The sequence below is a fragment of the Adiantum capillus-veneris genome, chromosome 24 (genome assembly GCF_014529385.1).
Source record: "Adiantum capillus-veneris isolate H3 chromosome 24, ASM1452938v2, whole genome shotgun sequence".
Taxonomy (NCBI): domain Eukaryota; kingdom Viridiplantae; phylum Streptophyta; class Polypodiopsida; order Polypodiales; family Pteridaceae; genus Adiantum; species Adiantum capillus-veneris.
The window spans coordinates 11190245-11262333 of NC_140954.1; the positions used below are offsets into that span (position 1 = coordinate 11190245).

General features: G+C 39.5%; 1 pseudogene; it reads left to right on the plus strand.

Moving 5' to 3' along the window:
- The first annotated feature begins 27800 nt into the window (after positions 1–27800).
- Positions 27801–28677, plus strand: LOC147425939 (uncharacterized; annotated as a pseudogene).
- Positions 28678–72089: the final 43412 nt, after the last annotated feature.

Below are 72089 nucleotides of genomic sequence, written 5' to 3' on the forward strand. Positions count from 1 at the left end.
CAATAGCAATATCAACACGTTTTGGGTGTCATTCCTTGAATCTAATAATTTCCCAAGATAATTACAATCTCCATGTTGAATCAAGAGTTTATAAGTTAGTCTACTTATCAACAAAAATATACAAGAAATTTTGATGTAATCTTTTTCTTCAACCCTATCAAAACAGTCACAATGTCAATCTGCAACCTTTAATTCTAGAAAACTCAACTTCAAGTAGCAACAATGTCCAAATAGCTTCAAACTTGCTACAGTATTTGCTTAAGGTGGCTAACAAAGTTTTGCACCAAAACATGTCAAAATGGACCTCTCTTGCTAGTAGAACATAATAAGCACGCTTATTGTCTACTAGGTCAAAAAATGACAATTTGCACTTGTTCTTGTCCACACTCGTCAAGTATGTCCCCAATAAGCTCTGAAGGAGGTTATTCCTATTTTCTATCATTTTGATCTCAATCTCCAATCCCCTTTTGTGTGTGCTGTTTGGTTTAAAAGTTTTGTGAGTCTACTTGACAACTTACAAGTCCAAATTCTACCAAACTTGAATTAAAGCCTCCTTACATTATGCTGATCCAATGAAGTTGAAAAAAGGTCAAAATCGTGTTGTTTAGGCCTCCAAGATATTGAGGATTCTTATTATCTAGGTAGTGATTTTTTGCACTTTTTCCAATATTTCACCTCCCACAATTGCAACAAGGTGTTTAAATATATATCAGAGGTTTGGTCAAGTTCTATTTAGTTTCAAGTGTTTTCACTTTCATTTGTATGTCTGTTAAGAGAGAGGATTGTTTTGGCCTAATTTGATCATTATAATCACTTTTGCCTTCACAAAGTATCAACTTATCACCCAAACAAGATGCTCACTTGAGAAAAGTTCACTTTCAAGCTTGAGCGGAGAGAGAGAGAGAGAGAGAGAGAGAGAGAGAGAGAGAGAGAGAGAGAGAGAGAGAGAGTCCAAGGCTCCCTCTCCCTCCCCGTATGCGGGTGCTATGTGTAGGTAGCCGTTGGCAATGGGTGGCATCATCTTCCATTTTTTGGAAACTTTTTTTGCAGGATGGCAGTAGCGGTAGGTGGAAATGGGGGCTCCTTTGGCCTCACCCTTTTTATTTGGGATAAGGGAGTCCACCTAACTGTACCGCTTGATGCCACTGGTGCTTATAGAGTGGTTCTCCCATGCTCTAACATGCAAGAAAACTCGACAAAGCAATGGTTCACATGCAATGCAAAATTAGGTGGGATAAGTGTTTGATAGATATAGCAAGTGCCAAAACCCCTTTTCTTCTTTTCTTGTCTCTAGTGTGTGGGGTGCCGATGTGTGTGAGCTTGTGTGCCCCCTAGACCGTCTGTGTGTATGCAAGAGAAAGAGAGAGAAGTGTTGAGTTGTGGAAGTGCTCAAAGCACAAAAAATTGGGATGATTGTTTTCTAGTGACTATGCGGAGTGTGTGTGAAAGTGGTGTTTTTATAGTGGAAAGATGTAGTTTTCAAGGTGTTTCTGAGAGGAGTGGGGTGTTGTGAGTACCCTTGGATATAGAGAGGCAATCTAGTAGGGTTTTTTAGTGTGTTCTCATTCCTCTTTCCTTCGTTTTGTTCACTCAATAGCATTTGGTTGCTCTTGATTGAAGGTGAAGATAGGGTTCGACGATGTTGGATGTGCGGATTTTGAAGAGCAAGTGTTGTGAAAGATGTTGTTCTTGGGCTTTTGACTTTTGCTGGGGTTGATGATGAAATAAATTGGTTCAAAGCTTATGGATTGTTTTTTTTGTAAAGAAGATTGTCAAGAGAAGAAGTTATGGTTCAAGCTTTTTTGCTCTTGGTTGGTGGTAAAGCGAAGGAGTGGTACAACGGATTGCATGATGATGAAAAGCTAGATTGGGAGGCTTTAGAAGTGGCCTTGCAAAGAAAGATTGTGGTGGATATGCAGTTGGATGAAGTGAATCATAGGTTGGAAGGTTTAAAGAAAATCTTGGATGGGAATTTTTGAGCATTGGAGTGGGAATTTGAGACTCTTTAGGGACAACTTTTAATGGTAACTGCTAAGGAAAATGATGGTTTTTAAAAGTGAGCAAGTTCATGAATTGCCTGCATGAGGATTTTTGAGATAAAGTGGAAATGGATGGGCCTGTGTCGTATGCAAAAGCAATAAATTTGGAAAGATGCTAAATTAAGAAGGTTTTGGAGAAGAGGCAAGCTAGGAAGGGTTTGCCAAGTGCGGTGGTCCCAAAGCTAGTTGGGAACACCAAAATGAAACATCCATTTTTATCATATTTAATTTTGATGGATATGAGAGATTATTTTTGATGAGAATGTATCTCTCAAGAGTGAGGTATAAAAGACAAAGTTTTGTAATCCTAAAAACACTTCTAATTAATCAATATTTTGCGTCTACAATGCTATGACCGTGTGTGTGTGTGTGTGTGTGTGTGTGTGTGTGTGTGAGAGAGAGAGAGAGAGAGAGAGAGAGAGAGAGAGAGAGAGAGAGAGAGAGAGAGAGAGAGAGAGAGAGAGAGAGAGAGAGAGAGGCCTTATCTCTTCTTTTCACTTGCTAAGGAGAAGCCATTGCAAAGGAAACACCACCAATGAGTTAGCATTGGTGAGGGCTACACACCAATGCCAAACTTGTGAGTTTTCGATTCCGCCATGAGGCGAGCTGTCACGAGCTTCTGAGTGAGCTATCTTGAAAATTGTGTGTCTATTTTGAGATTTCTTCATATTAGTTGAATCTCAAAGAGAAGAGCTACACATTAAAATCATGTAGGTTGATAATTGATGACCTGTATTACAGAGTGTATTTTCATACGCGTTTTCTACACCAAGTGGTTATGAGTGGGATATAGGACCAAAGTCCACAACGTAGTGACCTCTTGGTAAGTAGAGGATTCCCTACAAGTTTTGAGGCGATTCAAGGACAATTGATCTTGATTTTGATAGCACAAGTGTCGTAGGTTTTGTTATAGTCTCACAAGCTCATAGGATGTCTGGAATTAATTTCCTTGAGTAGTGATTGTCTATAAAAGTTTGAGTAGGTGTTTGACAACCATTTGCTTGTTTCCATGTGCGTGTGGGTTGAGCTACATCCTTGGATGACATTTGGTATGTTGGTTTAGTTCTTACTATGCTAGCATATGTCCGTGACATATCCACCAACATTGGCAGCATTGCCGAGGACGAGAGCCCTAGGTAGATGACCTTAGACTAGTCCTGAGAGGTAGAAGTCTCTCTGGTTTGCCATAATATTTTCATCTTATTCTAGTTAAGATTTTGGAGTTGGACTCATGAGATCTTAGAGAACTTCTAGGGAGCATGTGACTTGCTTGGATTTTTTGCCATAGGTAGTATTAGTCGTATTTAAGTGTTGATGGTGTGTGAGTGACTCGTGAGGTGATAAAAGTGTTAGCTAGTCTGTGTGAGTCAGTGAAGCATTTTTCTAATCATAAATGCAACACCCCATATGATGTGTAGGAGTAGTTTTAGGAAGGACATCCTGATTATGATCTAAAGCTATTCATTACATAGTTATGTGATTGTTTGCGTGTAAGATCCCAAAGAAGTTTGATTTTTAGGATAAAAATGCAATAAATAAGATTTTGAGGATATTTGTGCATGACTGAATGATGTTGAGTATATAAGAAAGCATATGCAAAGGATCTGCTGAGGAAATTTACAATTCTACAACTCTAGACTTCATACGCATATGATGTCTTGAGGGCTATCAAAGGGCCAAGTTTGACAAAATTGATTGCACCAGAGTGTTCACAAGGGGTGTTTTACTCTAAGTACACCTTGAGATTAGAGTTTTGACCAACATTTGGTGCTTCAAACACAAAAGGCAAAAAATAATAGGGTGAAATTTAGAAAATTGATTTGTTTGAGCTTCAAGGGGTGTGACAATTCTTGATAAGGCATAAAATCAGTAAGGAAACTCTGAAGACTAGTTTGTACCAATTCAGAGTGCAAAATCATAGATAGACATCATACGCGTATGTATTGTCTCAAGGGCAAATATGAAAGTTCAACAGATTAACTGACCACATAGAAGGGTTTGACTTGTTATTTTGAGCTTATTGGAAAAATTTCATTGCACTGGAGCATTTGTTTTTTAATCAAAGAGGATTTTACAATTTTAGAGATGAAAAAGCTAAAAAGTGGTGATTCTGTACAATGTTGGCTTCTAAAATTTAATGTGAGTGCACATGTGTATGCTGTACACATCAAGAGGCAACTAAGATATATATATTTTTTCCACTTTGGCCAATTGGACTTCCTACGCATATGAAGACTTAGAGGTCATATTTGGGTCAAAACACACATTTGAGTTCACCCTTGTGTTCTAGAGCATTTAAGAAGCAAATAGAAAAAACCTTATTGAATTTGGAGCTTTTTTGGGCTTGCAAAGTGTGAGATCCCCAATCCGCCAACACCAAAAATTGGGATGGGGTCCTTGACAGGTATCTACGCCTAATAAAAATCAGAGTCTCTGAACCAGAAAAGTCCAAGGAATAGACCTTTACCATTGACAAGGGCTTGGGTCTATAGCCCTAGAAGAAGATCTAGTCCTGTCTCCCAGTGAAAACGGGCAACATATTGTAAGTCCAAAAGTCTTTCAGCCCTATAACTTCCACAAGTTGGGCTAAGGTATCCTCAACCAACACTTTCCCCCCCTAACATATGTGAGGGCACAGCTGCTACTGACGGACTCCTCTTCCAAGTGAAGAAGTTTTCTAAACATTTTTAGTGTGCAGGGATGGATAATTACCTCACTAATCAGGTCCACCCGTCCATGATTGACAACTATAGTCAATCCTCACTTACCACCTTGCACTCACACATGATTCTTTTGTTTTCTAATTACTATCACATTGTTTTAACATTTAAAATAATGGTTTCTTTTAACTTTTTGTCACAGTTATTCCTTCAATCAAGTATTAGTGCTCGGCTTCACAAAACCTCACCACCCTCCAAAGGCTCAATCCAATTACATGACCGTCTCAAGTGTTGTCCACAATTTGCACATACATAGGCAGTTGTCCATAAGGACCCACATTCCCTTTACATTCTCTGCATGGAAAAATAGAAATATTTCACAAGAATTGGAGCATAGGAGCACTTTCTCCTCTGTGGGGGCACTAAAACAATGTTAGCATGTAAATGACAAGGAAAACAAGTGCCTCTTTAGCCTTGCACGAATCACACCATTGGAAGGAAGAACTATTACACTACCAAAAACACCTGTGAAAAACCCTTGTAGAGATTTATGAGAAACCCTTCAAGAATGAAACAAATTCAAAATTAGGAGAAACCAAGGATATCATGACAAATATTATCTCATGGAGATGTCCGTAGAGGATCCATAAACAAAAAACAGATGAAAGATGAAAGAGTTATGGCCACTCAAAATTGGGGGTGTACTCTTTCTTGCTAAAACATGAGCTCTCTGAAAAGTGTTCAAGTGTTCTAGCTATTAAAATGGAGCTGACTTATCCCTTTTAATCAAATCCCTTTCTTCTCTCTCCTTAGTCGACAAGGCCTCTTGGGGGTTTCATTTTACTTGGTCCACTTTAGGCCTTTTTTGGCAAAGTTTGGGGCCATGTCAGTGACTTTATGCACATGGGAGGGGGGGGGGGGGGGATTGTGTAGAGGACCAAAAACGTGATAAGGCGCCTAGACGGGCAATGTGTGTAGTTGGAAAAGGCACCCCTCTCTCCCCAAGATCCCATGAGTCCATCAAACCAAGCTCTCCATAAAGTGATACAACTAATGGGGGTTTCCCCTTTACCCTATATACCCCCCAGTCTCCCCTTTTCCCTTCCCATGTGGGATAATTCCCATGCCACATGGCAAATTCCTCCCCAATCCTCCCAACTCCCTCATGCCCAATTAATTTCCAGCTTCTCCCCCAAGCACGAGAACTTCTCAGACAACATTCCCAAAAGCATAACTTGTTGCCCCGATCACCGAATGACACACCGTAACACATGGCTTGGAGACCATCATCCTGGCTACTTCTAGAAATCTTAAATCTCAGCATTTCCGATTCCAATCACCAAGGTGGCCCAATTGCCTTTGTTGCATGCACTTGCAATCACTTTATAAGTTGAGACCGCGCACTGTGGATGCTCATAACTTGTGATGTACAAGTCCGATTCATGGACTATAAATCATGGCTGAATGTACTTGTTAAAAACCATGTCTTGGAGACTTGAACAACCCAAAACATCAGCATCCAAGCCTGGAAAAACCACACCTTTGTACATGAATTTTTACATGGTCACTTCCAAGACTTGCAAAGCTATGTACACATATATACATGAGGTTGGTGGGCAAGATTTTGGCATGATCTAATGAATTTATGTTCATCCAAAAAATGCATGACAATGGGAAATTTGTTTTTGATAGTGATATGATTTAGTGATCGATAGTCCACACACATGCGGTATGTACCATCTTTCTTTTGCACTAAAAGGACTGGAGAACAAAAGGGAGAGGAGCCAGGCCTCACCATCCCTTTGTCTATCAATTCTTATACTTGCCTTATGATCTCCTCTTGTTGAGCTTGGGAAACTGAATAAAAAGGCTTGCTAGGTGGTGAAATTCCTGGTAGGAGCTCAATTCGATGGTCATCATCCCCTTGTTTTGGAGGTAAGTCCATAGGGATATCATTGATGAACACATCTTGGAATCCTTTAACAAAATTAGACAAGTCTCACTCTTCTTGATTCCTACCATTTACATTTGATGAAACATTAGGACCTTTTAAAAACTCTTTGACAAAAATCATGTACGCAAAAACTGAGCTCTTCATTGATTTATCAAAAGTAGGAGGATTTTACAAGTGGTATAGTAGTACGACCAGACTCACTAGCATCTATATACATTCTCTTTCCCCTATAGGTGAAGTAGATTCTCCTTTCAGGGAGTTTTATGTTGGCAACCATGCGGTTGAACCATGGTGCCCCTAGGATAGCATCCTCATGTTGGAGAGGAGAGATAAAAAAGTCTTCTTTGTGGACATAGCTTTGGACATGAAGCCTCAAATTCCCAATCAAGGGAGTAACAGAGTCTTGTTGTCCCTTGAAAGTGGTGTTGCCCATTACAGTATCTCCCATCTCAAAAGCTTGAATGCCCAACTTGGTGGCCAACTCCATTGATATGAAGTTGTGTGTAGAGCCAGGGTCAAACAAGATGAAGGCATCATGCTCCCTTACCTTTCCCCAAGCATAGGAGAGAGGTGATCCTTTGCAATGAGCATCCTCTTTTGGAGCTTTGATAGTGGAATCTCTAAGAGTTTCATTGCCAACATTTATGTTGGGTCAAGAAGGATAACCATGTCCTTGCTCCCCACACTTTAAAAATGTATGGTCCTTGCAAAAAGCTTCAAGCTCTTCACGAGAGAGTTTGTTTTTACCTTTAAAACTCCCTTCTTCTTGGACTGATTGTTGTTGTTGGAATTGCCTTGGGAAGAATTATGGGCATTGGTTTTCCCCTTTGCATCACTTTTGTCTTTGATTTCCATGTGTTTGACATTCCTTCTAGCCCCTTGTTGGAAATTGATGTGCCAAGCAACCATAGTGTGGTGGATTACTTCGGTGGAAGAACCAGACCGTTGGGAGTTTACGTACTCAGCCATCTTTTCATGTAATCCCGCACAAAATTGTTGCTTTTGCTTAGTGAAGTCTATCTCTTGAAAGACGATAGCCTTGAAATCCCAAAGGTTGTCCACATATTTGTAAATAGACTCATGGGAGAGACTCTTCAAACTTCTCCATTCGGTAAGAACTTTGTCCTTTCCATTTCTTGCAAGGAATTGCTTCATGATGAAAACTCATAGAGTTTTCCATGTCTTTGGGGCTTTTTTGTTGCCACAAAGGCTATCCCACAATTGACGAGCCAATTTCTGGAAATGCATAGCGACTATAGCTTGGAGGACTTCGTGAAGCCCTCGTCTCCAAAGGCAACATCAAATTGGTGGATGAAGGCCAATACTCAGTAGCACCAAAGGTGCCATCATAGGTGAGAAAAGAGATACTCTTTCCTCCTTCTTTGAAGTTATTGAGATTTTGTGACCTTCGCCATGAGGGGTAAGATTTGCGATGTCCTCGCCTTTTGTATTCTCTAGGAGAATAGCCATAGCTTTCATCAGAAGAGGAGGAAGGTGAAGAAGAAGGAGAAGAGGGTCACCTATTTATTTCCCTTTTCTTCCTTTGTTTTCTCTCTTCCCTTTTAGAGCGATGAGGAGGCGGACTATAGGTTGACCATTTCCTCTTGGGAGGAGTTGGCAACTGTCTAGACCGCCGTCTTCATGGAGCCACATCTTCAGAGGAACTTAGGGATTCATTACTTTCTCTCTCTTTGGATTCCTCCTCTCGTATGGAAGAGAGTCTTATTTTGGGGTCCTCATCAAGAGGCCTCCTAAGCTCTCTCTCTCTCTCTCTCTCTCTCTCTCTCTCTCTCTCTCTCTCTCTCTCTCTCTCTCTCTCTCTCTCTCTATCTCCTCTTGGAGAGGAAGGGAAACCCCATAAGCGCGAAGTTATTGAGTAACATTGGATTGCAAAGAAGGGTTTCCCATAGCTTGTTGAAACCTAGTAATAACAAGATAATTGACAAACATGGGGGAATCATCATTAGCACCTTCATGTGAAAAATCAAAGTTATCAATGTTCATTCTACTCTCTTGGTTATTGTCAACCATGATAATTAAACTTATGTATAGGATTAATTTGTGCTTTGGTACCCTAAAAAACCTTAATACTCTTCTTTACCTTTGAAAATCGGTTCTCAAGCAGTCACACGCGTGGTTTAGGCACTGTTGATTGCAAAGACTAGTGGAGAGGGTCTAACATTGCTCGGTTGATTATGGTTCCTCTTAAGCTTGCACTTAGCTGAATAATGGTAAAGCCAAAGGCAAGGCCCAAGAGGCTCATTACTAAGACTATAGTTCCCAACAATGTACCTTGAAATAAGTCCTTCTCAACCAAGATAATAGATCCCTGTCCCACTAATACTGTTGCAATAAACACGCCCAACCTTTCAGGGACAACTTAAGGACCTCTCTGCTTAAGCAAGATAAGAGAAGCCAATAGCTCTGATACCAATGTAATGGAAATGGCCTATGAACTTTGAGAATAGCAAAATTAGGAAAACTAAACAGAGTATTTTTGTGAGACTACTTTGATAACATAGAGGGTGAGCTAAATTGATGGTAGCAACATAATCATAGTACTTAATTAACTTGGCATGAACAATACTTTTTCAAGAGAGAGAGTTTAGAGAACTTGACACCAATCGAGGACCGGATTGATACCTTAAGCATTGAAGTATGGCTCTTGGTTGGATTTTCCTTCCATACCCAAGGGTATTCATGTTGGATCGCGACTTCTCTACTATCTTGGAGAGGGATATGGAGCTCTTGCACTTTGCACTTAACACAATGAGAGTGTGTATGTGTATGTGTGGGAGAGTATACTCCCCAAATTAGCCCCCTTCTTGCTTTCGTCAACCCCCTCTTCTAGCACTCTTTGGCACTTGATTGGACCTCCTTAAGATTGGCCAATCACAGTCTTAGTACATATCAAGCAACAAGGGTAGCCATGGGACAAGTGTCCCCCTTTTCCCTTTGAGAGAGAGGACTTGATAAATGCAAAAACAATGAATTAAATCAACTAAATTATCATTGGACCCCTTGGGAGGCTAACGAATAGGCTTATTTGATTTCTTGGTACCAAGCTTTCCTTGTGTGAGGGTGTGTGTGTTCTCTTTGTAGCCCCTAGAATGAGGGCTCTCCCCCCTTTTTGTAGGAATATGCATTGACTTTGTGGAACACCTTACCGTCAAGTACCTTAGTCATGGAGCACCTTAGCACCTTAGTAATTAAGCACTTCAAGCACCTTAGTCAGCAAGAATGACAAGCACCTAAGCTTGGGTAGGTTCCCCCCTCAAGCACAACCCTAGCTTGCCTATGGTATCTCAAATCTATAGTTTCACACAAAAACAAGGAGAAAGTGTCAGAGATATTGTGATTTGAATGAGTAAATATATAGACAGATATCCAAAGTTGGGAATCCAAACCGAGGAGAGGTTATTCTCACTATTTTTAGAGGGACTACTAAATAATACTTGCATGCTATTTGGTATAGCAAAAAATACATGACTTGGGAAACATGCAGCCTTGATGCAATTGACTTGAGTGATAACTGTAAGATATTCAACAAGTAAAGCACCACTAAATATTCACAGAGTGAGAAAACTACATGCACTATGCTAGCACAAGTAGGACCAACTATAGCATCTCCTGCCGATGCTACATAGGACATGCTTAAATGCATGAATGACAATGACAAACATGCAAAGGATGCCAATGAGAGGGCCATGACAAGAACCAACTCAAGGAAAACCTATGGGACAACACAAACCATTGAAATGGTGTTTCAACAAAGGAAAATGGACAAACCATGAGACAAATGAGTGCTACTATAAGCCGAAATATTATGGAAATATCTACTATGTTTGAATGAGACCACAGGAACAACCCATGTATAGATACCCACCAAATGTGTCACCAATGCAAAGATCACCCATCAATAAGGAGAGACCACGACCAACATTAGACTAGAAACCACCACTCCCAAGGAGTAATGCTATACTAGTCAAGTCATGTTACCTGAGGGATAGATGGATGAATACGCTCTAATACATGTTACACCATACCCTGAAACGAGTTTGGTAGAAAAGGGGGTAGAGGAAGAATGTTATAATCAATCAACTCTGATCTTTATAGAGAAAGTGTATCAAGCACCTTTAGATATAGCACCTATTTTATTTATAGAAAACAAGGGAGCTAGACTACCTATGATCAAACCAATGCATAAACCAAAAATCTTGAATTTCCATAACTCCAAAGCAGACGACCATTGGAAAATTGACTCTTTTGAACTAGATAAGAATGCAAGACCCATAGAGGCATATTGTGGAGTGTGTGGTCGCAAGGGTGGACACTTTTGCTGAAGACTATCCTAGGACTCCATTAAAAAAAGGGAAGGCCACCATAAACACAGCTAAAATTGTGCCAAGCAGTTCATCAAAAGGGGAACCCACAATTCCAGTTTGAGTAGTGACGAGGGCACATGTCAAGGGGAATAGACCAAAACATACAAATAGATCAGACATACCTAGTAATTCATCCAAAAACTCCAGAAAAGAATGACACAAATGATACGAACTCGAAAGAAAAAAACTACGAAATGAGTTTGAAAAGAGGATACAAAAGGAGGTAGAGGAAAATATGCAAACTCTGTCATCAAATTTTATGGAACCAAAACTAAAATCGACAGGATTAGTATTGGTCAAAAAAGTATAAAAAACAATCAATGCAGCCTTGGGAGCAAGTTAGATTGAAAGCCGGCCAAACATTGGAAGCCAAATGAAAAAACTATCCAACACTTGACATGGAAGCAACCAAATTAGAAGCGTACAAAAACATAGTGCAAATAATACAATCCATGCTCAAAAAACAAAAACCTCAAGGAGAAATCATAGGAAACTCAGAAGAAATCCTAACAAAACCCATCAGAGAGGACAATGTCACACATCCACCTAAATTGATAGTTCTTGATAGTAAACAGGGGTGGACGGAGTTCCCATAGTTAAGGAAGATTGGCCAAACCACCTATGTGAACAAGTCAAGGAAGCAAAGATGGGATTTTGAATCTAAAATCGGCTCTAATAGAAGAGATATGGCTAGATAGACCACACATGGAATTAGATGAACAGTATTTGTATGGAGATTGGGAATCAGATTATTCGGACTTAACAAAAGCTAGAAATTTGCAGACGTTACCTTCGTATCTAGGTAACAATGAAGAGGAATTATATTTAGCATAATGGGTATGGTGGCTAGCATATTGTGTTTAGCTAGGATACCCACTTATGCTAGTCAACATACATGTTGTTGTGTATGCTAGTTAGCATACTTGCTAGTTATGTTATCTATGCTAGTTGACATAGTATATATGCTAGCTAGCATACTCGGTATGGTGGCTAGTATACCCAATTATGATAATTAGCATATGTGATACTATGTATGCTAGTTTTATCATACATGCTACTGTGCATGCTAGTCATCATACATGCTAATTATGCTATGTATGCTAGTGATCATAGTTTATATGCTAGTTAGCATAGTGGGTATGGTGGCTATCAAATTGTGTATGCTAGCTAGACTACCCAGTATTGCTAGTTAGTATACATGCCACTATGTATGCTAGCTAGTATAGTCTATATGCTAGTTACCATACCGCATTATGCTAGTTATTAGCACACATGATATTGCGTATTCTAGTTAGCATGCATGCTACTCATTCTATGTATGCTTGTTATCATAGTATGTATGCTAGTTAGCGTACCTAGTTATGTTAGTAAGCATACATGTTATGCTATCTAGCATACCTGTTGAGTATGTTGGGTATATTGGGTCTATTGGGTATGCTAATTAGCATACCCAATTATGTTGTTCATAACACTCTATGCTAGTTGGCATACTATGGAAGAGTAATAGCATGTTATGTATGCTAACTAGCATAGTTTGTTTGCTAGTTAGTATAGTGGGTATGGTGGCTAGCATGTGTATGCTAGTTAGAATTCCAAGTACATGGAATTCTATAGATGAAATGCTTATTGGAATACTAAGAATACAAGAAATAAGAATGGTATGATACCTAGAACATTGTATATATTTACATATCCATTATGTTAACTACCACACATTCCATGCGTACTCGTATCTTGATGTATGCTTATTGTAGTATCAACAATCCACCTTTGTTTTCTAACTAACAGTTTGGATATGATAACTAATGTTTGAAAGAAATACACAGGAATCAATGATTTGGTAAGTCTCCTTATAGGGCCCCTTTGAGAGTGAAAATTTTCCCCAGTGTCGTTCTCCATACATGTAGGTCTATGCAAATCAAGGGAAAGAGATCATCTTTGACAACTCACCTCCAAGGCAGGATGCCTAGTGCAAGGAATGAACCCGAGAGAGAGAGAGAGAGAGAGAGAGAGAGAGAGAGAGAGAGAGAGAGAGAGAGAGAGAGAGAGAGAGAGAGAGAGAGAGAGAGAGGTACTCCAATATCCCACATCGTCTTTAGCTACTCAAAAACACGGTCAAACCCCAAATGGGAGGAAATGAATAATATTCTTTATGGACATTTAAATTCAAACTGCACTTGCCTTTTGATTTTCAATACATGCTAACAAGCACAAGTAGCTAGCAATGTCTTGGACCACATAGTGTCACATTAACATGCATATACCCACTTGCACTTTGCCCTAGGAGATCAAGAGTGCATACTCCCACCAATGTATCTTGCTCTACACTTTGTCCAAGACCCATAGGGATATCTACTTATTAGTGATGTCAGCCCCAAGTGGGGTCCCTAGGTTGCAAAAGACCTTTCCTTTAGAGACAACTTCTCCTAACCATTCAAATGGATCAAACAAGTTACTCTCTCATAGCGAGATCAATCTAGATTTCTTAATATTGCGCTTTGAACCTAAGGTAGTTGAAAGTGTTTAAACAATCTCTACAGCCTTTCTTAGTATCTGGGAACTAGCTTTCAAGAACAATAAGGAGTCATCGATAAATAGCTTGGCCAGGGGTTGTTTGTTGCCAAGTAAGGACAATCCTTGAATCTTTTAACATTAGAAGCATATCACAAGCATGTGACCCTCAACATAGTGAATTACAAAGTGGGTCACTTGGATTATAAAGCTAGGATATGTTTGTACAAGAATGAAACTATTTTACATAAGCGGCTTGAAGCTTCTTGAAAAACCTTATACGATGTAAAGTCATTACTTCTCTTTGAAGAGCTATATAATGTAATTAAAAATTTAATAATCATGTTTTTTTACTGATGTAGAGCCAAGGAGTACTTAAATTTGTGCTAGAAGATAAAGATGCTCAAGACAAGCAATCCGGTCTTTTGGGCCCCAATCAGGAGACTTAGTTATTGTGTGTCTTTAAGGATGCTCGAGGGAGCCATTTATAATTATGCAAGTATAGCACCTGGTTCTAGCAAAAAGATTATTTTGAATTCCATTTTTTCCACATTCTTTACATACAAAAGGGCACCTTATAAAGGGAGTACTTACATATTAAATAGAGATAGGGTGTGTTTTATTAATGAATTTCAAAAAATGGGTTTTTAAAGTAGGCCTTGAATGCACAAGATATAGAAGAATCACATATAGTTGAACCACCACACCCCCCCACCCCCAAACCGAAATATGGATGTAGTCTTTTATTTTAGAGATTTTTCAACGTTCTTGGAGGCCAAATCAACTTTGTATGTATTGCAATCTCACAATTTTTTGTGAAAACTTGACTCTTTTTAATGAAAATTGGCATCTTTATTCTCTTTATTTGTTGTGTTTAATGTGTTTGTGAGTTTTCAATTGTTATGTGCTAATGTATAATGTCTATTTGTAAAAACAAGGATACCTATTTGGATAGTCTATATGTTGGGGCATCCAAATAGGTATTCTTTTCTTTTTGAAGCAGTTGTATAGCAACAATAATCATGGCTAGGAAAACATATATAAGCATGGGTATGAAAACATATATAGTTGTGGATTTATTTGCTGCCAATAGTGTGGGCATTTGAGGTAGACAAAAACCCACAATAATTATACCCGCACTTATGTAGTTCATGGTCGAGAGAACCATGCTTTTAGTTGCAAAAGTATCCTTTCTCCCAATGTTTTCTCTTTCTTCTCAGTTTTGTTATTTGTGGATATGCTTGCGAAAAAGGACTCAATCTTCCATAGTGGTAGGTGCATAGTGGTTGCAAGAAACTGCATCAAGAGTCAAGAGATGTTTTGATCGAGGTCTAATACCAAATTTCTAACATACAAAAGACTTTGGTGGCCTATATTGTTTATAGGGTAGTAGCAAAGAAACATGTCAGAAAATTAAGCTTTAAAGCTATTCGGCTCAAAGCATGACTTTAGAAAAGTTCATTAATTTATTCATGACTTCAATGCATGTGTGAATGCCTTGAATGGCTTATAAGTTGCAAGGATACATGAACTCTCATCTAGGATCAAGCAATCTAAAAATTATTGATCACTATGTAATAAATGCTAGGATCTTTGAAGCCATAAAAACAACGTACTCAAGTGTGATAGTAGATTTTGTACATGTATCATTTCTATTATCCATTAATGGGATTGTCAAACTATGTGATTCCTGTAAAAGGACATGATTATTAAATCTATGTATCACAAAATGTCCCCTCCCCCCCCCCCCCCCCCCTTTTTCCTAGGGTCTAGGGGTAGATAAAGCCATTTCCATGCACGCAGGTAACATGTTCCTAGTGCAGCTAATGAATCCCATGGGAATGTCCCTATGTACCATTATAGAACTAGAATATTTTCCAAATTGGGTTTATAGGACAATATAGGGCCTTTGGCACCTATAAAAGGGACTCTTAGTCAATATATCATTACAGGAACATAGCATTCTCTTTTCTTTTTTTAAATGCTCATTTGAGCTTGAATTTCATTAACTCCACAAAATACATCAAACCTTGGCATATACTTTGCACAGGGTCGTCCACCAATGGATAAAAAGAGGTCAAAACAATGGGTGCAAATTCCCAACGTATTTGACACCTACACTTACCTTTACTTCATGTTACAAAACTTTCTACAACTACCCTAGATACTCATCATGGAAGTCATATCTTCTTCTTTTGGACAAACCGCTTCCTCCTGCTTAAAAGAAACCAACTACAAGTTTTCAACACTGATTCTGCATGTACAGCTCCGTTCTTTTTTTAGAATAGCTGTTCATTCCTAGAAATCCATATGGATTTTAGGACAACAACTCTAATAATACAAATTTCTCTCATCAGATCTTTGTCGACCATGTGTCTAGATCCTAGTACTAGGTCTCTTCTAAAGAAGGGGGTGCCTAGCTGAAAAAAGACACTTCTTGGAGACACTTCTAGTGAAGCTCTTGATTGTTGGACATCCCCAACTGAGGTGGCCGGATATGGTCTCAATTTGTTGCTTACCTTTGATGCAAGTTCCATTGCCAATTAGACCTCTCACCCTGGCCTTGTCACCGGTTGGTAGAAAATCAAACAGCATTCTTCGCAAGAAAACCTTCTGATCATCTTCGCATTTAGAGTGCTGCATGTTTTTGAGTACCTAGCTACTAGCACAATGAATATTTCTTAAGCGGGTTAAGAATTTGGCTAGCACAATGAATACCTCTTAAGAAACAAGAAAATGTTTTTTGTGGATGCTTTGAACGTTCTAGCATGCTAATAGAGGTTCTGAGTGATCAAGGAACACACTTTATCACATAAATGATTACAAGGATACTAAAGTCTTGTGAGTATGAAGATGAAGCTCGTTGAAAACCTCTTGCTAATTACAAACCACCTAAAATAGTTATCTCCTATCAATGCGCTTTGTAGGAATTAGAAAAAATTAACTCTCTCAAACCTCAAAAAAGTGATCAACAGCTGGAAGTAGCAAGACCAAAAAAGCTCTAATTTCGAGAAGGAAATCTCACGAGAGGTCATTACTTCTCTGTGTAAGTGATAAAAGTGGCTGGCCAAAGTTGTTCGGGGTTAAGGCCTCTCTTGTTAACCTTTTTCAAATAAAAGAAATCTTTGATTAAACTCCATTGTCTTCCATGTAGAAGGGAGTTTGACATTTCATAAAATACACAAATTATGGGTTGGAAAAATAAGTATAATACACCCTTGACCTCTTAACTCACCCACACAGATCGAGAAGAGTTGAGTATATTAGATTGGGAGGAAAAATTTAGACATTTCAATCATATATGGATCATAAGTATAACACAATTGCTTATACACAAAGGGTAATTAAGCAAGCATAGACATCTGTGTGGGTGAGTTAAAGAGGTCAAGGGTGTATAAGCTAACAAGGTATAATTGTGTTAGAATTACGTGTCCCAAAGGAAAGGCTCCTTACTGATTGGGATGAAGATTGGATGAGGTAAGGATGAAGGTGTTCCAAAGAAATACTCCTCCTGGGTATTGAACTATCCACCTAGTCAATGGACAGTAGGCGGGGACGTAGAGTTGCAGGAGGCGCATGCTACGATCAGTACAAAATGCTAAGCCGGCAATAGCTGAAGCTTAAACTTCCAAATAAGGGCACAAAGGCGCAAGCATGCGCCCCTGCACTGACTCAACGTCGAGTACTTCGTGTATTGGAGAAGCCAAGGTTGAAGTCAGGAGCGTCGTAGGCCGCGCGATCCAGCTGCATGCTCACAAACAACAAGAGGGTGGCCATGGAGTAAAGAGCGAAAGGGACGACGCCCACGTGAGCTGGCGAATGAGCAGAGGGAAGGCGAGCGGCAGCAGCACCATCATCATCCCAACCCCGAATATAGAGGAGCCGCATCTTATGCTCGCCATTGAAGCACAGCTCATCTGCGTACATTATTATTGCGTTGCGCTTATATAGCCAGGCCCCCCCGCCGCCATGGTTCGCATGTCTTCGGCTTGGAGTAATGCCTTTTCAATGCATCGCCCTTCTTTTCAAGCTCTCCTCTACATTCTAAAAGGATAGGTCCAAGCTCTCCTCTTTATTCTAAGAGTATTAGGTCCGCTATTCTTTGAACAAGGTCAAGAACTCGTCAGTAGACACGCGGAATTGCAGGTGTGTGTGTGTGTGTGAGAGAGAGAGAGAGAGAGAGATATATTTTACAAGAAAGAGATATAGAGAAGAATAACAAAAAACCAGATAAGTTTTTGATGTCGATCCAAAAGACTTGTAAGATCCATTCGATGGGGCTTAAATTCAAGGCATTCTGCCTTTGAGCTACCGAAGACCAATTGCCTAGGCCTAGCATAGCAAGCCAAAAACATATTCCCTCATCGGTATGGCCCACCTTTGAAAAGGTCACCAATAATATATCTGCATATATGTTCAAGTGGGTTCAATAGAAGGAAATTGTGAACTCCAAAACTTTGTCTTGTTATTATTCACAAAGGGGTGTCATTTAAGAAGCCTAAAGAAGATCTACGGATTGAGTAGAAAAAGAGACTGTTAAAATTATAAAAGATTCGCAAATAAGGGATTTTTATATTTCATGCATTCTAATGGTATTAATTAATTCCCTTATCGGTCAATCTTCCATGATTAGAGCACACCCTTTTTCTATTCAATCCATAATTTTTCTTGAAGCTTCTAAAATGATATTCCTTTGTAAATAAAATTTAAAATAAATTATGGAATTGAAAATATTCTTTTGTTGAACCCATGATGCACATGATAGTTGCATATCCTAAAGGTGAGCATCTCGAGGGCTGGACCACAACCTTGAGGGGGCTTATGTTTTTGGCCTACCATGCCAGGCTTAGGCGGTTTGAAAGCACCAACGAACTATGCATGTTGTTCTCCATCCAACCACCTCCTATTATAGGCTTTCTAACCTCTCTTAAAAAGACCCCCAATCATTGCATGCTTAGTTGGCCTTGCCCAAGAGTCGTGTCCTTCCTTCTTCCTACTGGCTTTATTCTGATATTATTTTATCCTCGAAAACATCAATGAAAAATTCAATAATACTTTCATAACTAAACTTGTACTAGGTCTACTAATCCTCTTAAGAAATACCACATATGTACTCATAGGTGGAACTATTCGCTCATAACAAAAACTAAATAGTGTATTGAATAATTGCAATCAAGATATTCTCTAAAGGGACTACTCCTATGAAAGGGGAATGGAAACTAGGGCATGGTGATATCCATCCAACTGCATCCTCCTATAGGTATGTAGCGTATCTTTAGGAATCGTGGCCTTGAACATACATGTTTAGTCAGCCTTGCCTAGAATGCATACCCCCCTCTAGTCCTACCATTGACATGACAAATTATCCCCCTAGCAGAAGCATTTTTGTCCTCAAAACTAAAAGTGGGGAATTTATTCTTAAGAACAACAATGTTGTACCACTTAAGCTATACCATGATAGTCAAAAACATGTTTAGGGTCATATGGTTGAGTGGGAAGTTCAATGAAATTGACATTGTTCTCACGCTATTGCATTATGTACCAATGGCTTACATAAAACACTAGATGAATTCGCAGGTGAATACGAGAGTGTGCGGACCTGATCTCCAAATCATTGGTCACAACATATAAGAGGTGACTAGATGGATAATCATTGTTTAGACTTTCTAAAAGTGACTTCCTAATGTTTCTTTATCTTGTGGTTTTCAATTACTTTCTTTGCTAGCATTAGAGAGAGGATGAGTTGTAGAAGGGTCTCTTTATTTTTCATGATATTATGGAGGTGATTAACATTCTGGCAAATAGATACATGGGGACCTAAAAAACTATGAGGTCCCCAGCCCCGAGAAGATTAAGGCAACTTGATAGATGGCCTTCCTTTAATCTCCTTTTCCATTGCCCGACACCCTACTCCGTTTCCACAAAGTAGAGATACGAACAACAAAAGAGAGGATGTCATCTATCCATCATTTGGTGGTTATAAGGGTCATACACCACAAGCTAGGTTGATAAATCAAGGATTCTAATGAAATATGTTTCCTAACATAAAGATGAAATCCCATTGACATATTTAGAATCCATAAACAATGTCTTTTTTCCCACCTTTAAGAGGCACGACCATCATCCATAAACCATAAATATGATATGAGCTAATTAACCTAAACTAACTAGAAATCTTGTGAAAAGTACTCGATTAATCAGGTCCACCCATCTATAGACGTAGATCCGTTAGGATACCAGTCTCCCACTTTCCACACCGCAGTCACCCGTTCTTCTTGTTTTCTAATTACTACCACATTGTTTTACATCTATACAAACAATGTTCTTTTATTAATTCCAGGCATAGGTTCTTTCATCTAGCCCTTCAAAAATCACCAAAACAATTCTTCTCAGACATGATCTAATGAAGGCAGACCTATAATTCAACAAAAATGAATCTTTTAGTTATTCTTAAGAGTTTGCCACTACCCGTGGACTTTCTCTGTCTAACCAACAAAGCTTTTGCAAAGAATTACTTTTTCGCTAACCGCGAAATGCACATTCTTTCTCAGTCACTAACTGCAAGGGAACATATTGCAAACCATAAGGCAGCCTCCTAATCGCAAGAGACAAAAAGAGAGCTGACAACCTCAGCTTATTCTCCGCTAACTGCGGAATCACCTCGCTAACCAGGAGTTCCATTTGAAAATAAGATATTCTATCAAAAATTATTTTCTTTAAGTCATTTCTCAAACATGATTAACTAACTTCTAATATCAAATAGATACAGTTTATCAAACAATAATCATTTATCAAACAATTCTTTTACTACTCTATGAAATCATATGCTTGTTTCTTGTGATATAATCACGTTTCTTGAACAGTTTAAGAAAATTGCTAGGCTTGACTTACCGGTCATCATGTACAACAAAATTATAAATTCATCTTACCAAATTACCACACACTTGACTTCCTCTCATGGTTGAGGGTAGACGGCTTCCACTTTGTCTGCAATTGATACCTCCGCACGCTTGAGCAACGTTTGGAGTAATTGATGCCTTCTTTTGTACCTTTCATGGAGGCGGAGTGGCATGAGCGTTCGGGGCCGTCGTATCGCAAAAGAGAAGGGTAAAAGAGAGGAAGAGAACTGAAGAGTTTGAGGGACAACACGATGATGGTAGATAAAGAGTTGGAGATGGAGATGTGTTGAGGGTGAGAGCTTGAGGGAGAGAGGTTGAGAGAGGGAAGACAACTTTGACGTCAAGGCAAGAGAGCTTCCGCTTCTAAGAACTTCTGTGTTGAAAGTGAAGGGAGAGGGGTCTTTATATAGGCTCTCAAGGCCAAAATCACAAGCTAAGAATAGAGAGATAAGTTTACGGCTATTATTATTTTTTTCAGTTTTATTTTTTTGTGGTGCAGACACGGATTTCGATGCACAATTTTGAGTCTCTAATTTTAGAAGAATCTTGGCTTCCAAGAAAAAAAGCTCTAAACTTGACTCCTCTGTCTTTTCTAAAAATACTCTTTCTTTCCTAAAAGTACTCCTACTCTTTCTCTTCTAAAATTACTCCTCCTTCCTAAAATTACTCTCTCTTTCCTAAACTAGCTCCTTCTTTCTTAAGGGTCTATGAGAACTCTATTTCAAAGAACCTTCTCTTGGGACTCTAAAATTCTAGAAAATTGAAGCTCCAAGATATTTTTAGTAGGGATGACAATTTGTTCATCATTGAGGAGTTGATCATCACTGGGAATATAGGGTTTTAATAAGCTTACATGAAATACATCGTGGACTTTGATGTGAGCTGGCAACTTCAACTTGTAAGATTGGGTTCCTATACACTTGATCACTTCGTAAGCACAATAATGTGGGCTAAGCTTTTGTGCTTTCCAAGCAATAAGGTACTTCTCTTTGGATGAATCTGAAGAAAAACCTTGTCACCTTCTTTGAATCTTCTTTCGGATCTCTTACTATCCGCATACTGCTTTTTACGATCCTGAGCTGCTTGAATATCCTTTCAGATGGCTTTTGTTTGATTTTCTATTTCTTTCAACATCTTTTTAGATGCTTCAACTCTAATGGTAGGGTCAGAAAAATTGTGTGGAGAGAGACATTATTGACCATACAAGGCACAAAAGGGGGCGATATCAATGCTTTGATGATGAGATGCATTGTAAGCATACTCCACTAGAGGTAACAATAGAATCCATCGTTTAGGCTCTCTACTTTAGTAAGCTCTAAGACTATCTTCGATGACTTGGTTGACTCACTTTGTTTGACCATCTGATTGAGGATGGTACGTGGTACTAAAGTTTAAATCTATTCCAGTTTCCTTGAAGAGTGAGATCCAAAAGTTTGAAGTGAACTTCAAATCTTGATCGCTTACAATCCGTTTGGGCAATCCATGCAATCTAAAAATCTCTTTAACAAATAGTTGTGCAATATCGGAGGCCGTAAAGGTTGTCTTGACTGGTGTGAGATGCACAACCTTCATAAGTAGGTCAACAACTACCATAAGTGAATTATACCCTCCTTGTATTGTAGGTAATTCAATGACAAAGTCCATCCTTATACACTCCCACTTCATTTGGGGAATGTCCAGAGGTTGAAGTTTACCGCGAAGTTTAACTCTCTCAGCTTTAATCCTTTGGCATGTCAAGCATTGACAAACATAGAGTAGAACAATGTCTACCTTTTGCCTAGTCCAATAGAAACTTTTCTGTACCGCATTGAGAGTCTTCGCATATCCTAGGTGTCCTGAAGTAGGGCTATCATGGGGCTCAAATAAGATAGCCTTTTTTAAGTTAGGGTCCTTCGGTACACATAACCTATCTCTATAATAGAGACAAGGTCCATCATGTAAGAAGTGTAACAGTGAAGGTATATTCTTTGAATCCCCAGATAAAACAAGATTAAGATGCCTTTGATATTCTGGACCAAATGATGCAACTTCCTTAATCTTTTCAATGATTGGGTTGTTGGGTATAGATATGAGACTCAAAAAGGGTTTTCGATTGAGTGAATCTGCAATCGTGTTTTCTTTTTTGGGATGATAGATAATGTCAAAGTCAAACTCTTGCAAAAGCTCTATCCATCGGCTTTGTTGCATATTCAAGGTTTCTTGGGTAAAAATCCACTTTAAGCTCTTATGGTCGATTATCAGTCGAAACTTCCTTCCCAATAAGTAGTGTCTCCACAGCCTTTAGAGCGTGAATGACTACCAATAATTTGAGGTCATGGGTGGGATAGTTTATTTCATGAATCTTAAACTTACGTACGTGAGGTGAAAGCTATTGGTCTGCCTTCTTGAATTGATACTCCTCCAATTGCTATTCCACTAGCATCAGTGAAATCTTCAAAGGCCTCGTTGAAATCTGGTAGCTTTAGGCACGGTGCTATAGTCACATAGTTCTTAATTTGGTCAAATCTTTCTTGGTGTAGTGGTTCCCAGCTTATCTTCACTCCTTTCTTCAGAAGATTGGTCAAGGGTGAATTACTGCATAATCCTTTATAAATATTCTATACCATCCTGTGATTTCTAGAATCCTCTAAGCTCACTTTCATTGATGAAAGGCCATTCAACAATGTCTTGCACTTTAGCAGGGTCCACTGAGATTCCTTCATGCAAAACAATAAATCCCAAATACTCAATTCTTGGAGTGAAAAATGAACACTTGCTCATCTTTGCATATAGCTTGTGTCCTTAAAGAATACCCAACACCTTTCTTAGGTGGTCTTCATGTTCTTCTTCATCCTTTGAGTAGATTAGAATATCATGAAAGAAGACAAGAACAAAGTCATCTAATTACCACCTAAAAATATCCTACATCAATCTGTTGACTGCAGCCGGGAGCACTAGTCATAACAAATGACATTACTATAAACTCAAAATGTCCATATCGGGTGTTGAAAACTGTCTTTCAAATATCTGCTTCCTTTATTTTGATTTGATAATAACCAGATCTTGGATCTATCTTTGAGAAGACCTTGGAACCATGTAGCATGTCCAAGGATTCATTGATTCGTGGGATAGGATAGTTATTCCTAAATGTTACCTGGTTTAGTCCTCTATAATCCATACAGAGTCGTAAAGTCCCATATTTATTCTTCTGAAAGAGTACTGCAGCTCCCCAACTTGATTTAATTGGTCATAAATCCCTATTTATTAAGTCGACGAAGTTGTTCCTTCAATTCAGTGGCCTCTGGTAGCACCAGGTTATAAGGTCTCTTTGATCCTAGCTCACTTCCTGGAAGAATCTCTATCTTATGATCAATCTCTCGATTGGAAGGGAGAGAGGTAAGATCTTCAGGAAAGAACTCTAAATATTCATGAAGCCAAGAGGGTTTTGTAACGTTTGATTTTCGATCGATCTTGTTCATCTTGACCACAAATATTTGTTGTCCAACCCTCATACCTTTGAGTAGACGGTTGGCTTTAACTAATTGAATCTTTGGGATCCCATTCTTTTCCTGTACTTTGACTTGCTTAGCATGACTATCTCTAAAGCTCATACTACCTAAGCCACAATGGATACTAGTGTGATTCCTAGATCTAACCAATCCATTTCAAGAACTCCATCATACATCCCAACTGGTAGGGTGCTAAAGAAAGTTGAAGTAGCATGTCCTCCTAGTTCAAAGTCAAGGGTTCCCACAGGATATCATGATACCACGGTTTTTCCATTAGCCAATTCTATTGTCATGGGTTTAGCTTGTTTCTTATTCAGGTTCAACTTTTGAAAGCATTTCAGAGATAGAAAAGAATGAGCACTGCCACAATCAATGAGGAGATTAAAAGGTTTACCTTGATGGGTGGTTGGTGTTTGAGTAACAGTGAATTGTATTTGAGCTCTAGGGTTGTCAATAGATGCATAAATTCTTGCTCTCTCTTCTTCTTCTTCACCAAGGGTAGGCTCTCCTATGACTACATGTGCATGGGCATTCCTACCTTGACCTCTTTCAAAGGCTCTAACTACTCTTCCTTGCCCTCTACCTCGTCCCCCACCTCGGCCACTATAATGTCCGAAAGGACGGTGTCTTTGATATGCTTCAGTTGTTGATGCAACTCTATTAATCAGAGGTGGACATATGTTTCAATAATGTCCCAACTCTCCACATTCAAAGCATCAAACATCCAAGCGTGAAGGATTTTGAGCATTAGCAGTATAAGCTCTTTGTGGTTGTCCATTATTATTGGGAAACCTTATTGGACGTATGGTACCATTAAAATTTTGATTTTGTTCGACTCTCCTTCTAATCCCTTGCTCCTTCATTAAGGGCTTAGCTTGTAGTAAAGCATCTTCCACAATAGTAGGTTTCATGTCTTCTAAACGCGAGCTAATGGGTTCTCTTAAACCTTGACAGAAACGAGCTACCTGCTGCTCTATGTTCAATGGTGGAGCATAACACCTAAGCCTTACAAACTTTGAGTAGTAGTCTTCCAGGGATAAGCTGTATTGTTTCAAGCTAAAGAACTCATTCATCTTCAACGCTTCATGGGCAGGAGGTAAGTATCTTTCATTTATTTCTTGTTTAATCTCGCTCCAACTATGGGAGTTCTCCAATACTTCCATGTCATGGCAATGTTGTTTCCACCATAACTTTGCTTCACCGGAGAGGCAAAACATACCTAGCATTGCTTGGTTTGCAGGTGCGGTCTTTGCAGCCAAGAAGTAATCATCCATAGCTTCGATCCATACTTCTGCATCCTTCTCAATATGAGCACCCTCTCCTTTAAAAGAAGGTGGTTGCATTTGTTTGAGAAAAAAATCCTTCTCCTGAATCTCTGTTTAGATAGCATCGTTCTGAGGGTTTTCCATTATAGGAGTGATTTGAAGGGGGTTGTCCTGAGTGTACACATATATTAACGTTAATATTCATAATAACCCAAAACACTAAGGTATTTTCCAGACTTAGAATTATCCAATTCACTAAAGGTTTAACCACATAACTTTACCAATCATGACTTATCCAGTCTATTAAAACTTAACCATATGACTTAACCAATTCTGACTTATTCAGTCCATCAAAACTCAATCACACAATAAAGTTAACTATTGATCAAGAGTCATTTTCAAATACATGATGGTTCTTGGCCTTTCAAATATGCTCAAGGCATCAAAACCTAACAATTTGCACAAAAATTCAAAGCACTTGGATTTTTATCTCCATCCCTCCAACAAATAAGTCTTTTTTGTAGAACCCTGTTTTCAAGGTCCTTTGAACCCATTTGCATAGATTTCTTGCTAGGCCTCTAATCGTTGGGAACTATTTGAACAAGTGAGAGAGGTCCTCACTTGTCTTCTTGTAGCCCAAACACCTATTGAAGCAAATATTTGGCCAAAAACTTCACGCATGTCGGCAAAGCCCCACATATCACCTTCCATAAAAATAAATTGTCAATAATGGCCACAATGGATTCTTGATATTATTGACTACCATTACTTATACTTATCTTGCATCCAACAATTGTAAACCTCACTGTTTGGTGTTAAGGGGTAAAGGGGTAAAACGAAACTTATACTTATCTTGCATCCAACAATTGTAAACCTCACTGTTTGGTGTTAAGGGGTAAAACGAATCATTTTGAGAATATTTACAATGTGATATAGAGTCGTTGTTTGTGGATTACGGAAATGTTTATGATTAAGGCCACCACCAGGTTTTCCACTTGAGGTTCGACTCATAGATAGGCATCACACACTTTTCCAGTCATTGAATAGTTTTGTTCACCAACAATCTTTCGGTGCTATTTAGGTGAAACTCAATATCCAATGGGTCTTCTTCTTTTGAGATCTTACTCTTGTCCTTAAAAAATGGCCCAGCTGTCAAAGACCTTTGTTATTCATTTTTCTCCATATTTCTCTCCAAAACAAGTTCAAGAGTGCTTCTCCTTCTTTGGAGAGACAAGGAGACGAGTGCGTTATAGAGTTTTGGAAATATCTTGTTATCTCTCTTCAATCCAGAGCCTTTGTTGCTTTGATACACTTGTGCACCATCTCACTTGTTGTACCACACTTAGTCTCAAGCTGGACGGGTCCAGTAATTTGTTGTGTGTCAAATGAAAGAAAGAAACACTCATTTAATGGTAAAGATAGAATGAGAAAGGAGATCATGCCAATTTTTGAAAGTGGGTTGATTAAAAGGAATTTGGCGATAAGTTAGTCTTTAAGTAGAAAAACTATTTGTAGTCAATGCAAAGGTGGCAGTTGTGAGGCGCATGTTGACTTGTCGTAGAGATGCTATAAATTTTAGCAAACAATGAAAGGGATGTGCACTGCAACAAATGATGTGTCTTTAGCATGGGTCCACATTGTTCTTGTGTGTGAAATCCTGGCAGCGAGGAGTCATGTGAAATTGGCGACCTGTTGGTGACGACTACGAGAATCAAACAAATGTAAGTGCATTGCTTCTTATGCATTTGCTCTATTTGACTACACCACGTGTTTTGCAATGCTTGTGATTGGTGTGGTTGTGCAAGTAAAAGGTGCTCATGTTTTCATGTGAGAAGGGGGAGGTTTTGTTAGTGGTGTTAGTCATGGTGCTTGAGATATTTGCCATTTTCCTGGCAATCTGTTGCAACATTGTTAATTCTTTCTGGGTGAGCAAAATTGTGCGGTTCAAATCAGAAGCCTATGCTAGACTTGATGCGCATGAAGACATTTTTTGAAAGAGAAGGAAACTGAGGAGGGTAGAGGACCAATGAAAGCAGTTCAAAAGTTGCAAATGCAAATGGTTCAATACTAAGCAATAGAGTCATGGAAAGTTTCATTGTGTCTGTGGGGTTTTTGTAATGCTTTTAGGATGCATGCAATTATTTTTTGAGAATGAAACTTTGAGTGGCCTATGCGCATTGGAGAGGGGAGGGACCACTTCCACCTTCATTTTAAGATGGTTATCCGAGTGTGGGAAACATCACTCACTGCTGCTGTGAACAAGAAAATTTAAGGATACTTGAGATGGCACAAAACTACTCCTCAAGGGGGAATGGTCTTGTGTTGAGGCTTAAAACAACATAGATGCATACATTTGAGCGCACCCTAGGGTATTTCTTGGAAGATCAGGACGAGATGTACTTTAGGAAAGTAATGCACAATGTGACTCTTGGTGATGCGAACAAAGGAATAGAGCTATATAGCGAGTACAAAGCTGATGAAATAAAAATAGGGTTTCCTTGATGCCAATCAAAAAATTTTAAAGATCCCTTGTGTTTTGGAAATTTAAGTTGCGGCATCCTACAGGCAATGATTTCCTATCAACGTCATTGCGCATAGAATGGTGAAGGGTGGAAAGTGCAATTCGTCTTCCTTGTGGATAACTCCACATCAAGGGTGGGGAATGGAAATGGGAAAAATAGAAGCACTGTGGAGATGCATGATATACCTGTCAACTACCTACAAGCTACCAAGACATTGTTAGCATTTTTGTGTAAAAATGAGATATATGCAACAACGCATCCACGGGCAGATTGGTTCCAATGTCACTGGCAGGAAAGAGAAAGGAATGGCCCTTAGCATTTGCATGCAAGAATTGAGTTTTGAAATTGTTGTTTGCTAATTGGAGCAAATATGGTTTGCAGCCCATCAGTAACAAGTGTTGACAACGTGCATTTTGATACTGAAGTAGGAGATGCAAAGATACAAGATGACTTCATCTTGCTAGTGCACCGGACTTATGTCACAACACTTGCTTAATGAATTGCAGTGCTTTTTTACATTGATTTTTTTATATATTATGCTTCAAAAGAATAAAAGTATCCATTGATTTTGATATTTGCAGTACGAGAATGGAGCACAAGGACAAGAACCAACTGCTTAGATTGGATGATACACAGACAGAAGACTCTTCTACTGCAATTGAAGATGGACGAATTGAGAAGATATAGGAAATGCTGATGGGAATTCTAAGAGAATTAATTGGAGATGAGACTGGCAACCACACTTCTCTTTGATAAGAAGTTTTTGGAATTGTACTTAGTTTGAAATACGCTATAAAAAAATTCATTATCAACATTGCTGACATTGAGGTCACGAAATAAGAAGAGCAGATATCCGTACTACAAAAAGAATTTACAACTCTAAAGACTCAATTGAGCAAGTTTAATGCAATAGTGTGTAGGTTCTTAAATCTGCTCAAGAGGGATAATATGTAATGTCTATGTAATCTTAGTTTTCCTCTGTAAATATGGCTAACAACAAGATCTATTTTCGGTTCAAAAAATAAAGCACAAAGCTGATGCTTTTTGTCCTCAATTTTTGAAGCCTTGGAATGTGCTCAGCAATGCAGATGTATAGTGTGTATCGGTAATCATGTAAACCTCGGTTTGATAATGAAGAGAACCTTTTTTTTGCATTTGTGCCAACAAGATGAAGTTTTCTTTTTTTCTTGAAACAATCCAGTTGTAATCTGATGCTTTTTTTTCTTTGAATTCTCTAACCGCAATAGCCAAGAGTTGTTTCCATATACTTGTACTTTGGTCAATGAGGCACATCAATTTTATTCGCGATTATGTAAATCTTGGTTTGATAATGAAAAAGTCCACTCCCAATTTGATGTTCTTTGTTTCCAACTGTTTAACTATAATAGCCAGGACGTGGTTTTGAATGCCTTCTTTTGTTGCATGCTAGAAATAAGCAAAATAGTTTCACCTCGATCAGATTTCCAAAATCAACATGTGAACACTATTTGTGTGTAAAAAAGAAATACATCCATCATCAAGCAAGGGGCAATTGTGTGTGCGTGGAAACAGCCTAGGAAGAAGATCCAACACTTTTCCAAAAAAAGTGAAAGAGAATCTTTCACTTTGTGAGTTTGGGAAAAAAAATAATATTGTGCTTTTGATGCCAAACTAGTGCTATCGACCGGCCTACTTGCTGATCTGTCGAACTTTTGTTTGGCCACTTCACAACAAAATAAGAACGTTTCCCAAATAATAGTTATTTGTCACCTTAGTTGCAATCATTACAACTCTTTCATTGCAATAAGAAATATCACATAATGGCAAGAAAGCACCATCCTCCGATACGACCAAACAAATTCTTGAAAGTAGGATACAGCATGTGGAATTCAACATAATAGGTAATGCTTTGGCCACTTTTGGTGATTAGTTCACTAAAATTATGAGCATGATGTCTACATAGAGCCCATAGTCTCTTGCCCCTGGCCTTTTTCTTGGGGGTATAGTAGCTCTCTCTCTCTCTCTCTCTCTCTCTCTCTCTCTCTCTCTCTCTCTCTCTCTCTCTCTCTCTCTCATAGGAACACACACACGCACACAATCTCTCTCTCGCCCTCGCTCTGTTTCTCTCTCTCTCAGGGGCAGATAGGGCTTGACATCAAACTCATTGGATATTTCATGGATCTCTTGAATTCTAAACATGATGTGTGCAGAGAGCCTGTAATCTGTGTGTGTGTGTGTGTGTGTGTGTCACAGGGACACATACTATGGGACTTCAGACATAGGTCCTGACATCAAGACTCATTGGATATATTCATGAGTCTCTTAGATTTTTCCTACATTATTAATCCTTGTGCTCTTTCTCTCTCTCTCTCTCTCTCTCTCTCTCTCTCTCTCTCTCTCTCAAACACGCACACACACACACACTCACTCACTCACACGTAGTCGACACATAAATGGTAGGGATTGTAGTCCGTTTTTCCATGTGTGATGCTCCAAAACACATTTGTATTCACCAAACATAACATTATTCATGTAAAGCCCTCCAATCAAATTTTAGGCCACACTTTCCTTTCCTATATAGTAATTGTCATGCTCATATGAGTGAGGGATATCCACACAGTAACGCTGTCACATTTTTTGCTTTTCTTGAAGCAAAAAAATCATCAAAAGTAAAGTTGAAACATCTTCAACTGCTTTCATAATCCAATCAAACTTCTAAGATCTCTCTCTCTCTCTCTCTCTCTCTCTCTCTCTCTCTCTCTCTCTCTCATGCTCATGTTAGGAAATATGACATAGCTAAATAGATATTTGAGTAGCTTACTTAATGGAGAGAGATAAATTTTCACACATGAGATATTATAGAGTAGAGAGAGAGAGAGCACACGATATACGTGGCTCACCCAATGTGGGCTACATCCACGAGAAAGTAGCCACTTAATGGCTTTAGTAATTCAAACAAGAAGTAGGTTACAAAGGGATTATACCCTTAATAGAGCTCTCACCTTGCTTCACTCTCACCACCTTACCCTATCTCATGAGAGGCAGCCATGTGTAGCCGCGCTTGTGTAGACAAGTCCAAATCGGACCCCTAAATCCAACGGCCATTGACTTTCGGCCATCGGCCAACCGGCCAAACAATCGGTTGTTTTTCAGCCACTTTTCGGCCGCCGTCCAACCATAATATTTTGGTGAAAAGGAATATTCCGGTGAGACTGAACGTGAATATTTTGTTTTTTGACGAGTAATTTTTCTTTACGCATGATGGCTTCTCCTCATAACGGGGACCTTACAATGTGCATTTTTAATACAAAAAATTACAAGTGGTAAATCAGGCTCCATACTTAACAATCTCCCACTTGGAGACTGATATCCACACCAAACCTGTGACTGCTTTCCATCCTGGCTTCTTATCCTCGTATGAGGACTGAAGATGAGCAAAAGCTCAACTTCTCCTTGTTGACCACCTTTGTAAACATGTCTGCAGGATTTTCACTTGTAAGCACCTTTCCTAGGTTTACTTGTCCCTCTTTCAAAAGAGTGCGTATGAAGTGATATCTCACCTCAATGTGAATTTTCCTTGAATGAAAGGATGAATACTTCGCAAGATGGATAACGCTTTGCCTATCACTAAACAAGACACAATTGTCTTGTTTGAATCTAAGCTCTTCTAAGAATCTATGAAGCCACATAATTTGCTTGCCTCTATCATTGCTACATACTTTGCTTCTATGGTAGAAAGTGAGACCACTCTCTGTAGCTTTGAAGCCTAGCTTACTGTTGTACCTCTAGCCGTGAATACATAGCCACTAGTGATCCTTTGAGTATCTTTGTCACCTGCCATATTTGCATCAGCATATCTTGAAGAAAAATATCAGTTCTTCTGAAATACAAAGCATTTGTTGTTGTCCCTTTTAGATATTCAAGTATCCACTTTATAGCTTGCTAGTGTTGTTCACCTGAGTTGTCCATGAACCTACTTACAACTCCTAGTGCATGCGCAATGTCTGGCTTTGTCTATACCATAACATACATAAAAGAACCTAGCACTGTAGCATATGGAAGTTTAGACATATAGGCTATCTCCTCTTGTGTCTTTGGACACATATCCTTGGTTAGTTTGAAGTGACCAGTCAAAGTGTAGAAACCGTTTTTGCATTTTGCATTGCAAACCTTTTTATTACCTTCTTGATATAATCCTCCTGAGATAGCTTTATTGTCTTCTTCGTTCTGTCCCTTGATATCTTCATACCAAGTATCCTCTTTACAACACCTAAATCTTTCATTGGAAAAGATTTAGACAGTTCCTCTTTTAGGTCTTTTATGTTCTGCATGTTAGCACTTGCAATCAGCATGTCATCAACATACAATGTTACGATGATGAACTTCCCATCTTCCAAATTCTTTGTGTAGACGCAATGATTTGAGTTGCACCTTATGAATCCATGATCTAGCATCCATCGATCACACTTCAAATACCATTGTCTTGATGCTTGCTTTAAATCAACGTTGTCCCAACTATCCAGTAGGGATGATAGTATAAGGAGAGCTCGCACTTCGTCATCAAAACTAATTTTCACTGATCCAAGTTGACTTAAGTTGGTGTTGAATTCATTTAGGACATCAAGTGACTTCATCAATTCCTCCGTGATCTTCATCTCTGAAATGTTGAAGGCCACCATTGACACCAAGCTTAACCAGATTGTTCCTAATGACTTTTGATCAAGGACAATCCATGCTTCGTCTGCCATTGTTGCACGCTTCTTTGCAAGATTGCCTAGTGGAAAATAAAGATCCTTCTATTAGAGATAATCTTCAATCTACATCTTCCAATGTTGGTAGATTTTGCCGTTGATATTCTCGATCTTGAGCTTCCCTTCCTCCGCCAGTACTACTTCTTACTCAATTTAAGGAATCCTTTCCTTGAGATAATTTAGCTACGAGCAAACCTTGCTCTGATACCAATTGTTAGGAAATATGACGTACGATATTTGAGTAGCTTACTTAATGGAGAGAGAGAGATTATCACACACGAGAGATTATAGAGTAGAGAGAGAGAGAGAGAGAGAGAGAGAGAGAGAGAGAGAGAGCACATGATATACATGGTTCACCCAATGTGGGCTACATCCACGGTAAAGTAACAACTTAATGGCTTTAGGTACTTCAAACAAGAAGTAGGTTACAGAGGGATTATACCCTTAATAGAGCTCCTGCCTTGCTTCACTCTCACCACCTTACACCCACCTTGTTGCATCAACTTCACATTATGAAATGTATGTAGAAATGGCCTCTTTTTATAGGCCAAAAGGGATACCCTCTCTCATGAGAAGCAGTTGTGTGTAGCAGCCCTTGTGTAGACAAGTACAAATCGGACCCCTAAATCCGCCCATGTGTGGCCATCCTTGAGAAGACAATTTCGCCTTTGAATTTGGCCACCAGCCAAACGACCGGCCGTCTCGCCGACCATAATATTCCGGTGAAAAAGAACATTTCGATGAGTCTGCCCGTTAAAATTTTGGTTTTCTTCGACGAGTGATTTTTCTTCACGCATGATGGGTTCTCCTCATAGCAGGGACCTTACAAATGTGCGTTTTTAATACATAAAATTACAACGGGTAAATCAAGCTCCATACTTAACATCTCTCTCTCTCTCTCTCTCTCTCTCTCTCTCACACACACACACACACACACACACACACACACACACACACACACAATGTACAATCACACAATTTTTTGTCACACACACATACAAATGCTCATGTTTAAAAGATTAGAAGACTATTACATAGAGAATTGTGGATATTTTCACCTCCACGTGCAGTTAACTTTGAGATTAAATGAGATTAAATGTTGAGGTAAAAGTGCAAAAGTATTTTTTTCAAACTCACAAAAGTGTGTGTGTGTGTATGTATATATATATATATATATATATATATATATATATATATATATATATATATATATATATATATATATACATATATATAGATATGTGTGTGTGTGTGTGTAGAGACCAAAAAAAGTTACATAATAAGACATGCAAGTTTTTGAGCCATGGTATCTACCAGGGCACAATACATAGCTAGAGAAATCATTACAATGAATGACTACAGGAGACACCCTGAAAGTGTAAGTCACCACCACAAATGAGCTAAGATTGGCTTGGGGTTGCCAGTAAGAAGAGAGCTCTGCCACAACACACCCCTTGCTCACCAAGACAACTTCGGAGACATATCTTGTTGAGCTAGACCCTTCTAATATCACTTTTTCCTTTCCATTCTTCTTAGCAAACTCACAATGGTGGTCATAGGGCTTGGTACTTTAACAATGTGGCTTATGAGACCAAATTTTGTCCCTATAAACCAAATTCCTTAGTGAATACTTCCGGCTTGTCTTCCACCTCCATCAAAGGGCACATTGTTTCTTTGTTGCTCCCGCTAGGGTTTGCGGCATCTGTCTCTTTTCTTGAGTCATCTTGTTGCATCTCACTTTCATTCGCCTCATCTCTAGGAAGATTGAAATCCGAAGGAGACTTGTCTCTTTGGTCACTCGTCTCCAAGTTGTCTTGATCACCACGTTGCTTGCAGCTACTGCATCGAGGTAGTTCTTAGCACAACTCTTTGACACTTGTAACATGCATTAGGGAACCATGCAAAATCCAGATCTTGAAGATAGGCACCAAGTCTCCCATGTTGAGATCCAAGTATTTGGGTACATTCTTACTCATGTCCCACATTATACATACTCTGACATCCAAGACTGGTTTGACCCATTGTAGCTTAGGAACAAAGAGAGCACCTAGCCTATCATCATGGCAATAATTTCCATAGGGCCTTGGAGCTAGATAGGAAGGTTGTTTAGCATAACCCACACTAGAAAAAAGTTCATAAACTCTTCATTCAGGAAAAATTGAGGCGTCCAAGGCATTGCATATGCAAAATATGAAGCACCTCAGATACCTCCTCTAATAACAAGGTCTCGTAAAGTATGTTTAGAGAGACATTCAGCCACACAGAATCCTTTGCCACAATCCTTGGATACACATTCGTTGACCCATAAAGTAAAGGACCACCAAGTGAGAACAACATGTCTTTAGGCCCTTCAATGCAAGCTCTGGATTAAAGTTAGCCTATACCACGAAGCCATCTTCAACCTTGTTGAATCTGAACATATTCAACCCATGGAAGATCTATCTTGCCAAGGTTTGCACGCCAAAGGTTTATGGCTTCATAACCTTCTCAGGCCGAAAGGCATTAGCCTTGGAATCATTTCAAAAAGATTCATGAATGGGATTTGGTTAAATCTTTCAATACTTGCAGTCAATTGAAGCTCGCGCCATTGTTTATCTACCCTTACATTGCTAGTGATGTAAGGTCTAGGATGAACTTTGTGTAAGAGAGACTGTCAAACTTGGCTTGCACATTTTAGTGTTGATGCATTGAATGCATATTCGAATGGTAACCATCTTGGAAGGTAGTCATACAATAATTGCCCAGCCCATCCAAAAATTTGTTGACCACCAGTAGTCTTTTGGTCCCGTTAAGGTGGGATTTTGTCAATAGGTGGCCTACACCTTTCCAGCTCTTGTTTATGTTTTCCCAAAAATGGTCCAGATGTATGAGCCCTTTATTGTTAATCTTTTCAGCTATTTCTCTCCAAAAGGGGTTAAGCTGGATGCGTATCACTTTGGAGAGCCAAGGGGACCAATGAATAATGGAGCTTTGGAAGTACCTTCCCACCTCTCCCCATTCCATCACCTTCGAAGCTCTAGTACACTTCCGTGCAGTCTCACTTATTGTGCCTCCCAATCCTCATGTCAGATTGTGTCTAGCCATATTTAGCTCCGGTTTTTGCTCTGTTCCAAGGCTATTTATGTTCTTGTAGGCTGGGAATATTATTCCCCAGTCTCGTGATATTTTCCCCCAATGTCCCATAGGCATCTAATGCCCTTATTTATTCAATCCATAGAAGAGAATTAAATCCATTTGATTTGTGTTTCATCTAGTTTCTAAATGTTTTTAAGATCATCTATCAATAGTGTATGCCCATTACATGCATACCTATGACAATGATGAGATGCACGTAGAGGAGGATTCAAATAAAAGGAATGGAGAGAGAGAGAGAGAGAGAGAGAGAGAGAGAGAGAGAGAGAGAGAGAGAGAGAGAGAGGCTAGAGTATGACAAACATCCATGATGGTCTTGCTTATGTTGTGCAAAAGGTTGATCTTCTTAACTATGAAGAGTAGTCATTATTACTTGCATTCACTTCACATATGCTATCTAACTATTCATTGACTGGTTTTTATTCTTGGTGATACAAATTTTGAAGAGATCAATGATAACCAAGAGGAAAAATAAATAAAGAATGAAGATAAGGACCAAGACGAATCCAAGCACTCTAGGAACTTGGGCAACAAGGTACCTCTTGATTTGGTGAGGGATGTTCTTAATTAGTTATAAGTGAAGGGGTGTTCATAATCTAATGAGGGATTTTCTTAATCAATTTTATATATTCTTGCTCTTTGGAAAACTTTCAATTAGACCTAGTGGAGAAGAAAGATTCCTTTGTCCTCAGCTCTCAGGCTCTCAATGAGAGATGTACTTTACATGATGTAGTCTTTTTTTAGATGCTAGGGTGAACTTCCCCCCACCTATGGGTCCATGTCATTTTTTCCTTCTTTTATTAATTCAAAGCTCTACTCTCTTTAAAAAAAATAAAAATGAAGAGAACTTTTCCTTCTTTGGTTACTCTTTGTTGTTTAGTGCCCATGATGCTATTTAATTTTCCATTAACTCAACCACACGTTTGATACGACTGTCATTTGGTACAAGTTCTTTGCTAAAGATCATGGGGCTCCACCTATTAGGTCTCCCCAATCTCAAAAAAATAAAAATTCTTTCAAAACACATTAAGTGCGCAAGTGAAGGGTGAATTTAGGGAATGAAAAGACAGACAAAGGTGAAAAGTCAAAAGACAAATGAGGTGAAAAGTCAAAAGAAAAATGAAGGTGGAAAGTCAAAAGACCTTTTGTGCCCATATAAAAAGGTGTTTTTTTTCTCTTTTATTTGTCTTTTAGCATTTTCTTCTCTTCTCTTTAACATTTTCTTTGCTCTCTCTCTCTCTCTCTCTCTCTCTCTCTCTCTCTCTCTCTCTCAATGTTGTATCCATTCTTTCGAGCTAATATTGTTGCAAATCTATGTGCTTTGTCATTGCTTGTTGCTATGTTCTATAAACTAACGCATCATTTTTCTTTTTGTTGAGAATAATTATTGAATTAGGAATATCTATGATAGGTCGCACTAGGGGTACTGCACATGGCAACTTAAATCCTTTTGTAAGCCATACTCACAATTGTGTGTGGAGAGAGTTTAAGAATAGAAATTCCCTCAAGCACAACATGTGCCTTGAGGTGTCAACAATTCCAAATGGACCTAGTACATAACCACAACCAAAAAGAAGAAACTATCCTTTTGAGTGGTCAAGGAAGCTTAGAGCAAGGAGACAATCCTTATCATTCCATACTGCCCCTTTTTAGCTCCCACGCTGTGATTAAGCTCGGAGATCATCCGCACAATTTCATCGTACTGTGCCACAACCAGTTTGGCCTCATAACCCTAAAGGCTCCTAGAATTCAAAACCTCATTAAGGTAACAAAATTTTGTGGTTTGAGTGACAAAAGAATGGCTTGGTTTTGGAATTTGTGCCTCCTAGGGATTAGGTCATCTATGAAGAAGATTACCTTTCATGTTTTCCAACACTTCAAAGAGTCTACTGACCAAGTCTACTCACGCCATCTCATAGGCCAGCTCAAAGCTCTATTAACAACCCTCACATAAGGGGGTGGAGCAGATCCAATAGCTCGAGTAGTTGGGGAAGTCGAGTGGACGTTTCTACCTACAATATTTTTGTTCTTGTGTTTGTGTGCACACTCATTTTTCACTCTACAAGTAGGTCGAGGGGACTGTTTGAGGAGTTGAGAGCATAGGGCAAACCTTGGCATGATGTCATGCACTTTGCAGTATTCCCTTGTGGAGAGATCGTGCCGCTCATGTCTATCTTGGCTATCACCTATAACACATCTTCTCTATCTCCTCTTCCTCACATTCTCCTAGCCAACCCCTCAACCACCTCCACTTGGGATCCCTTTGCTACCAAATTTGCTACCCAATCACTCTGCACCACTTGTTGGTCACTCTAATTTTCCATTTCAAATTCATACTACCACGTACACGATGTGTGTGTGTGTGTGTGTGTGTTTGTGTGTGTGTGTGTGTGTGTGTGAGAGAGAGAGAGAGAGAGAGAGATTGTACTTTGATTTTTGATTGCATGCATGACGCTTCAAGAGTATCTTCTATCAATATTAACCTATAGATTCTTTAGGGCCTTCGGAATGGGGGCCATGTGTCTACGTTTTCCGTTTCCCTCTCCACCATAAAAGCGTTCTCTCTCTCTCTCTCTCTCTCTCTCTCTCTCTCTCTCTCTCGGGATAGTTTCCTACGACGTTAAAACTCTCTTCTCCTTCTTCCTCTATGTGTGTGTGCGCGCGCATGCGTGCATGCACGTTACGACACACAACTAGACCTTCGGTTAGGCAACACAACTTTTTGTGCATCCTTATTTAATTTGAAGGACGCCTCGTTGGTGGCACGTTGAGAGGGCTCTCAATGATGGGGACTAGGGGTCTCGCCCTATCAATAGTGTGTGATATTGAGTATCGTCTCTTTTTGTTGGGGATAGTCTCTCCTATTTGACTCATTGTGGTCTCGTTCTCCTAGTTCTTCTTATCGATCTTTGTCTCTGACGTCAGATATGGTGATGTTCGTAAGGTTGAGGCTCCTTGTAAAAGTTGGTCTTCTGAACTCTATGATATTCTTTTTGGCCATGGCTTGATTGGAGCATAATGCTCTTGTACTAGGGTTTTTTTTCTTAATTTGATTCTCTCACATGTGAATATTGCAAAAGAAAGAGGTTATTATTATTAAACGCTATGAAAATAGCACGTAAGGAAACGATTGTTGCCTTTGGGAAGCATATAAACTTTGAAGAGTGATTGGGGGAACTGCTGATGTTTTGTCTAGCTAGCACCACCATGTTTAGCCAAGGTTCTCCCTGCGGTCCTTCTTATTGACGCGTGTTGGCTTTCTATGAGTCCTTTCATCTTTGGTCACTAGGAGAGGCCATGGCTTGACACGAGCATGACCAACATATGTAATTTCTTGTTTTTCTTAATATGATTTACTCACAATTGTGAGTTTTGCAATTGATAAGCCATGATGCTGTTGGTAGTTTTTGCCGTTGAGCTTCTCAATCTTGAGCTTCCCTTACTCCGCCATAACTCCCACTCAATTCAAGGAATCCTTTCCTTGAGATAATTTAGCTACGAGCAAACCTTGCTCTGATCCCAGTTGTTAGGAAATAAGACGTAGCTAAATAGATAATTGAGTAGATTACTTAATGGAGAGAGACAAATTTACATACACGAGATTATAGAGTAGAGAGAGAGAGAGAGAGAGAGAGAGAGAGAGAGAGTACACATGATATACATGGTTCACCCAATGTGGGCTACGTCCACGGGAAAGCAGCCACTCAATGGCTTTAGTACTTCAAAACAAGAAGTAGTTTACAAAGGGATTATACCCTTAATGGAGCTCCCGCCTTGCTTCACTCTCACCACCTCACACTCACCTTGTTGCATCAACTTCACACTATATGAAATGTGTGTAGAAATGGCCTCCTTTTATAGGCCAAAAGGGCTGCCCTCTCTCATGAGAGGCAGCCATGTGTAGCCGCCCTTGTGTAGATAAGTCCAAATCGGACCCTCCAATCCGCTCATGTGTGGCCGCCCTTGAGAAGACAAGTCCACTTATGAATTCGGCCACCGACCACCGGCCATTGACTTCCGACCACCGGCCATTGACTACCAGCCACCGGCCAACCGACGATTGTTTTCCGACCACTTTACAGCCGCCGTCCGGCCATAATATTTCGGCGAGGGTTTTTGGCTGTGAAAATTTTGGTTTCCAGCGAGTGATTTTCCTTTACGCACGATGGCTTCTCCTCATAATGGGGGCCTTACAAATGTGCACTTTTACCACAGAAAATTACAAGGGTAAATCAGGCTCCATACTTAACAGTTGGATGTCTCATTTATGTATGCAACACAAGACCGGATACTCAGTTTGCAGTCTCACAGCTCAACAGATTTATGCATAGCCGAGGGTCTAAGCATTGGCAGACTTTAAAGAGGAATTTCCGCTACATGAGTGGCACTTTACATCTTGGCTTGTTTTATCCCAAGGGGGGATCATTGCCGCCAGACTTACATGCTTTTTCAAACTCAGATTGGGCTGGTTGTTTTGACACACGAGTGTCCATAAGTGGGTTGTGTTTCATGCTTGGCAGTTCATGTATATCATGGTTGAGCAAGAAGCAACCTACTATGGCTACTTCTAGTTGTGAGACTGAGTACAGGGAAGTCTTCACAGCTACAATTGAGTGTGTATGGATCAGACGCCTTATGGCTGATTTGGGTTTTGGACAAGTCGCTGCCATTACTATCTACACAAACAATCAGAGCACATTGGTAGTTGAAAGGAACCTAGTTTTTCCCACTCACTCAAAGCATTGAGGTGCATTACCACTATGTCAGGGAGAGGCTCTCAGTAGGAGATATCAACTTGGCTTATGTGCCAACAAAGGACAAACTTGCAGATCTTTTCACAAAGGCATTCTCTCATGAGAATCTGCAAAGCTTTGGGCTTACTCCCCTTTGTGGACTGATCATTTCCTCACGGCATGGCACTTCCCTTTACTCATGTGCCAGCTCTTTTTCACCGGATCACTCCAAGGGGGATTTGTTACCATATACATGTGGTAGTGATGTATGTGAACACACTTAGGACCTACTCCGGGGCATTTTTCCCCTCACTAGGCAGTTTTTTCCCCGATGCATTGTATATACGCCCATCATTCAGGGCTATCTATCTTTCCATTGCAAACTAAGTAATACACTCTCTATTGTGTGACTTGAGCTTCCTTTGTCTTCTCCAAGCTGTGTGTATTTTCCTACAACCTAACTCCAACACACCTGTCACGGGGAGAAATTGGGACCGACTGGACAAACCAAGAGAGATGACTGAACTCTAACACCCTCTCTCAACTCTTGGAAAGGAAGACGGACCATAAAGCTAGAGAGCTATCTGCAATAGAGAGGGTAGATGCTACAAACTCCATAGTGGACAAGTATTTGATGTAACTATTTTTGGATAATGGCTTGCAACAAGTCTCTGTGATAAAATGCAAGCAAGTTAAAACATTGGTGCTCGCGTAGCAACTTCTACCACAAGGAGAACCCCCTAGATACTCAAGAATCCCCCATTAATTTGGGAAATTTTGAGAGAGACCCCTCCCCAACGGTCTATGCATAAAATACACAATTTACACTTTTATACCATTTTCAATATACATCAAAGTTGCAGAAGCGTTTGCATAGTGGAGGAGTTCTCAATGCCTAGCATGGATTTAAGGCCATGAGTCGAACTACATCCACTAGCACCTAGCGACTAGTGCTATCTCTAAATAGGTGATATGAATGAAAGAGTACTCATGAAAAATAACATTATGGAGAGTGAATATATGTGTACACCGATTTTGTTATTTCATTAATACATGGTATCTGTTTCATTTAAATGGGACATTCTCCTATGTCTCTTCACACTCTACTTCACCCTCCACTATTCTCTCTCTCACTCTCTCTCTATGTATGTGTGTGTGTGTGTGTGTGTGTGTGTGTGTGTGTGTGTGTGTGTATATATATATATATATATATATATATATATATATATATATATACTATTCTCTCTCTCACTCTCTCTCTATGTATGTACGTGTGTGTGTATATATATACACACATACATACATAGAGAGATATATATATATATATATATATATGTGTGTGTGTGTGTGTGTGTGTATACACACACACACACACGTACATACATAGAGAGAGAGTGAGAGAGAGAATAGTATATATATATATACACATACACACACATACATACATAGAGAGAGAGTGAGAGAGAGAATAGTGGAGGGTGAGGTAGAGTGTGCAGAGACACAAGAGAATGTCCCATTTAAATGAAACAGATACCATGTATTAATGAAATAACAATATCGGGTGTACCATAACATCAAAAATATAAAATGATTAGTAGAGAATTGGACCCTATCACGTAGGGATTTACCGGTCCACCCATTTACTTCCGCGCTACTATGGAATATAGAGAAATTCACTTCACTGGTCCACCCATTTTCTTCCGCTCTACTACAAAGAGAGAGAAATTCACTTCATCAAACTATGAGCCATAACACCTCAAACCTACCTAATCTAAACATAGGTTGAGGCCACTTTGCCTCCTAGCTTTGAAAGGATCCCAAATACCAACATGTGGTAGGGTATCAACACCAACCATACCAAACCTCTTTGATGCCCAACATTGGGTGTTTAGGCAAAGCCAAGGTAAGATCCCCAAATCACTAGCCGTGTAGGTCATTTAACCCCTGATGCATTAACATGTAGATGAGCATAGCAAAAAAAGAAGACCTAGGAAACATCCCCGATCCAGCAAAATCCCATGTTATCAACCCTTTTGTCTAAGGCTAAGCGATGTAGGATCCTGGTCTTATAGAAATGTTGCCATGAGAAACATAACATATGAGTCCAATTATGATAGCATATTCCATATGCACAAACAATCTTTTCCAAGGTGTCAGACTCTACAGAGTCTCTACCCTTACACATCAAGTACAAAAAAATAAGATAAAATCCAAGAGTCACATTGGCTTACATATTCAAAATCACAACCATAACTCATGAGGGATCTCAGATGTAGTTCCAATGGTAAACCCAAGAGAGGTCACGGATCATGCCAAGGGCTGACTGCTAGGTGTGGATAGGGGATTCTAAGTATGGAGATGAGTCAAGGGCCTACATTATGGGTGATAGGGTGGAGAATCCTTTATGGAAGTTCCCTCAATCTTACACTAGTATCAGTCCCATATTAGTGCTCAAGGGAAAGGGGAGATATGGAGGAGGGGGAAAACCTTGCATGGTCTCTCTCTCTCTCTCTCTCTCTCTCTCTCTCTCTCTCTCTCTCTCTCTCTCTCTCTCTCTCTCTCTCTCTCTCTACGAGTTCCTATGGTGGCTGGAGTGGCGGACTAGCTACATGGGAATGTTTTCTTTATACCACGAAGATGAAGAATGGTTTATCGGAGGAAGTCATGGGCATGACAGCTTAAAAGCACCAGTTTGGGAAAAGATCTTTCATGTTCATATTGATGCTTCGGCATTTGCTATAGGATGCACCTTGGCTCATCTAGGAGAAGAAAATATGGATTTCCCAACCTGTTATGCAAGAAGACAACTTAACAGTGCTAAAAAGAACTATACTACCATTGAGAGAGAAGGGCTAGGACTGATATATGATGTTAAGAAATATTGGCATTATCTCAATTATCAGGCCCTCTTATACCTTGTAAACAAACCATGCAATATCAGAAGAATTGTATGATGGTTTATCATATTGCTGGAGTTTGATTTTACAATAGTGGTTAAAAAGTGAAAGATGCATCTTTGAGCAGATAATCTTTTTAGATTTACAAATGGAGAAGCTCCAAAATGGGTAGACAATGACATCCCTGATGCATATCTTTTCAATGTTGAAACGGTACCTAAGGGGTCTTGGGAGATAGTTAGTTTCCTATCCTATGAAGGAGAATTTGATAAGATTGAGCAAGAATTTAACCGAATATAGTTTGGCAATTCAATAATTTTTAATTAATTGGCAAACATTTGCATCATTTAGGTTCAAAAAACATTTTAAAATTATACATAATTCCAAAAGAGTACGACAGGTATCTTTTAGAAGCACATGTTCACCACTTGGAATTTCATTGCTTGCAAAAAAAAAAGTATCAGCGGTTGAAACAATTAGTAGTTTATTGGACAAATATGCACATTGAGGTTCATGAGTATGTTACTAATTGTGCTGCAATATAAACCACTAGTAGAACATGCAACATTGTTTTTTATGTAATATAATTGCAACAGAATGGAGTCAATATATAATTGACTACCTAACAACAAGAACGTTTCTTGAAAATAGCTCTAGATCCTATCAAAAGGCCATATAAATAGACTCTTGAGACTTCGCATTGATTGAAAATCAATTCTATAAGAGTGAAAAGCATAATCATCTCAGGATATGTACAACGAAAAGCACGTATTTGCAATCTTAGAGCAGACACATGAAGGAATAAGTAGAGGCAATTTCTCAGGAGATAAGGCAACAAAAATTGTCTTAATTAATGGAATATGGTAGCCTACACTACATATGGATGCTAAAGAATATGCTAAAAGATGTAATGCTTGCCAGCATACCAAAGTGATAATAAAGAGGGATGAGATGCCTTTAAGGCCAATGATGGGAGCAAGGGAATTTGCTAAGTGGGGTATAGACTTTGTAGGACCAATTTCACCTCCCGTTTATAGGAATCACACCCAATATATCATTGTTGCCACGAACTATCTCACTAAATGGACTGTAGCTAAAGCCACACAAAAAACTGATGCAAGGACCACTACAAAGTTTTTATATGAAAATGCCTTTGTGAGATATGGTCTACCAATAGAACTTGTCAGTGATCATGGCACACATTTCATTAATATTAAAAATCTGTTAGCAGCAAGCTAACGCGGACACCATTTTTCGGAGTTCTCCTTGTAAAACAATTATTATTTTGATAAATCGGAAATATTGTAACTCCTATTTTCTTGGTAAACCTTGTAATTAATGAGCTGGGGCTACAAGATTCCAGATTGTATCAGCCAGTCAATTCCCAGCTTTGGTAGAACTCCCGATTATTAATTTTGACCACCCAAAAACCTTGGCTAAGGTATAAAAGCCAATTTTTGTAAGTTTTTTACAAGTTTTTTTGGATAAGAAATACACAACATGAGCTAACGGCGCGCACTTCTCTCCTTCTCGCGCTTCCTACTCCCTCTCCGGTTGTCACATTGCGAATGTGTTTGTTGCATTGCAACCGCAGGTAAGAGCTCTACGCATTGACGTAAGCCATTCACATTATTTTGTAGTTTTTGGCGTCGCCGAGACCCGCGGCCTAATTTCATCACAACTAGGAATTTACACTTTTAAAACAAAAACTAAGCATAAGCGGGGTATTGGGGCATCATTGCTAAGAATTTAGATGCATGCTGGGTCGAAAACGACTAGGTCAAAAATCCATTGTTGTTATTAGTTGCAATTTTGGAACTTGACCTAAAGTGGGGTTTGAGGCCATAGGCATGTGTGCTTAGGTCTTATAAACTTGTTCTAGAAGTTTCATTACGTTTGGATGTGATTTGCTTTGCCGATGAGCGATTGGCTTTTGGTGATTTCAGTCACTTGAGTGTAGCTTGAGTTAGATGTGAGTTTTTAGTTGTTTTCCGAGAGATTGACAACCTCTTGTAGCCTCTATGCATTAGTCGAGTAATCTTCGTCCCATGGTTTGACAAATTAATCGTGGTTCTCGCTAATACTGCAATAAGATAGGATGGTGAGGTTAGACATGCGTCCCACATTTGGCGTCGTTGCCGGGGATTGAAGAGACCTTAACTAGGGAAAAACACGAGCTTCTTGTGTAATTGTCCTTTAACTTCCTCTAGGTTCACCTAGAGTTCAAAACTCTCTTTTAGAAACCGCATAGCTTAAGATTGTCGTCTTTTGCTGTGTAGAGGTAGCTTGGAAGTAATCGTATCTACTGAGTACCTTTAGGGCTGTAGGATTGTAGATTTAAATTAGGATTTAGAGAATGATTGGTAAACGAGACAAGTCTTAAGATCAAGACTTTGAAAAACATAAAAAACACAAGAAAACGAGTGTTTTTGGACACTTTCCACAATCCCATTGCATGAGAAACTAGGAGTAGGGTAAGTACAATCCGAGGTGGATTTCATAGCATTGCTCTCTCTGAAAGAATCAAGTGTGAGTTGTTATGTAAAGTTATAGAATTTCAGGTCTACAGCTAGAAATAGCACAAAAAGACTTGAATTCACTCAATCCAACTGCTGAGTAAGCCTAAGAGTTGTCCGAACCAGTGGGTAAGCTCAAGGACACTTCGAGGTAAAATTTCAAGAAGTTGACCAAAACTCAGATTATTTACTTTTTCTTGACATTTTAGACCAAATTAAGTTTTGACTTGATTTATAGGCTTCAAAAACATCATAAAAGGACTATCTTTGAGAAAATTACAAAAAAGTGCTCATTTCAAGCCTCAAGTTAATAATCACAATTATTAATTTTTTGCTCTAAATTAGCCAAGACTCATAGCATTGACTCATTGCATGTACACAAACAACTTTTGTAAAGGCACAAGAGATTTGGATCACTAAACTGGCAAAAAATTGGGTAAAAACTAAAGTTTGTACTGACTTTTTGAACCTTGAGTGTGAATTGAGGAAAATTTTGTCCAAACTTGTTGAAACTTGATTCATAGGCTTATATTGATGTGATAAACATGTGTATATGCTCAGTTAACCAAAAACTTGTAAAATTTTGGCAAAAGTAAGTAATCGCGATTATTTACATCTACTCGTTTTTGAACGTTTTTGACCAAGTTGGCATACCACTAGCTTTACCATGTTGTAATAAGCCCACAAACCAAATTTGGTAAGATTTGGATCACTGAAGTGAAAACTATGACGAAAATTGCAAAGTTAGTCTGCGAACAGATAATTGATGACCATTTGACCAAAAATTGTCCAAAATTGTTGAAAATTGGCTAGTGACCTTAACATAAGGTGCTTAATAGATCTGTGTCAAAGTTGGGACAAAAATTTGCAAGAAATTGTCAGGAGTAAATAATCGCGATTATTTATATCTGCTTCAAAACTTGGCGATTTTGCAATTTGAGTATACCACAAGGTCAATCACATCAAGTAGACCCCACAAATCAATTTTGGTGAAATTTGGATCACAAAAGTGAGACTTAAGCCAGATTCTCGAAATCAGAGTCTGCGGACACGAAAAAGTGGGTAAACTTAATCAAATTTTGTCCAAACTTGTTGAAACTTGCCCAAGGGCTTTTAAAAGTTGTATACTTGCCAAACCAATCCAAAAAGTATAGAAAAGTGACAAAAGTAAATAATCGTGATTATTTACTTCTGCTATCCAGAGACTTCAATTTTGACTTTTGGGCTTATACAGTGTTAGACCAGCGTAATATAAGGCCACAGGAAAATCTTGGGTTCAATCGGATCAAAATTGGTACAAATACACTCAGTTTACAGATTGCATAATAAACCTTTGATTTTGCTAAAACTGAATCTGAAAGTCAAATTTTTGACTTCCATAGCACGAATTGAAGTGAAATAAAGAGACCAATCATTGGAGTTCTCAAGAGCTCTACTGTCCTTATAGAAAAATAGCTAATTTGATTAATTTTGTAGAGGAATCAGGTTGCAGACGAGGAATTATCGCCTTGACAAAAAGTTACAATTGAATCGAGTGGAAATTGACGATGTTGGGCGCATTTCTGACACCCCGTTTTTTGTAAATTTGTACATATGGACATGAAGCCCGATGTCAAAAGGGCATGTGGGATTTCTTTTTGTGGGTTTTTAGCTTGCTTTAGCAAGCACATGTACATGCACTGCAAGTCGCTAGTCTAGTGACAGTTGTCGGGCTACTGTAAGTGCCTGTGAGTGAGTTTTTTGAAGTGAGCCTTGTATATAAATTAAACTCATGTGAAAACTTAAAAAAGTTTAGCAAAACATCAGAAATTTTCAAGTTTTAGCTCGTTGTGTCTCCTTGGTGCTCTTGGATGTAGTTTTTTGCCCCAACTAGCCTTCTCTAGGTGTAGTCGTGTTGGGACAGCTTTCTGTTCGCGTCAATTTTGCTCATGGAGGCATATGGAATCAGTTTTGGTCATCTTCATCTTTCTTGCCAGTCATTTTTCAATCTTTTTTTCAAGCTTTAAAGTGCCCCAACTAGAGTCGTTCTCTTCAGGTTACGACTAGTTCTCTGCAGGGTTATGGCTATGGCAGCCTAGTGGCAAATTGTGTGTAGACAGATTCGGAGGGCATGTATCTATGAATTGTGGAATTGATGTTGAAGTTATGGGTTTGTGATGTTTGATTGTGAAAGGAGAGTCTCTTATCTTTATCTGCATTGGTCGGCGTGTGCTGTAAATCCGTGCTTTGACAGGGTTTTGCTCCTATGTGACATAGTCTCTTGGGTGGGCGACGGCTAGTAAATTCCCAAGGGGACTACTCTTATTGGACTTGTGGTGTTTCAAAGGGATTTTCCAAATCTTTTGGTGTTGTTGTAGTTCTCTTTCAATGCTCTTGGGTGACATCGCTATAGAGGTGTTTCAGTTTGCTTGTTTCCCAATAGTGTTTTGGTACCCGCCACCGAAGAATCGCTTCAAGTTACCTTCAGTTTACAGGTTTTGAAGACATGGCGTTTAATTTTCCAGAGTTTAGTGGGAAATCAAATGAAAGTTCCAAAGCTTTCATTGAGAGAATTGAGTTTGCTTGCCTTCTTGCTGACAAGCAAGACCCAATGTTGGTACTGCGAATCTTCTATTTCTGTTTGAAGGGAGATGTTAGGGAATGGTTGGAAGTCTACGAAAAGGAGCTACAATCAATCCAACCTCCTCAAGTTATGACTTATGAAATGGTAAGGCATGCTTTTCTTACACACTTACAGGTGGAAGACCCACAAAAGGTATGGCAGTCTATTCAAGGCTTAGTACAAGGTGAAGGCCAAACCATAGAAGACTTTGTGAAGGCGTTCAATGCATTGTGGACAAAGTGGTGTACATCTTTGGGGGCTGAAATTCCTCCAGCCATGTTGAAGAAGGACAGTTTTCTTGCAAGTTTGAGGAGTAACCTACGCTTGAAGGTAGAGCTTAAGCAGCCAAGGACCTTTGAGGAGGCAGTTGAAATTGCAAGGAATAAAGAGTGGAAAGCAGATCGTCTTCATCAAATTGGAATCAATGTCGAGCCAAAGCTTGAAGTGAAAGCGGTAGAGCAACAAAGGGTCCTCATCAAGGAGCCAGGTTATGATCAACAAGATTCTCATGATGTGAATGCCTTTCGCAAGGAGATGCAAGAGGTTGTAGGTCTTATGAAGAATCTTAGTGTGCATATGATGGGAGGTGGAAGAGGTCAAAGCTATGGATATGGACGTGGTTATGGAAGCAATGAGGGTTATACAGGTGGTAGAGGAAGAGGCATGGCTGGAAGAGGGGATGTGTTTCAATGTTACAATTGTGGTGAATGGGGTCATAAAGGCCCTCAATGTGACAAGCCAAAGAGAATGGGTGGCGACATGTTTCCTCTTCCTCCACAAATTCCTTCTCGAGCTCAAGATTATGGTATTGAGATTAAAGGGGAAGCAGGACCAAGTGGTTTGACAGCAGAAGAAAATGGCAAAACAAAAGTGGTAAGCATAATCCGTTTGGAGAAGAAGGAGGATGATTTGGGAGCTATGGTCATGCCTGTAGATAAGAGGGTTACAAGAGATCATGACATGAGTGATGCAAGTCCCAACCATAAAAGAGTGAAACAGGTTGAAACAGGTACAGGTAAAGAGAAGAAGAAGCGAAAGCCCATGAAACATTACAATGCATCCGACTTTCCTTTGGGAGAAGGGAAACCAAATTATAGTTTAAGGGATGATTTGGTGGGTAGAAAGTCTGATGTTACCTTTGGGCAATTCATGGAGATGTGTCCCAAGTTAAAGAGGCAATGGAAGCACATAGTCAACCCCATGAAGAAGGAGCCTGCAAGGGGGTCAGTGAGAGTCTTGTCTTTGCATGAGCTACCTGATATATGCCATACTATGGATGCATGGCATAAGAGGAAGTGCATTGGAGAGGCTTATATTGATGGAGGTGCAAAGGTATGTGTTATTACTTAAGCTTGTGTATCAAAGTTGGGACTCAACATGGTCAAGAATTCAGGTTTTCGCATAAAGCTTGCCAACCAATCAAGGGTGAGGTGCTTGGGAGTTGGAAAGGACTTGGAGGTGGATGTATTTGATGTTAAAGTGCTGGTCAATCTCCATGTTATGCCCGCAGGTATTGGTGCTTTCCCTCTCATCCTTGGAAGACCATGGTTACAGGCAACCAAAGCTATACAGGATTGGGGACATGGTACCATCACTCTCTACAATAGAAGGGGTGATAAGAAGAGGTTTGACATGGCTATCAAGCAATATTTGTATGCTGATTTTGATGAGAAAAGTGATGAAGAAGAGTCCTCAAGTGAAGAAGAAGACAATGGGATGATGGCGGTGAAGTGGAAGATAGCAGCGATAGTGATCTAGATGTTTCCTCCTTGTTTCTTGAAGAAGAGCATGATGAGAAAAAAAGATTTCTTGGCGTTATGGATAATGAGGATATCTCTGGTCCTTATGAGAAAATTGAAGAGCTGATGCAACCCAAAGCTCAACCTAATGTCAAACAGGAGATGATACAAGGTATGTCGTCTCCTGACTTGACTAGTCACGAGAAGGGTGAGTACCTACATATGATACAACAATTTCCCCATTTAATCATCACTTCTTATGAGGAAATTAGAGGCTTTAAGGGAGAGTAAATCCACATTCCAATCAAGGAAGGATCTCAGCCCGTACGCCAAAAGCTAAGGAGAATGGGACATGTACAACTTAGTGCTTTAAAGGAAGAGGTAGATAAGCTTCTTGAAGCAGGTTTCATATGTCTTGTGAACACTGCAGAATGGGTGAGTCCTGTTGTTATCACACCCAAGAAGGATGGAAAGTGGAGGATATGTGTTGATTTTAAGCCTCTAAACGCATCCATGAAGAGGGATCCATACCCTCTTCCTTTCATAGATGACATACTTGATTCTATTGCAAGGCATGAGAGGTATAGTGTATGTGATGGATTCTCTGGATATTTTCAGCTCACCTTGGCTTTAGAAGATCTAAATAAGACCACATTTATCACACCATGGGGATGCTTTTGTTATTGTGTGCTTCCTTTTGGTCTTATTAATGGTTGTGCGTGGTATCAAAAGCGTGTCAACAAGGTGTTCTCTCCCTTTCTTGGCAAGTTTGTGAAGGATCTTATTGATAAATTTTGTGTTTATAGCTCTAGAAAGGATCATTGTGCAAAGCTTGGGATGGCATTGAAGCAATATGATGAAAGTGGAGGTCAACTCAACCCAAAGAAGTGTCATCTTGCTCAACCAAGAGTGAAGTTTTTGGGGCATATGATCTCAGAGAATGGGATTGAAGCGGATTCTGACAAAGTGAAGGCTTTGGTGCTCCTCCCATCACCTAAAGATACAAAGAAACTTTATACTTTTATTCAAAAGGTGAAGTATATGGCAAGGTTCATTCCTTTGTCCTCTCAACTTCTTTATCCTCTTCAACAAGTAGCAAGGTTGGATCCTCTACAATGGAAAGATGAATGTGAAGAGGCTTTTCAAGGTATCAAAGAGGTTCTTGGTTCTCTTCCTACTATGCAAGCTCCTAATTGGGATAATGATTTTTATGTGAATCCATCAGTAGGTGAGGATGCTATTGGAGCTATGCTTCTTCAACGAGGTAGCAATTCCCACTACATGAAGCCTATCTATTGTGCTAGCAGGGTAAAGCAAGAGGTGGAAAGAGGCTATACTGAGGTGGAGCTCATTATGGTGAGTGTAATTTATGCATGTAGAAGGTTTAGCCACTACCTTCTCCGTAAACCATTCACATTCCTCACTAGCTACACTCTTCTACCTCAATTGGTGAATAGCCCTACTTTGTCAAAGAGGCTCATGAAGTGGATTGTGGAGCTACAAGAATTCCAATTCTCTTTTCTTGTTGAGGAGATTACAAGGGCTACATTGTCTGATTTGCTTACTTATAAGGAAAGCCCTCTTCTTCTTAAGGAGGATGCAGTGAAGAAGCAACACATGGAAGCTCCTGACATAGACAATGCCTATCTATTGTTTTTTGATGGCTCTTACAGGAAAGCTCATGGTGAAGCTTTAGGAGGTGTGTTAGTTTATGATCCTCAATGTGCTTTGGTAACTAAAAGGAGTTTGAAGCTTACCGCACAAAGCAACAATGAAGCTGAGTATGCTACTTTGGAGAAAGGTATCAACCTTTGCCTTGAGCTTGGCATCCGTCGTGTGAGGGTAAGAGGTGATGCTCTTTTGGTGGTTAAGCAATTCCTTGGGGTGTGGAAAAGTAATAATCCAAGGCTGAAAAATATGTGTTTTCAAGTGAAGAATCTGCTTAAGCATTTTGAAGCTTCTTGGAGTTTAAGACATGTGGACAGGTCTCAAAATGAAGAAGCACGTGGCGCAGTGCAAGCTTCAATTGGGAAATTGTATGTGATAAGGGATGATTCTCCTCTTTATTTGGGAAGGGAAGCTTTAGAGAGGGAGGAAGAGTTTCTACAAACAGGTATGCTTCCATCAGAGTTGGAGAAGCCAAAAAAGTACGCCTTCCTACGTCGTGCCAAAAGGTATGTGCTACTTGGTGATTCCTTGTATATGAAGGGGGCTGATCTTGTGATGAGAAAAGTGCCTTGGAAAGAGGAAATTTACAAAATTTTAGAGGAGAATCATGAGGGTTCTTGTGGTGGTCACTTTGCTTCAAAGATCACTTTTCATAAAGTCTTGCAGGAGGGTTATGTGTGGCCAAGTGTTCAATGTGATGTTCATCATTGGTGCAAGTCTTGTAAAGAGTGTCAAAGCATGGAAAATAGGGTTCTCAAATCAGAAATTAGAGGCACCATTGTGGCTTATGATGTGTTTGAGAAGTGGGGTATTGATGCAATAGGTCCTCTACCTATGACGGCTAGAGGCAAATGTTACATACTTACTGCTGTTGACTATCTATCCAGGTGGGCCGAAGCCAAAGCTGTTAAGCACATCACGAGTAAAGATGTTTCCTCATTTATATATGAAGATATTTTCTACAAATTTGGCATGCCATTGGAGTTACTTTCTGATAAGGGTCCAGGTTTCAGGGGAGAGTTGGTGGATTATCTATGTGAAAAGCTTCATGTGCATCGAAGGTTTACTACTCCATATTATCCCCAATGCAATGGCATGAATGAAATGTTTAATGGAGAGCTCATAAGGATGCTTACAAAGATGACAAGAAACAATGTGAAGACTTGGGATTTAGAGCTACCTTGTGCTCTATGGGCTTATAGGACTGCCATCAAATCAGGTAGTACTGATTTTTCTCCCTTCCATCTAGTTTTTGGCAAAGAGGCTTTACTTCCTATTGAGGTGGAGATACCAGCCTTGAAGATGATGCTAAAGCTTGAAGAAGAGCCCAATGATGCATTCAAGGAAAGGCTTCTATATTTGCAATGTGTACAGTTGGATAGGTTGTTGGTTTTTGAGCATTATGAGCAGGTCTTGAAGAAGAATCAAGCAAAGGCAAATGAGAAGGTAAAGGACAAGGACATCAAGAAGGGTGACATGGTGCTTCGTTACAATAGTAATCTTGATAGAACTTTTCAAAAGAAATTTCAAATCAAGTGGAAAGGTCCTTTCTTGGTCGTAAACAGGTTTCCAAATGGCACATATCAGCTTGCTGACTTGATGGTACCCCACATAAGCACGTGTGAATGGCTACAGGTTGGCTACAGGTTGAAGAAGTATATTGCAAGGTTGATGACTGTGATTGAGGAAGAGACTTATTTTGAAGAATTTACTGATCGAAGATGAAGTGAAGACTCTCTCATGTGGTTTACAGGATCTCTTTTGTGCTGCTGATCATGAATGATCTAGCAGGCTCGGGTGTGGCAAACTATATTGGGCGCATTTCTGACACCCCATTTTTTGTAGATTTGTACATATGGACATGACTCCCGATGTAAAAAGGGCATGTGGGATTTCTTTTTGTGGGTTTTTAGCTTGCTTTAGCAAGCACATGTACATGCACTGCAAGTCGCTAGTCTAGTGATAGCTGTCGGGCTACTGTAAGTGCCAGTGAGTGAGTTTTTTGAAGTGAGCCTTGTATATAACTTAAAATCATGTGAAAACTTAAAAAATTTCAGCCAAACATCAGAAATTTGTAAGTTTTAGCTAGTTGTGTCTCCTTGGTGCTCTTGGATGCATTTTTTTGCCCCGACTAGCCTTCTCTAGGTGAAGTCGTGTTGGGACAGCTTTCTGTTCGCGTCAATTTTGCTCATGGAGGCACATGGAATAAATTTTGGTCATCTTCATCTTTCTCGCGAGTCATTTTTCAATATTTTTTTCAAGCTTTAAAGTGCCCCAATTGGAGTTGTGCTCTTCAAGTTACAACTAGTTCTCTGCAGGGTTATGGCTATGGTAGCCTAGTGGCAAATTGTGTGTAGACAGATTCGGAGGGCATGTATCTATGAATTGTGGAATTGATGTTGAAGTTATGGGTTTGTGATGTTTGATTGTGAAAGGAGAGGCTCTTGTCTTCATCTGCATTGGTCGGCGTGTGCTGTAAATCCGTGCTTTGACAGGGTTTTGCTCATATGTGACATAGTCTCTTGGATGGGCGACGGCTAGTAAATTCCCAAGGGGACTACTCTTATTGGACTTGTGGTGTTTCAAAGGGATTTTAAAAATATTTTGGTGTTGTTGTCGCTCTTGGGTGACATCGCTATAGAGGTGTTTCAGTTTGCTTGTTTCCCAACAAGGACAAGTCAATCTAAGGTGAGTACTCTATCCAAGGCTTCATAAGTCTATATGAACCTTAGATCCAGTCATGTAATAGGAAATCAAGGCCTATTTCGAGAAAACACCAGTAGAGTATCCATTGAAGAAAGTGTGAATCAAGGAAATTCCTTGCACACAATTCCTAAAGAAGTCTCAGACACTTTTTCAGATTCAACATCCGAAATGTCTTCTTACTCGACTCACTCGGGAATCGGAACGACAATGCACTATAAGCATATACTCTCTTTTTACAAGACTAATCGTCATGGAGCCCAGGTTTACTTGGACCCTAACGAAGAGTATGCTATTCGCATTGATGACCATGGTATTGAGTTCGAAGAAGAAGTTAGGGCAAACAAACAAGGAAAAATGTACATGGATCGAAATGGAACTCAATATGTACAAGTTGAAAATCTTGATGTGGTAGACAAATGGGAATTAGAAGTAAACACTATAATCTCGGATATGTCAGCAAAAGAAGGACCACCAACTTTGGAATTCGAGGGATACGATCAAGTACACTTGAAGCCTTTGAAACGGATTAGTACGGATAATCCTAGGATCGGAGTCTATTGTTGGGAAGATAGAAACATAAAAGATCTTTTGTCAACTTCTCATGCTAGACCAGGACAATTAATGGCCATGAAGATCATCTATATCTTCAAAATCAAAGATAAGGGATTTGTGGATCTACCAACTTACTTGTTTAGGGATTGTTATAGCAACAATTTTGCTATGATGACTTCTGAGGAGGTAGAACAAAACAAATACCAGGGGTACTCCATACGGGATTGGATATTGGGTCAAGGACTAGAAACCACTCCAAGAGACGAACATTGTGAGAGATCATCTATGAGTAATGTGAAGAAACCCGAAACCACCTCATCACATAGAAAAACGAGTGACACTAAGGCCAGTCCAGGGCTACATGAGTCACTATTTCCGATAGACTGGTTTGAAGGACTCGAAACAGAACCAACTCCTAGAAGAATTGGAGTTGAACCGAATAGACGTGTCAGACCAGCTGATTTTCAAAAATGGGTCAGAAAATACAGTGGGACAGGGGATCCATATGACCACTTAGCAAGCTTTAAGAAAGTGCTAAGAGTAGAGCGTATATTCAATTTCCATACTTAATTTGAGGGGTTCGGAATGACATTAGAAGAAAAATCTTTGACATGGTTCGAAAACATTCCACCAAGGTCAATCATGGATTTGAATACATTAGCTCAAGTATTTGTAGCTTCTTGTTTTAAAACGGGGATTAAACATAATACGGTAGCTCAAATCTAAAGCTTTAAACAAAAACATGGTGAGTCTGTTAGGGATTGTGCAACTCGAATGAAACAATACATTGCCAGATGCCCAGAGATGGAGATACCTATAGAGGAGCGACTTGTATCATTGTTTCTGGAGGGACTGTTAAACAAAGAACTTCATGCTATACTCTATAGTTAAAAGCATACAACCCTAGAGGCATGTGTGTCTGATGCTATCAACGTAGGAGACAATTGTGAGATCTTTAATAAAGAAGATGTCCTAAGGATAATCAAAGTGAGAAGATTGCATCCACAAAACCAATACAAGTGGGAACGGCTGTTGCGGCACCACTCTCAGCTATAGAAGATATGCTAAAAAGGATGAATGACATGATGAACAATATGCAAAAAACACCTATGAGAGGACCAGGACAGGGGATATCCCCACAAGGACAACCAAATAGACCACAAAAATGGTGTGAAATAGAGGATAAATGGACCAACCAGGAGACCCACGAGTGCTACTTCAGACCAAAGTATGATGGGAATGTTCAGTACGTGCCCATGAGGCCCCAAGGACAACCCATGTACAGATATCAGCCTAATATGGCTCAAGTTCAAAGACCACCAATGCTTATGGAGAGACCTCGGCCTATGTTGGGACAACAACCTCCTTACCGAGGACATAATGCGGTGCCTGTAAAGTACCTGCACTTAGAAGGAGTCATAGATGAACAAGTAATAGTGCCTGTTACACCCTATGCAGAGCCTAGTCCATCTATAGTAATGGTAGAGGGAGATTGGTATAGTCCACACCCACCACCAATGGAGGAAACCATGACTTATGCTCCACCAGAGCTCGCACCAATGTATTATGTAGCTAATCAAGGTGTCAGACCTCCCATGGGAAGACCCATGATGAAGCCCATAACAGGAAACTGTCATAACTGTGGTGTTGATGACCACTGGAAGAACGAATGTCTAGAGCCAGACAAAACCTCAAACCAATTGAAGCCTATTGCATACAATGTTGCAAAAAGGGAGGACACTTTCCAGAAGATTGTCCTAAGAATCCTTTGAACAAGGGAAAAATTATAGTCAACGTAGTCCAAGTGATGCCTAGTTTCTCATCAGAGAGCGAACCGATTGTTCCAATCAAGGTAATCACTAGAGCCTAGGCAAAGAAAAAGAAACACAATTCGTCTGATAATTTGGAGAAGACAAAAGTTTCTTCTCAAAGAATCAAAAGGAGCAGAAGCAAAAGATATAAGATAAGAAAACAAAAACAACGGGTTGAAAATAAAGAGAAAGAAAAAATTCTAGCCCAGGACAAGTTGAAAGAAACTGACAGCGAATTCAAGGAAACAACCGTGAAATCTGGAGGATCCATTCTGGTTGAAAAAACATTTGAGCCTATCAATGTCGCCTTGGAAGCCTACCAAGCAGGACTTGAAGCAGGCCAAAACATGGAAAACAAATGGAAAAACTATCCATCTCCAGACATGGAAGTAGCTAAGCTAGAAGCTTATCAAAATTTGGTAAGAATCACGCAGGAAATGCTGGATAAACAGAAACCCAAGCTTGAAAGTATTGCAAAACTGAAAGAGCTTGCGGTAGAAGAAATGAAATCAAAATCTGATTTGGTGGCCGAACCCCACCTTGAAACAAATGAACCAGAGCTCATAGTCCCGGACAGTGAAGATGCCTTAGACGGAATTCCATTCATAGAGGAAGATTGGCCAGGACACTTATGGGAAAAGGTAAGGGAGATCAATGATGGGAGCCTAACTTTAAAGTCTGCTTCTATAGAGGAAGTCTGGTTGGATAACCTACCATCTGATATAAACATGGATATACAATCCTTGTATGGGGATTTCGGATCGGAGGCTTCAGAGTATCTAAACCGATGACATTAAAAACATTACCTTCTTACTTGGGAGATAACAAAGATGAATCTATCATTTGCAAAACCACTCAAGTCAAAAGAGCCAAACAAACCCTAGAAGTAGACAACATTTATTCAAACATGTCCACACCTATCCAATGCACACTTACTATGGGAGAACTGTTGAAACTCAGGCCATACTTATGGAATGATTTACAAAAAACCCTAGAGAAGGTGGGTATAACGGGGTTAAGAATCTGGGAAACTCAAAAAATGAAACAGAAAACAAAGAGATTTGATCAGTTCCTACGAACAAGGTCGGAGGATATTATGAAGGTGAAGAAGGAAACACCACCCTCCCAGTGAAATATAATGACATTGCAACCATGGCAATACTGGATAGTGGAGCAGGCATAGCCATAGACACTAAAGCAGTATGGGAATCCTGGGGACAGCTAGTCATTAGACAAACACGAATGAAATTGCAGTTGGCTGATGGACACATTGAAAGACCACTAGGGATACTAGAAAAAGTGATAGTCAACTCCTGTGGAATTGAATATCAACACACTTTTGCCATAGTAGACTTTGGGAAAAAATTCAACTATGAAATCATATTGGGAAGACCTTTCATGCGACAAGTACAGCTTATCCAAGATTGGGGAAATGACTATCTGTACTTGAAGCAGGTGGGATCTATAACAAGAGTCAATCTAAAAGACCACACCTATAGAGATGTCTTGAAAAAACCCATCCAAGAGTTTGATTCAGTCTCTTCGGCTGAAACTAAACTTCCATCTTGGCTAAACAAAGACACTCCTATTTGGATGTGCGGAGCTTCAGAAAATGGAAGCTTGAGACGGAAAGAATGTATCCTAGAAAGGGACTGTACAGACGAAGCCTACATACCAGAACCCTTTCCAGAACATTTATTCAAACCATTCGAGTGGACTCAAATTTTAGTGACAATGGATGTATGCGTGAATATGTCTATGCCTACTCAATTTTGCAATGAGGATGGCTACGATATAATTCCCATCCAAATGATGTCAGTTCTTAACATTGAAAACAAGGATGAGGAAACAAAGGACTTGATGAAAGATCAACAAGTCTTTTTGACCTCTATTACGATGCAACTGATGAGTTGGATGAACACTCAGCTACTTCAGAAGATTTGAGATCCGAAAAAGAACATACGAGGGCTCAATTACTCTTAAGGGGAAGGGAGGAAAAGTTTTTTGACTTTCCAAACCAGAAATCAAGAAGACAAAAATGGTATAGAAGAAAGAGGGACACTAAAATTGTGAAAACACGACCTCTGCCATCAGTCTCCAGTAAAACACAATTCCTGATACAGATAGATGCCAATGATTGTGTCAAGGAGACTCAAAAATGTCTCAGACGGAGAAAAATAAGGAAGGGTGCTCACGAAGAACATCAGGATAAAAAACCACTCATGACGCATGTGTGTTTAGGTCTTGTAAACTTGGCCTAGAAGTTTCGCTATGTTTGGATGTCATTTGATGTTGTAACGGATGTGATTTTCTTGCCACATGAAAATGGAAAGGCTGAAGCTACAAATAAAACCTTATACACTGTATTGACCAAAATAGTATCTCATTCAAAGATAGATTGGATTCAAAAGTTTCACTCTACACTGTGGGCTTATATGATAGCTTATAAGACATCTATTGGAACAACATTGGTATAACATGGTGTTTGGTCTTCAAACTATCTTGCCCATGGAGTTTTAATCCCAACTCTAAGGGTAGCTAAGAAACTAGAATGGACAAGCCATGAATTGTCTTCAAGAATAGATGTTCTTGAAAAGCTAGATGATCTCCGCTTAAAAGCTGTAACTTCTATCTACGCTAAGAAAAGAAAACAAAAGGATTTTTTTTATAAGCATTTATGTTCAAAAGAATTTAAAACAGGAGATTGTGTCCTGGTTTATACATTAAAATAACATGCCAAGAAACTCAAAAAGCAAGGGATGGGACCCTTTGTGATCAAAGATCTATGACTAAGTGGGGCTGTCAAGCTGGCTACATAAGATGGTGAAGAGATTATAAAATTAAGCTTGTTGATTCATTCTAGTATGTATCTCAAAGATAATCTACTTTTATTTTACCATTAGAAAGTATTATGGGTAAAGGTGTCAATAGCTATGCCTCTTTAACTTGGGAGAAAAAAACATTGCTTCTTTCTTTCTACTATCCCATTATCATCCCACACTCTATCTAGATCCTATAGCCTGTGTGATTTCCAATAAATACATTTTCTATGTATTTTATATATTTTTCTCATATTCCTTTTTGATAGCAGCTAGGAAGGTATCAAATCCTAGTGGGACACGAGCTTACATAATTTTTAAAGATGCACCTATTCTTAATGAATTATTGAAAGGATGTTTACAAAAACTTATGAAGAAGAAATGTCATGCTTTCATATTCCATGAGGTGCCCATTGGAATTAAATGGAAATCTAGGCTAAGGGGACCATAAGTAGACTTTTGCTGCTAGAAAGATACGCTATTTTGATGATTGTTTTACACATGGTTCCAATCCAAATTGGAGAAAGTATATAAAATAGGGTTATAGCTCATAAGTTGTCTTTTTGTCCCTATTTTTATTTTTTTATTTGGAGCTACGATTGAGGAGATATGCTCAAAATGATGGACCCCAGTCTGCCCACATCATGCAAGGACTCACCATTTCAAACTTTTCCAGCTTCTTTTCACACTGCATCCTCTCTTTCTTGTGTAACCCTTGGGGGTTCCCTTCTCCTATAAAAGGGGGCCTCTTCTTCCTTGAAAACCATTCATTAGAGAGTGAGAGGATTAATTTCTAGTTGTACTTAGCCATAAGCCTAAGCTAAGCCTACATTTGATCCTTGAGGAAGACTAGCCAATCTTGTAAGCACTCCTTTAAAGATCAACTTTAATCAAAGAAGGATTTGAACTTGGTGCATCAATCAGGTCTTTAAGTCTTCCCTCTCCTTCTCTCCCCATCAAATTGGTAAAAACTCCCGAAGGGTTTATCAAATAAGCTGTGTTTTGCCTTGTGGTTTTGTTGGTATCTTGCTGTTTTGTTTTTCATCTCTAACTCAATCTACATCTCTATCTCTATCTCCAAATCTATTCCCTAACCAAGCTAGTATCCACTTTTAATTCTATACCCACCCTTACCTCTATTTATTTGTCTACTTCTATCTCTATCCCTATCTCAATCTCTCTTGTGTCCTAATTGTTGAAGGCATTCAAACTACAACACTCTGCCAAAGCTATGATCAACCTTCTTGGAGAGATATTCTAATGCACAAGGTGAGTAGCCATATATTTACACTCTCACAAATCTCTCTCACTCTTAGAATCTCATTCTCTCTATGAACTCTAGGTTCTCCTTGCTATAGGTACATCTCTCCCCACAGTATCCTTCTTGCCTACGAGCAAGAATAGGGCTTGGGAGAGAAGATTCTCTTCTCTTCACTTCTCTCACATCTACATTTTGAACACATACTAGAAATATTCCAAATGAATAACTCACCTGATGTGAATTTCTTTCGCTTCCACTTTGTGCCATGTAAAATAGGGCAAAGTTCTCAAAGATTGGGGTTTTTCACCAAAGAACTTACAGATCTTTTATCCCCCAAATATGAGTGAATATCTAGATTTTCTTGAGATCTTGCCTCAAATTCCTCAATAGGAGAAAGAAATTCATCCCTCCCTTTACTGGTCTAGTTAACTCTCTGACTTAGCTCGTTTGCTTCTTGTATTTGTTTCCAAAGTTCATCTAATCTATCTTGATAGGATGGAAACCATCAGATGCTTGATTTGTGGTATTTATCACTACTCATGGCTTTTCAACTAACTTCACGGGTTCTAATTTAGCTTTGGGAATCTTAGTTATCTTTCCAAGCTCGTGTCATGGTGGGACCACTAGTGTTGGAGCTAGAACCCCTATCCAACCATTTGGTTTTCTTATACATGGCTCTAAGAAATATTGGGCTATTTGGATCATCTTCTAACACATCTCCTATCTTTGCTTTTCTAACTTAGTGAATGGTTGTGTCATCCATATTTGTTCTTGAGTTTGGTTATTCTTAAGTTGTGGATCATAAGTGCGTCTAGAGGTTCTTTCACTTTTTCAACTAGTACAAATGCTCTCGATCCTGCACTTTTTGGTTCCTCGTTCTTCTCCGGCTCTATGACTTTTGGGATCTCCAACCTAGGACTAGTTTGATTCTCAAATATTTATAATATGTCCCTGTTTGTTTTAGCACCTCAGCTAGGACTCTCTATTCACATTCCTTCCTAGATTTCATACGTGATTTCCTAGCCTTCCAAGTGTTTTGTTGACCTTTTTGTTCAAGACTAGTCACATCTGGTCTAGGGTTCTTCCATTTCTTTTTGAGATTGCACTTTGGTGAAAAATTGTAAAGGTATCATCGTTTCATTTTCAAAACCACCACTTGACGGGATTGCCTCTAATATGTTCAATGTTGCTTTCATTGTTTTATTTGGTTTTTTTGGGAAACATTAATCAAATGAGTTATGCCATAATTTGGATAGTATACATTCACTCTAATGATCTCCATATGAGTACAGTATTTCATAAGGTGGTCACTACCACACTTGTAGCATAGTCCTAATGGTTGTCCTCGACGGTGCACTATGTAATCATGTCAATGTATAATGTGACTCCCCGAACGCATGCTATAGGGCAGTACCAAATGGTAAACCCCCTGAGTGGTTGTCGAGGAGCTCCTGGAGTTTCTCTCTACTGCTGATAGGTAGGCGTTTGTCCTACTAAGCCACCATGGACTATGAAAAATAATGTTCTCTCATCTAAGCTGTATCTACCTTCTCCTACAACATGAGTTGTTGTTGGTGGTCCAACATTCCTAATCATGCTCCATGGTTCTGGCACTTTTGTCTCTTTGGGTGGATGGTATGTTGAGCTAACCATATATCCATTCGGCTCTTCCTAATATGCGGGCACAGACACTAAGGATTGTTCCTCCCGTTCTTCTACCGTGGGTGCATACGTAATGCCTACTGGTCTTGCTCCTGGGAGAGGTGGTGGTTGTCCCAAAACTAGTTGCAGCCGTTCAACCCCTATTGGACCTGGTAAATTACCTGTTGTATACCTAGGCATCGGTGGTACTTGAGGAGGTGCTACTTGGGCTGGTGGGACATATTGTCACTCTCTCACATATCCCTTGTTGTAGTAACACTCTTCCAACAGATGATATGTCCATTTTTTTGTTTCTTGGCAAACCACTTAGATTGCTTAGTAAATGGGCTTATCCTTTTGAGCACTTCTTCAATAATTTTCTATTGACTTACAATTGCCTCTCTCTTCTGTGTTGATTTTGTGGACTTAGTTCCGCTACGTTGTGATGAAAAATCATCATATAAGTCTTATGATAGTCACCCTTCTTGTAGAAAACACAATTGTCTACTCGGTATATGGCTTATTTGGTCAACTCATTTAGGGTTGATCTCTTTTCCATAGGCAGATCCTCCTAAAGGTCCACATTGTTGAGTCCTTGGATGAATATCAACATGAGTATGGACTGCATTGGTAACTCTTTCATAGGGTAAAATTTTACGTATCTCTTCAATTTGATAACCATGATGTAGGAATTGTGGCTTAGTGTTCTTGGAGGGGGTCGTGGTCGTGCTCATGGTAGAGGAATGGACCAAGCATGTGAAGATCAGCCTAATGCTAATGCGGGTCATGGACAAAGCGTCTTTGAGCCACAACGGAGGTTCATCCCTACCTGTTATAAATGTGGTGAGCTTGGTCATATCAGCACTTATTGTTCAAATCCAACAAGGATGGGAGGTGATATGTTTCCACTCCGCCAACAGATTCTAACAGGGCTAATGATTATGCATTGGATATATCGGGAGGTCAAGGTACTGAACATGAAAATCAAGCCTCAATCTCTAGTGATCATGTGGGTATTGTGCGGGTTGAAAATAAATGAGTAGTTATGATGCCGTAGGAAAAAGAGAGAGAGGAAAGGCTATGCGGCTCCAGGTCCCAACAAAAAGAAAGGGAAAGAGAAAGAGGGTGAAGATGTGAAAGACAAAAGGAAGAGAAGACCTCATAGACGGTTTAAATTAGCAAATTTACCTTTGGGAGAAGGCGAAATACCTTACAGTTTTAAGCAATACCTGATTGGGAGGATAGTAGATTTTACTTTTGAACAGTTGATGAATATAGTGCCCAATCTTAAGAGGCAGTGGAAGTCATTAGTGAATCTAGAGAAAGATCCAAAGCATGGACAAGTCAGAGTGTTGTATGTGGGAGAGCTACCCAACATTTATCCTATGGTAAACACTTGGCACAAAGGTGTGGGCATGGGAGAGGCCTACATTGATGGAGGTGCTCAAGTTTGTGTGAATGAGTGTCGAGAGACTGGGTCTCATTACATGTGGGAAGGTTTAGGATTTAGCTAGCAAACCATGCAAGGTAAAGTGTTTGGGGATGATTAAGCATTTGGAAGTTGAAGTCTTTAACATGAAGGTTATAGTAAACTTTCATGTTATGCCAACTAGCCTGGGAGCCTTTCCTCTCAATTTGGGATGACCTTGGTTGATATTTGTTGATGCTATGCAATATTGGGGCAAGGGCACAATCTGTGTGTATGTCATGAAGGGTGAAAATAGGGTGTTTTATATGACTACCAAGCAACCTTTGGCACTAGCAGATGTGAGTGAACATGATGAATCCAAATTTACTAGGGAAGACAATTTTGAAGATTCAAAAAGTAGCACTGCTTGTAGTTCCAGTGATGAGGGTGAATTGTAATTCTTGTTGTTGGACAAGGAGAAGAGGGAAGTGGGTGAAATGTTGCAAGTGTCAGGGAATATAAATGCTTTAAGCCGTTTAGAGAAACTTGAGGAGTTGATGCAGCCTAAATAGGAATTCCTAGTGAAGAAAGAGTTGATTCAAAATATGTTGAGTGCTGATTTAACACAAGGAGAAAGAAGGGAGTACTTAACAATGTTGGACAACTTTCCAAATCTTTTCATCAATCCATATCAAGAAATAAGGGGTTTTGTTGGAGATCCCGTGAAGAGCGAACTAGTTGAAGGGGCAAAGCCAATATGACAAAAATTAAGCAGGATGGGTAAAGAGCAAATGAATGCTTTAAAGGAAGAAGTGGATAAGCTTTTGGATGCAGGGTTCATTGTGCCAGTTATAATGATGAATGGGTGAGCCCCATAGTGGTCACCAAAGAAAGATGGGCGTTGGAGAGTTTGCATTGATTACAAGCCATTAAACATAGTGACCAAGAAAGATACTTACCCTTTACCTTTCATTGATCAACTTTTAGATGCAGTGGATGGTTTTGAAAGATACAGTGCTTGTAATGGTTATTCAGGATATTTTCATCTTATTCTTGCTCATGAAGATTGGAAAAAGACTACTTTTATCATGCCATGGAGCTCTTTTTGCTTTTACTGCCTTCCTTTTGGGTTAACAAATGGGCCTGGAGATTTTGAAAGGAAAATGGATTGGATCCTTACCCTGTTCCTTGGGAAGTTTGTCAAAGGATTTATAGATGATTTTTGCATATATAGCTCAAGAAAAGAGAGTGTTCAAAAGCTTGAGATCACTTCTGCAAGGTATGATGAATGCGGGGGTCAGTTGAACCCTAAGAAGTGTCACTTGTCTCAGCCAAGGGTGACGCTTCTTGGACATGTGATTTCAAAAAATGGGATGACCTAGATCCAGAGTGAGATTTGTTATTGTTGTCATAAGGATACTAGACAGTTGGCCACTTTCATATAGAAGGTTAAATATCTATCTCGTTTCATACCTTTGGCATCACAGTTATTGTATTCGTTGCAGCAAGAAGTTAAGAATGATCCCGATTGTGAAGATGTTTTTGATAGATTCAAAGAAATTTTGAGTACACTACCCATTATGCAAGCTCATGATTGGAAAAAGGAGTTTTATGTTAACCCATCAATGGGAGACGATGCCATTGGGGCCATGTTGTTGCAAAGGGGGAAGGAATCTCAATATATGAAGCCTGTTCATATGCTAGGAGGGTGAAGACTCCTCATGAAAGAGATTACTCTTAAATTGAATTGGTGATGACGAGTATCGTTTATGCTTGCAAACGATTCAAACATTACTTGTTGCAAAAGTCGTTCACTTTTATCACTAGTTATTCATTGCTTCCTCAGCTATTCAATAATTCCAGTATATCAAAAACAGTGATGAAATGAGTTTTTGGACTTCAAGAGTTTCAGTTCATCTTTTTGGTAGAAGAGAGTACTCGGGCTACCCTAGCATATTTACTCACTTATAAAAATACTCCTATTTTGGTTAGGGAAGAGGTGGTGCAAAAGAAGAAAGTTGAAACTCTTGCCAGATCTGATGCTTCACTATTATATTTTGATGGCTCTTATCGAAGAAGTAATGATGCTGTTTTGGGAGGCATTGTCATTTATGATGTACAAGAAAAACTTGTAAGAAAACAATGGCTAAAACTTGATGCAAAATGTAACAGTAAAGCAGAGTACATGGCCCTTGAAGGTGGTTTGTACATTTGTTTACAGTTGGGAATTAGACGCTTACAGATCAAAGGAGGTGCCTTGTTAGTCGTGAATAAAGTATTGGGAGTATGGAAGAATAAGAATCCTAAACTGAAGAATTTATGCTTCAAGGTGAAACCGTTGCTAAAAAAGTTTAAAGCATGGAGTTTGCAACATATTGAGAGGTCTCAAAATGAAGAAGCTCATGAGGTTGCCCAAGAAATGATCGCTTGTGTGTTTGTGTTGAAATAAAATTCCCCTTTATATCATGGGAGGTAAGTGTTATCAAAGGAGATGGATTATTTGTTGACAGGTGTTTTACGTAAAGGTCTACCATCCTCCAAAAAGTATGCTTTTATAAGAAAATCTAGGAAATACAAAATGCTTGATGATGTGCTTTACATGAAAGGAAGTGATTTGGTTTTGCGTCGTGTGCCCTAGAAATAAGAAATCTACAAGATTTTGAAAGAAAATCATGAAGGATCTTGTGAAGGCCATTTTGCCATGAAGATCATGTTGCATAAAATTTTGCAAGAAGGCTATGTGTGGCCAAGTATTTAGCGGGATGTTAACCATTGGTGCAAGCCTTGTGTGCCTTGCCATAAAATGGGCAAGATAATTTTAAAGCATAAATTACGAAAGACAACTCTAGCTTTTGATGTGTTTGAAAAATGGGGTCTTGATGCTATTCGACCCTTACCCATGACTAGTAAAAAAAATGCTTACATCTTGACAACAGTGGATTATCTGTCATGTTGGGTAGAAGCCAAAGCTATCAAACAAATTATTAGTAGGGAAATGGAAAAGTTTGTATAAGAGCATATATGCTACAAATTTAGTGTGCCACTATAGCTACTTCTGATGTAAGGTCTCTGACCCCGATCAAAAGAGCACCATTGTACCTTGAAATGAATATAATGAAAAAAGTTACTATTTTTAGCAATTTTCTGAATTCTGTCAGTGCCATGATGTTAAGAATGTTTTAAAGCTCCCAAATGTGAATTAAAATATTTTTTGCAAAAAAATTCCAAAAATAGTAAGTTTTTGGTCACCCGACCCGTCTAGTTTTGATCATCTCGAAAAACTGCACTCGTACCCCGAATTTGAAAAAAAATGCATTTTCGAACCTCGGGGGCTGCTAAATATGGCAGGTACTCATGCCGGTACGCCTTAGTTAGAGATTGCTATAGCAATTTACGGCATCAAAATCCGACTCGTATGACCCGTTTTAGCCTAAAATCAATTTTTCCAAAAATTGAGCGGGGAGGCACCGGAGCCCGGGACTGTGTGGGAACAGGTCCCAGGCCACTCCAGATCAGCTTTAGCAACTAGGGGGCACCTTTTGTCCTTGTGGGAGTCCTGGGAAAGCTGCCAATCCAGAAACTAAGTCTCAGAGCCAATTAACCTAGCCAACCTGACACTTGGTGGGTAGGGGAACTGGGCTTGCCAATGCAGAGACTGAGTGCTCCTCCAGATGCTAATAGCAGGGCTGGTCGATGTAGGAGCCTATTTAAAGGCCTGCACACACACACACACACACACACACACCCAGTGCACACACACACACCTACACACACCTTGGGGAGGTGCTGCCGGTACACACATCCTTTGAAGGAGAAGCAAGGAGGGAGGTGCTGTCGAATTCTCGCCTCAAGAAGCTCGATTAAATCAGAGAATCGAGAGGATTATCAGCCCTTAATCACGGTAACCACGGTTTAATTAAAGCTTTCTGCAAATCCTTTTCATTACCATCTAAATTCCTCGTCTATTATGCTTATTCCTAGTAGTAATTCTCTATAATTGCTCTCTAATTTCTCTTTAATCTTATTCTATTATGTAATCATCACACCATAGCTGAATTATCAGCCATTCATCATCCTTAATTAGTGATTAGTGCATGATTAATAGAATTTTCTCTCTCTAGGCAGCATAGTTAATAGATTGACAGAGATTTGATGGAATTCACTCCTTTATCATTCAATAGTATTGTAATTAAATTAAACTCAATCTTATCCCACATTAAGATGTGATTAAAGCTGAAAATTAAACCGTCATTAAGCCACTAAGAAGAAAATTTCCTAACACCTATGCATGCGGTAACTCTACATCTTTCATATTACACTAGTAAAGTGATTGAGATTGTTTAATCCTTCTCTCTTGTAAATCAATTAGTAAAATTATGAATTTCTTAATCATCTAAGCCAAGTGATTAATATTAGAGACAGTTCCCATAGGGCAAGTAAAGAACTAATCATAAAATTGCTAGGTCTTGAAGGAAAAATAATCTCTTGCACAAGGAGGGTTATTTAGTGATTCTAATCTTCCAATTGGTTTGTTATGATGCTCTCAAACTTTAGCTCTTTTTCAAGTTTATCATTTAAAGTAGTGAGAAAAATGGCCCCGGTTAAGAGAACTCGCTTCGGTGGTGCCCACGACCGCGAGGCGGGAACAAGCAATGTCAATGGAAAGGGAAAAGCTCCCATGGACGAACAAATACCGGCCATCTCACGGGCCATTAACGAAGAAATGGAAGAGGTAGGTCATAATTTCATTCAAGTTGTTTAATTTAACATTGCACACGTTTAGCTAGGAATGAACATATCCCCAAACATGTTGGAGAAATCGACGAAAACCTCGGCATTGAATTCATTTATACTTTAAAATCTAAAGTAGGAAAGAAATGATTGATGGGTATGCTGTTTGCAATAGGAAAGAATGTTTGCTAGGGAAAATTTAGCTCGACATGTTCATTCTATTTCTAATGTTGAATCAGTCCTGACCCCCCTACTGATCACAGGGGGCAGAGTTCCTCGTTAAAGGGCTCTTGAATCCACGACTTGATTTTTATGCGGTGGATACCCATGACTTGCTTTCTATGCGGTGGGAACCCACATCTTGCTTTCTATGCAGTGGGAGTGTCCATGTCGTGCTTTCTATGCGGTGGACATACCTAGTTGTATGGGCAGCTAGGTGACAACGGGAGGAGTAAACTCTCGCTGGAGGGGGGATGTTGTACCTCCAGAACCTTGGAATTTTAATGAATAAGTTTGAGTAGAATTTTTACTAGAATACTGTCTTGGTGTTGTTTGCAATACTTGTTGAAGGGCTGTCTTAACGAACAATGTGATTCGGAATTAATCAAGGAATGTTTATGTTGAACAATCATTGTGGTAGTAATTAGGTCACACAAGGAAGTGTGAGTGTGGGGGTGGAAAGTGGGGGCTTGGCTTAGGTTGCCAATGCCTATGAGATGGGTGGTCCCGATTGGTCGGGAACTCTCTGTCCCCATAGTGTTCAATTCGATATTAGTAATACTCATTGCCCCTAGAGCGGTGAAATCTCGAGAGTACGTGCCTCTGAAACATGGGGAAAAAGACACTCGGGGTTTCTCTCCTCTTGGAAGGTGGGTCTTAGGATCGCTAGATAGTTTAAGTACGCTTCTCCTGCGAGGTGGAGCTAGATCTCATTTCTAGTAGGCTCGATCTCGACTCACTTTGTGATGAGAGATCGTCCACTAGCTGAACCCTGAACCACTTTGTTTGCTTCCGCTATAGATCTAGTGGCCACCAAGTTCACCATCAGATCCGCTGTTCGATATGGCGGGGTGGGGACCTCACATCTGATAGAGAATCGGGATTTAGAGGAGAGCTATTTGATTTACTATGCGAGAAGCTCAATTACAAGACATGTACATTTCTTCTTATTATTCACAATGCAATGGTCTCAATGAGAGGTTCAATGGAGAGTTGGTGAAAATCTTTACAAAGATGACCTAGACACATGGGAATACTTGGGATTCATAGTTGCCTTGTGCATTATGGGCCTATAGAACTGCAATCAAAATGAGCACATGGGTTTTGCCTTCTTGCCACTTGGTCTATGGAAAAGAAGCATTATTGCTGATTGAAGTGGAGATTCCTGCACTCAAATTGTTGTCATTGGGAGATGAAGAGAAAAGAGATACCTAGCAAAAAAGGCTATTGGATCTACAATGTTTACAATTGGAGAGAGTTTTGGATTTAAACTACTATAAGGAAGTGTCAAAGAAAGCTCAGATAAAGGCTAATGAATATGTGAAGGACAAGGGGATTGAAAAGGGTGATCTTGTGTTGCGATACAATAGTAAGCTAGACAATACCTTTCAAAACAAGTTTCAGATTAAATGGGAATGTCCTTTTACTATTGTGAACAAGTTTGACAATGGCACACATTAGCTGACAGATTTGGGTGTTACATAGCTTAAATACCGTGTTAATGGGTATAGATTGAAGAAATATCTAGCACGTTTGATGACAATTGTGATAGATGAGATGCTATCAATGGAGGAAGACAGTGTGAAGACATCTGAGAATGTGCATGAGGTTTCTGGAATGAGTTGCAGCACGTGTTCACCCTATAATCCTCTGCTTGTCATGAATGATCAAGCAGGCTAGGGGGGGGGGGTTGGCAAGCTATGTTAGGCATTTTTTGGAGGAGTATAAAGTCATTAGATTATGCCAAAAAGCTTGCCCACTAGCCTCATGTATATATGTGTACATAGCTCTACAAGTCTTGGAAGTGACCATGTAAAAATTCATGTACAAAGGTGTGTTTTTTCCAGGCTTGGGTGTTGATGTTTTGGGTTGTTCCAATCCCCAAGACATGGTTTTCAATAAGTAATTTCAACTGTGCTTTATAGCCCGTGAATCGGACTTGTACATCATAAGTTATGAGCATCCAAAGTGGGTGGTCTCAACTTAGAAAGTGATTGCAAGTTCATGCGACAAAAGGCAACTGGTCTGACTTGGTAATTGGAATTGGAAATGATGATATTTAAAATTTTTAGATGTAGCTAGGATGATGGGCTTCAAGTCGTGTTTTACAGTGTGTCATTCGGTGATCGGAGCAGCAAGTTATGCTTTTGGGAAGGTTATCCAATAAGTTCTCGTGCGTGGGGGAGAAGCTGGAAATTAATTGGACATGAGGGAGTTAGAAGGATTGGAAAGGAAGCTGCCATGTGGCATGAAATTATCCCACATGGGAAGGAAAAAGGGGAGAATGGGGGTTATATAGGGTATATCACTTTGTGGAGACTTGTCACATTTTTGGTCCTGTGGACAATTCCCCCCGCGTTCCCATGTACACAAAGTCACCGACATGGCCCCAAAGTTTACCAAAAAAGGCCTACAGTGGACCACTTAAAATGAAACCCCCAAGAGGCCTTATTGGCTGAAGGGAGAGAAGAAAGAGATTTGATTAAAAGGGATAAGTGAGCCCCATTTTAATAGCTCCAACACTTGCACACTTTTTAGAGAGCTCATTTTTTAGCAGGAAAGAGTACACCCCCGGTTTTTTGAGTGGCCATAACTCTTTCATCTTTCATCTTTTTTTGCCTATGCATACTCTATGGACATCTCCACAAGATGAGATTTGTCATGATGTCCTTGGTTTGTCCTAATTTTGAATGTGTTTCATGGTTAAAGGGTTTTTCATAAATCTCTACAGGTGTTTTTGGCAGTGTAATAGTTCTTCCTTCCGACGGTGTGATTCATGCAAGGCTATAGAGGCACTCATTTTCCTTGTCATTTGCACGCTAACACTGTGCCTTGGGTAGAAGATCTATTTGATAAGCTAAAAGGCTCTATCTACTTCAGTAGGATTGACCATAAAAGTGCCTATCATCAAATAAAGATAGTGGATGAAGATATCCTAAAGATCGCCTTCTGTACAACATTTGGTCTTATGAATATCTAGCCATGCCTTTTGGATTGACTAATGCACCAGCCATGTTCAATCGTCTAATGGGAAATGTAACATTTAATGGCCTAAAAACATGTGTGTAGCGGAAATTAGCATGAACATAGTGGGCATTTCATTAGAATAGATTCCTAATGAGAATTACAAGAGTGCTTGGCTGGAGAGAGCAACAAAAAGCATAACACCTAGTTAGATAGCATGAACAATACTTTCAAAAG